Source organism: Puccinia triticina, chromosome 12A, assembly GCF_026914185.1.
Source record: "Puccinia triticina chromosome 12A, complete sequence".
Classification (NCBI taxonomy): domain Eukaryota; kingdom Fungi; phylum Basidiomycota; class Pucciniomycetes; order Pucciniales; family Pucciniaceae; genus Puccinia; species Puccinia triticina.
The window spans coordinates 338,677-410,765 of NC_070569.1; the positions used below are offsets into that span (position 1 = coordinate 338,677).

Sequence of the window (72,089 nt, forward strand, 5' to 3'; positions counted from 1 at the left end):
CGGCCGTCACCTGGCTCGCCATCCACGACGCCGGAGAACACCTGGTTTATTTTGACTCTAATGAAGGAGCCGAAGGGCAGATCAAATCGGGAAAAGCTTCACAAACCACCCTCATCGGCTTCTTCAAATTGAATCAGAAAAATTCGATCGGAGCCGATGGCCGCGAGGCACCATCCCCCCTCTACGAAGAGATTCCGTCGTTTTTTTGGTGGGACAAACGCAAGAAAGCCTGGTTGCCTAGGGTCTCAAGAACAGATGCGGTCGGGAGAATTTACTCGGTATCTTTTCTCGCCGGAGAGAAGTTCTACTTGCGGGTCCTCCTTCTTCATCGCAAATCCCCTAAATCCCACAAAGACATCCGTACTGTGAATGGCCGAAGGGCGAAGAGCTATCAAGTTGCATGCAATTGGCTTGGTCTCCTGGTCGATGATTACTTATACGACCAGACCCTCCACGAAGCGGCCTCGGTCACGACCGGATACAAGCTCGCAGAAATGTATGCTATGATGTGCGTTCACTTACCTCCGTCGGACCCAAAACTCCTCTTCGAGAATCACTTCGAATCCTTCACAGACGATACGCCTCGCGTTGATATGTCAAACCGGTGCAGTCGGCCCTTTGATGTCTCCGAGCGGCGCGTTCTTGCGTTGTTTCGACTTCAATCAATCCTCAAAGAAATGGGTAACACTCTCGAAATGTGCGGAATCCAGATTAACCGGGCTGACAAACAAGCTTTAGCCAGATTGGAGTTCGAACGCGAAGGAGGCGAAGATGTCGCGCAAATGCATTTACGACTCCGTACGAGCAAGCAAAAATTCAATGTTGGTCATCGCAAGTTCTTCTCCACTGTTAGGAACTGTCTTGCCCGCCACAAAGGAGGAGTTTTTTACCTCGACGGTCCTGGGGGCACTGGAAAAACCTTTCTCCTGAACGCCATCATCGATTTTGCAGACACGAAAGGTTACCAAAGGATAATCACAGCTTCGTCCGGAGTTGCTGCCCTGCTATTGAAAGGCGGACAAACCGCCCATTCTGCTTTCAAAATCCCCATTGACATTGCAGAAGGCGCCGATTGTCCAATAGACGCCGACACCGCCTTTGCATACCAAATCACATCTTCAAAACTCATCATCTGGGATGAAGTTGTCACAATTCATAAGAATTGTATTGATGCTGTCAATCGTACACTTCAGCGCTTGAATGACTCAACGCTACCTTTTGGCGGGAAAGTCGTAATCTTCTCCGGCGACTTTCGTCAAATCCTCCCGGTCGTCAAATATAACGAATTTCCTCCTTCATACGCCGCAACCATCAAGTCATCAAGCTTATGGGGGAGTGTAACCCAATTTCGACTCCACGAAAATATGCGCCTCGCCGCAGCGTTGAGAGGGCAATCAAACAATAGCAATCGAATTTTCGCGAGAGCCCTGCTCAACCTTGGTGAGGGGAAGGATCAACCAACCGATTTTGGCGTACTTCCCCTTGACGGGATAAATCTTGAGTCGTTTGCCTCCACCGCCGAAATGAATGTGCGGTTGACAGAGTTTGTGTACGCCGACCTTCACTCAATTGACCACAGTAATCCATCACAGATTGTCTCCTACTTAAACGGCCGATGCATTCTGGCACCATTGAACCGCGACGTCAAACTGCTCAACGCAACCATCATGGCGACATTGCCAGGCGAGTCAATCGATCTTAAATCTATTGACACACCGGATCCTGACGGTTGCGACAGTCTCCCAGAAGAATGTCTCAACAAGATATCAGTTTCTGGTTTGCCTGAACATATGATTACGCTTAAGGAAGGCATGCCCGTGGTTGTCACCCGCAACATGAACATCAATGGCGGAATTTGCAATGGGACACGTATGCTTGTCCTCGGTTTTAGCCATGTCTACATCAAAGGCGAGTTAATGACGGGTCCTTTCCAAGGCAGACAGATAATGTTACCACGAGTTAAACTGCACAACAAAGGTTCACCACGCTCTGGACTCAGCTTTTTTCGCTACCAGTTCCCTGTCACCCCTGCATACGCTATGTCTATAAACAAGTCGCAGGGTCAAACGTTTTCACGAGTCGGCATCTTTTTAAGTACCGACGTATTCTCACATGGACAACTTTACGTTGCACTCTCGCGCGTGTCTAACGTTGAAAATCTCTTGGTAGTCAAGCCTCAAGAACGCACTGGTGTTGTAAATGTTGTTCACCGCGATATTTTCACTGGTGATGTGAGTTATTCGTGCTTCACCTTAGGCTTGACCGGAACTGACTTTTCGCAATTAGGGAAACGAGAATAATGACTGAACTTTTGCCAAAGGATTCTCGAATAGAAGGTCTCGACAGACGCAATTAGTTTATGTCTTAATTTGTTTTTGATTGAGTTAAATTTTGATACTTCGGAAGTCAAGATGAGGAAAGCTTCCTCCTCAACTCGTTCTACTCGGCCTTTGGGACCAGGTCTTTGCAATTGTCAATAACTTTGTGTGGCTAAGTGCTGAGGGAAACCAAAAATATCCTGTGGCTCATTTTAGACCTGTCCCGTTGAAACCCCATGAGAAGCTGTGCAATAACTTTGAAGCAAGAAGATTGACCCCTGAAAGAGCGCATAAAACTGCAGTACACAATGAGATGTGGTCGCATGCAGTGTTGGAACCCTTGCGAGTCACAATTCGACACCAAGTGGAAACATCAGCGTGTTGGTAAGCCTTATGGAGTCTGATGTCAATTTGAAAGCCCACCCTTGGCCGCTCCTCCCATTTGTTTACTCTCATCTATTCTTACCCGTTTGATTTCCCGGCAAAATTATAACCGCTATGAGTAGCTGAAGTCTCAGGCTGTCCTTCACTCAAAGTTTAATATGTTCTCCCCTGATATTCTGTTACTAACAAGCCATTGTGGTTTGACCGTTCTCCTGCCTTGATAAAGTTGATATTAACCAGCCAGTCAATAATCATGTCGAACTGCCTATTTGAGACATGACATGCGTCATACGTTGCGCCGCAGTTCACATTGCAGTCACAGGCAAATATCAAGTAGAGTTACAGCTAGAGACTGCAGTTCTGTTCGCCAAATTTGACGCCCCAATTTCAACAGAATGGCGGGAACGAAATCGCCTCGGCGGCTGAGATTAATCACGATTAATACGCCAAAAGGTCAAGAAGTTCAGATCTTTGTTGAAGAGCTCAAGGCGAAGTATGACTTCAAATTAATACATCAGGTCTGCGATGTGCGTAAAGGCTTCCAGAAATCTGAAGAATTTCTCAAGCTTAACCCAAATGGTCAGCAACACACTCCAATCCAGCTGAACAATTGCTGAATTATTGTTTTCCTTCGACAGGAAAAATCCCGGTCCTAATCGATAACAATCACAATGCGTTAAACATAAGCGGACATCCATTTTGCATTATGGAGTCGCCGGCCATTGTAGATGTGAGTGGATCGCTGACTCCTAAATTATAAATTACTGAACCGTATGAGTCGTCCTTATGTCAAAAGTACCTCTCGGTCCGGATAGACAAGAAGAGATTATTCAGTTTCACTCACCCTCTAGAAAGATGCGAAATGGAGCAATGGATCACTTGGGGCATATCTGAGCTAGGTTACATGACTGATGAATGCATCCATTTCTTACGTGAGGGGTGAAACTTGACTGCATGATGAGATGTAAAAACTTACGAGATTTGCTGTACAAATATAGGGTACGCGCCACAGGGTCAGGGGAAAGTAATCGAGCATCACACAAGAAACCTACTCGTCGCTTATCACGCATTGGAACGCCACTTGAGTGGTCCCCCGCCTCTCGCGGCACAAGACTACATTGCAGGGTGTGGGAAAGGGACATATTCTATTGCTGATATGGTTACATGGCCGTAAGTTGGCGATCAAGGAATTATTAACATTGATGCTATCATGACGGGAATATTGTACTTAATTACTAGGTCGATTAATGTCAATCATTTATGCGGACTTGAGGCCTCAACTCTCGATGACTTACCACATGTTAAGGCTTGGTTTGTTAGAATTGGTTCAAGACGCCAAGTTATCAGTGGGTCCTCAAGCAAATACGAGTACGTAGGCCCACGGCTCGTTGCGAGAATACACCAACATTATATTGAAGGCTCCTTTGGCTTTCAGGACAGCACTTTGAAGGCGCAGAACCAAGCAGAAAGTTAAAACTACAACGGTCCCAGGCCGTGATTTATCTTCAATTAGCTGTGTGATATCTGATCAGGAATCATGTTGTCAACGTCTTGCAGTTGAGACCACAACATCAAGTGTGACACGTTTTGAAGTGATGATAACAATTAATGGCTTCCGGTACTCGGGTAGATTAGATTGGGTATCATTTCGTGTGGTCCTCTCCGCGCAAGTGGCGAGAACAAATTTATGTGGAATTGAAGTGACAAAATAAATATGTGTAGGGCTCCAGGATAAAAGAATTCCAGAAAAAATTGGCACTGTGATAATGCGGCGGCAAGTGACATGTGAATGCATCCAGTTTAGAGGGACAAGGCATAGTTGATATAAACCCTTGCTTTGCTGCAGGTTTGTTGATTGCGGTTTGTTTGCAGGTAATAGAATCTAATTGAGGTTCTGTTATGTTCGTTGTTCCCAAGATTCTACTGTCGCAGGGTTTGGTCGCGCCGCCATGACAACTGGTCTGGTCGACGAGTGGAGATTCGCAATTGCACGTAATACATAGGATACTAACTGTGTGATGCATGGTTCCAGGGAATTTGTGCAAGGGATAAATGGTGACGCGGCCGGGCCGGTTTGGTTAGTGGTGAAGTTGCCTGTGCTTAAGCGTGGTGATAGCTGGACACATTGAAAGCACGGCCAGAGGGCAAGGAAGCTGTATGGTAAGCAATTCTAGCACAGGATAATTGAGTTGCGCTACGACGGTAGGCGTGTGTCTGTAGACGTTTGACTGGGCCAGTCGAGTGGAGCATTCGGTTAGAAAGGCTTACCGCGTGACAAATGTTACAAAGTTGAGAATTAGATTATAAATAGAGCTCGATTTGTCAGTTATTTTAAGAATATAGGAGCAAATCTGCAAAACGGGCCAGTCAACGAATGACATGAACACTAATCTTCAATTCAAAACAAGCGCTTTTCGTATTGGTTCGGAATGCGAGGTGGATTGGCTTCATTTTGAAGTGGGGTGCAGGCTTGGAAAAAAAGTAGGTTACTTTAATGGATCTGAAACCTGTTGCTTACTTTTTGCTCAGTTTGAATGCATAGGCGACAACGGGAGCGACTTTAACCATTATATATTGAAGAAACAACAATATATAGGTTTCGCCGATGATCCGCGCGTAGATGGCGATGGACAGTCAAAGCCGATTGTCCTGGTGGCTCCAAGCCTAGCTGACCTCGGGCACGACCTTAATTCCGGCAATTGGTATGTCATTAAAGGTAATATTGAACGTAACTTTTTTGGCGAGACCCAATGGGTCTTCAATCCGCTCCTTGCAAAAAGGACCGGCCAATTGGAATTGGCGTTTTCTGCGAGGCCGTTGGTGGTGACAGGATGCGGCAAGTTGAAGTTAGTCAAAAACTTTTGGGACTGCGAGGACAAAAGGATTATTGAGCACGAGGTGGTGGTGTCTCACTATGTTGGGGTGAGCTTGAATTTTAACAGTTGTATGGAGTAATAACTGATGGGATTTACTTAGGATCTTGGGCTCTGCGTTGATGTGAGAGTGATTGTCAAGCCGGCAGACATGCCCCTTGAACTCATCGAATCATATCTCCCAGGCCAGCGCGTATTCTTTTTGGGTCAACATGTGAGCGGGAGCGGCGAGGGGGGTGTAATTAAAGTGAAGGTAAGCATGAGGGTTTTTGATTGTTTAGAGTTAGCTAAGTGGCTCATGTAATTTTCTCCAGGCCTTTTAGACACTTGCCTGTTCGCCATTCTGCGATTATTCCGCTAACTGTCAAGATCTCCGCGAGCGTGTCATACCAAATTGTTATTCTTGTGTTGGATGGAATTTTTGATTGTACAAAGGAATGATGAGGCCAAATATGGTTTGCCGTGGCTTCTTGGAGTGTGATAATCTTGAGGTTGAGTTCCCGGCCGGAATGTGAGGAGCACAAGAATTTTTTGGGAATGGTAAGTGGTTTGACAGTAAGTGGGTTCAGGTGAAGGAAGCGAAGATAGCTTCTGTGGCGGGTGGGGCTGCGGGCCTGGACCCGGCTCCCGTGCCCCTGCGGCGGCGTAGCTGCTTTCAACTCTAGTCACTTGATTAAAACTTGCCAAGTTTAGCTTGGTGGGTCTTGTTATCCAATAGTATAGAAGGGCAGAGTTTGCACCTCCATCATCCCCTTCTCCATTCAGCAAAAGGGTTTCACAACCACTTTTGAGTCTTACAACAGCATCGGTATGTTTACTGGTTTAATTTTCTTAGCGACAGTCTTATACTTTGTATTACAGCTATATTCTTGTTGATTACCCCAAAACTTGTCTAGTTTTGTCAGTAGAAGTCCTGGGTCTAATCTAAAAAATCCCGAGTCACTGGATTTTGCGGTAGAACAGTTTTGAATTTCTGATTCTTAGGTGTAAGTATTGGAATTAAATACATCTGGCCCTTTTTGTCCATTATTGCCAATGACCCGCCTCCGGTGTCGTAATATTTAATTGTTGCCATTACATCAACTAAGAAAGGTCTTCCAAGAATAAAATGTAAGGCGCCGCGCGCTACCCAGAAATGGACTGTTTGAGGAAGTTTCCCAATAGTCACTTCAACTCCCTCCACAACTCCTATAATCCCGGTGTGATGGCCGCCAATTCATTTCAGATTCATTTTTTTTTTCCGTGACTAATAGCCCAATTTGCTGCGCTAAACTTTCTGGAATCAGATTAACCATGGATCCGGTATCCAAAAGTGCTTCTTCATAAATTTGATTTATGTTAAGTCGAATATAACCCAAGGGACAGGAGTAATGGGCCGTGAGTAATTCATCAGACTCCTCCAGTTCAGCATGATTTGCTAAATTAGATCCCTCATTTGGTACACGCCGATTATAAATTTTCTTTTTAAATATATCTACAACTCCATTTGATATAGCAAAAAGTTTGCCATAACTCAGAGTCATGCATCCTTCAGTTAACATTTGTTTAGCGGTTTCTTCTTCTTCCCCCGGGAATTCTTTGGCTCAAGTCCGCTCTAAGTGAGTTTTCTTGACAGGCTTTTCTTTCTCAGATTCTACCGGTTCAGGCTCTTCAAATCTAACTTTAGTTGCACCAGATTTAGGTTTAATTGGCTCTTTAGATTTCTGAGTCGTTGCTTTTTGAAGCAAATCCTCGACATCTACATCCATAACCGCGTCTTTCGCGCTCTTTGACAGGTTCCCAGCCCCCGAATTTTCCGGTTCCTTCTCCGACCGAGTCCGTTTGCCAATATCCACATCGTACGTTGCCCTTTCCTCTGGTTTGCATTCCTCAAGCTGACCAAAAGAAGAATTCACCAATTTTTCTGTAGATTCCTTATATCTATCAACTACTTCCTTAATAGGCCGTCTAGTATTCCATGGAATACGCGTACCATCGGGTAAATAGTAATCTCTTTCCTCTTTCTTAACTTGTCCGTTAGATTCATCATTAACAAAAAACGCTACAGTTATTACTTGCGTGAGTTTCTTGAAAACAGTACTAACATCTGAAATCTGGTTATCTGTACGGCGCGTTTGCTGGAGCAGAGCCTGACGCCATATGAGGTGGAGTCATCTTCCCGGCAGTCAATGCAACGAGCTGTTTAGTTATCTCCTGAATATGTTTCTCTAGAGGATTTGGCACAGGTTTTTCTACGACGCGCTCGACCATCCGCTTGACTTTAGGTTTGGTTTCAGGAGTTTGAAAAGGTTTGGAAGAGTTTTCTTGCGCCTTATCCTCATTAGTGAGATCTTCCCACTCAAATGGCGTCAAGGCCACAATCAGGCCTTCGAATTCAGGTTGCTCGCGTGGTGAGTCTTCTTTTTGAAATCTTCTTTGATTCCCGAAGTCGCTGCCAGCTGACCAAGCAGTTGCAGTGATACCTTGCCACCCTTGCTTGCCTCCGGCGCCTTTGGGACCCGAAATCCCTCGGATTTTGGCATTAAAAGAATATCGTTCTGGTGAGTTCAATTTTTGCACCGATCTGCTTTCAAAGCTGAAAGAAACATCTTTTTTTGCACCCAGCCTTAACAGCTAAATTGACAATACCCCTCCGAAGTGTTGAAACCTCTGCTTCGTCAACGCTGCGGCCAAAAAGGGCGGAGTAAACACCCTCACGGAATTTAAAATATTTAAAACTAAGTTTGAAACTATTATGCACTATTTGGTCTGTATGGGTTACAACAAAAGTCTTGAAGAATTCCGCAAACTGCTCTTGGAGGCGCTTAGTCAACAGTTAGGGAAATCTGTTGTGCGGGAGCTAGTTTGATTTGGGCAAATGAAATTGACAAAAGATGGCGTAAAAGTCTTGCCCAAAACCAATGTTCTGTTAAGTTATATTCAGAAAGAGGTGGAATCAGTGTCTGTGTTGGAAAGACAAGATTTATTGAATGAGGATAAGGCGCAAGAAAACTCTTCCAAACCTTTTCAAACTCCTGAAACCAAACCTAAAGTCAAGCGGATGGTCAAGCGCGTCGTAGAAAAACCTGTGCCAAATCCTCTAGAGAAACATATTCAGGAGATAACTAAACAGCTCGTTGCATTGACTGCCGGGAAGATGACTCCACCTCATATGGCGTCAGGCTCTGCTCCAGCAAACGCGCCGTACAGATAACCAGATTTCAGATGTTAGTACTGTTTTCAAGAAACTCACGCAAGTAATAACTGTAGCGTTTTTTGTTAATGATGAATCTAACGGACAAGTTAAGAAAGAGGAAAGAGATTACTATTTATCCGATGGTACGCGTATTCCATGGAATACTAGACGGCCTATTAAGGAAGTAGTTGATAGATATAAGGAATCTACAGAAAAATTGGTGACTTCTTCTTTTGGTCAGCTTGAGGAATGCAAACCAGAGGAAAGGGCGACGTACGATGTGGATATTGGCAAACGGACTCGGTCCTAGCTTAACAAAGCCTCTCGAGTGGAGGGTCCGGGGGACCCCGCCCGGAGGGCTCTCCGCAGGAGAGGCTTATGAGTTATGTCTTGATTTAAGCAGGAGCAGAAAGGATCTGCTACACTAAAAATCCCAACCAATATAGAAAAACTGAATACACAGAGTTGTAGGTTCTGATCTTGCAAGGAATTCGAGCCACTCATCTATCTTGTAGCCAGAAAAACAACTCCTGGAGTCCCAAACAAGTGGAGCCTCATTTGGAAGACTTGTGAATTTTTGATCTTTTGAAAAGGTCAACAGATTGGGATAGAGAAAATCTGGTTAGACCAAATTGTAGAGAAAGAAAAGTAGCATAGGGTACAGATAGTGTCAGACACTGAGACACTAAGTCCATGTGTCTACAATGCAGAGTATATGTCTTATAGCCTAACACCACCTGCAAATGGGTGTGGTTTTCTCCGCAGCCACACCCAGTGGTTTTCCAACTGAACTCGCGCGGCCCCCGGGAACCATCATTCGGGGTAAACATAACTCGCCCGGGCCGGTCATCTGGCTGGTCACATGACGACCAGCCAAGTTGTACAGCTTGATGAACGGCGAGCCGCGGGTCATCAGGACGCACCGATGACCGGACACCTGGGCGGTCATCAAGGTATACATGCCTCGATGACTGGTCAGACGGCTGGTCGTCAAGGCAGACAGCTCGATGACTGGAGCCAGCCGGTCATCAAGACGGTAGACACTCAATGACCGGCCATCTAATTGGTCATTAAGGCACAGATACAACTCAATCACCGGCCAGCTGGCTGGTCATCGAGGTGTCCTTGATGTCAAGGTACATGTACCTTGATGACCAGCCATCTGAGCAGTCATCGAGGTATACACCTCAATGACCGGCCAACTGGCTGGCCATCAACATATGTACCTCGATGACCAGCCAGCCGGCTGGTCTTCAAGGTATGAATGTACCTTGATGAACCGACCCGAGCTGGCCGGTCATCAAGGTGTATGCCTTAATGGCCGGTTGGCTCCGGTCATCAATGATCAAGGCCTTGATGACCGGCCGGCTCCGGTCATCAATGATCCAGCCTTGATGACAGGGATGATCAAGGTGTATGCCTTGACGACCGGCCTGCTCCGGTCATCAAGGTGCCTGTATACCTCAACGACCAGCCAGCTGACCGGTCATCGAGGTACAATTTTGATGGCCAGCCAGTTGGCCGGTCATTGAGGTGTATACCTTGATGACTGGTCAGACGGCTGGCCATCAAGGTATACATGTACCTCGATGACCGGAGCCAGCCGGTCATCAAGGACACTTCAATGACCAGCCAGCTGGCCGGTCTGAGGTGATCGAGGTGTATCCTTGATGACCGGTCATTGATCAGTGTCTGCCTTCTTGATGACCGGCCGGCTCCGGTCATCGAGCTGTCTGCCTTGATGACCAGCCATCTGACCAGTCATTGAGGCATGCATAGCTCGATGACCGGCCAGCTGTCCGGTCATCGGTGTGTCCTGATGACCCGCGGCTGTCCGGTCATTGGTGTGTCCTGATGACCCGCGGATCGCCGGTCATCAAGTTGCACAACTTGGCTGGTCGTCATTTGACCAGCCAGATGAACGGCCCGGGTGAGTTATGTGTATCATCACCCCGAATGATGGTTTCTGGGGGCCGCACGAGTTTTCCGGGGGCCGCGCGAGTTCCGAGGGAAAACCACTGGCTGTGGCTGCGGAGAAAACCACACCCGTTTGCAGGTGGTGTAATGGTTAAAGACTTCTTTAATGATTGACTCATGTACATAAATTCAAGAGTTCAATTCCCTGTCATTACATGAATTATGTACCTTTTATTTCAATGTACTATTATTATGTATTTAGTACCTATTTCACACTCTTTTGAGTATGTCATTAATCTTATTTCACATTGATTACATATCTGTTTATACAGAGAGAGATAATCTTATCTCTCTGTGTATTTATCCTGATTAAGCTTAATATATTTACAAATAGGGTGATTACATACATATTTATGTAAATCCCCTTCTGAATTCCATGTTCACTCCTCCTTGGAGTTAAGGATCCCTCAGGACCTTGACTCGAAGGAGGGAGCTGATCCTGTAATATAAAAGGGGGGATCTTTCCCCTGGAGAGATTTCCCCCCAAGATTATTACAAATACAAACCCGCCAACCTTACTATAAAACAATAGTGAGTGGGGTTTTCAATAATCAACTAACCCTATCTTTTCCTTTACAGCTCCTTCGACCTCAACTTGTGTAATTTCTAGGTACAGGTGATTGTTATCACACCTGTAACCTAGAAAATAACCTCTCTTTTGTTTGAAGCTACGGCGCCTGGCTTGAGTCATTGCCGCGTCCCCTTAATTTTGTAAGGGAGCTAGCCCCTCCGCTATTCAGCGTCGAGGTGTGGTTTATTCCCACTGGCTGTAATAGCTATAGTGCGGCCCTGTTTTCGCTGGCCGCTGCCCAAGCCGCTACAGCACGTAATCCAAAACCCATCAGCCCCTCGTCACAGAAGAGACGGGAGCTGACAGATAGGGCATATTGGTGGAGAGGCTGGGGGAGGAGCTATAAATTTTTTAAAAACCTCTCAGCCAAATGAACTTTCTGATCCCGCGTAAAATTTGGGATAATGCGCAAGTCCCTCCCTGCGGGAGGGGCGGCTTCGCCGCCAGCCACAGCGCTCCCACCAGGGGGGACTTGTGTTAAGTTAGGACTCGGTCGGAGAAGGAACCGGAAAATTTGGGGGATGGGAACCTGTCAAAGAGCGCGAAAGACGCGGTTATGGATGTAGATGTCGAGGATTTGCTTCAAAAAGCAACGACTCAGAAATCTAAAGAGCCAATTAAACCTAAATCTGGTGCAACTAAAGTTAGATTTGAAGAGCCTGAACCGGTAGAATCTGAGAAAGAAAAGCCTGTCAAGAAAACTCACTTAGAGCGGACTTGAGCCAAAGAATTCCCGGGGGAAGAAGAAGAAACCGCTAAACAAATGTTAACTGAAGGATGCATGACTCTGAGTTATGGCAAACTTTTTGCTATATCAAATGGAGTCGTAGATATATTTAAAAAGAAAATTTATAATCGGCGTGTACCAAATGAGGGATCTAATTTAGCAAATCATGCTGAACTGGAGGAGTCTGATGAATTACTCACGGCCCATTACTCCTGTCCCTTGGGTTATATTCGACTTAACATAAATCAAATTTATGAAGAAGCACTTTTGGATACCGGATCCATGGTTAATCTGATTCCAGAAAGTTTAGCGCAGCAAATTGGGCTATTAGTCACGGAAAAAAAAAATGAATCTGAAATGAATTGGCGGCCATCACACCGGGATTATAGGAGTTGTGGAGGGAGTTGAAGTGACTATTGGGAAACTTCCTCAAACAGTCCATTTCTGGGTAGCGCGCGGCGCCTTACATTTTATTCTTGGAAGACCTTTCTTAGTTGATGTAATGGCAACAATTAAATATTACGACACCGGAGGCGGGTCATTGGCAATAATGGACAAAAAGGGCCAGATGTATTTAATTCCAATACTTACACCTAAGAATCAGAAATTCAAAACTGTTCTACCGCAAAATCCAGTGACTGGGGATTTTTTAGATTAGACCCAGGACTTCTACTGACAAAACTAGACAAGTTTTGGGGTAATCAACAAGAATATAGCTGTAATACAAAGTATAAGACTGTCGCTAAGAAAATTAAACCAGTAAACATACCAATGCCGTTGTAAGACTCAAAAGTGGTTGTGAAACCCTTTTGCTGAATGGAGAAGGGGATGATGGAGGTGCAAACTCTGCCCTTCTATACTATTGGATAACAAGACCCACCAAGCTAAACTTGGCAAGTTTTAATCAAGTGATAGGTCTGGTCTAGTTCCAGATGAAGTTGTTCGACGACAGGTATGTGAGAGTTGAGAGTGAGTTCAGTGGTTATTTGTAAATATGAGGGTTGTGGTGAGGTATAGATGTGATGGTAAGTGTGAAGGTGGTATGTAAATAACGGGGGAGTACTGAGCTGAGGGAAAAACAACTGGGGGGGAGAGAGCTCCTTATATAGACAAATGTGAGGAATTTTAGCTACAAGGGGGACCCTGGATGAGGGATTTTAGCTGGTGGGCTGCGTAAAAGTGGTGTCAGAAGATGCTAAATACAGGCAAAAAGTGGGGTGAGAAATGAAACATGCTGTCATACTAATGCAAGGAGTGCATAAACAAAGCGGGGAAATGTCAAATACAGGGGTACTTCATGCAAGGGGTGCATGAGTGGTGTCAGACTAATTCAAGGAGTGCAGAAATGGGGTCAGAAGACTGCATGCAGCTGCAAGGGGTGCATAAATGAGGCGGGGACATGTCAAATGCAGAAGAAATGGGGTTGGTCCCCTGCATAAGCAGTGGAGATAAGAGGGATGGAAAAGAGTATGTGTTTGGCTGGGTCTGAGTATGCATGTACTTGGGAAAGGTGACTTGAGGGGTGTGACAGGTTGATGACTGGGGCTGGCCATGTCCAAGAGGGTCCAAGAGGGTGTAACTTCCAATCCAGCGGGGTTCCAGTGACACTTCCAGTGGTGAATAGGGGTAAAATCGGCCCTAGAATCCCTTTCTGAGGTCCATTTGGTGGTATCTTGAGGCGTATTGTGAGTAATTATGTAGTATAGAAAAGGGGCAGGCTAAATCCACACCAAAAAATTACTTCATCCACTCCAAAAATGGAGTGAACATTTGTGAGCCTGAGTCTCTATAGTGACAGCAGGACACAAGAAATGGGGGACAACAGTTTGATTTCTTGGGATAAAGAAAATACAACTGTAAGAGAAAAAGAGAAAGAGAGAGAAAGAAACCAAGCAGGATAAGATAGAAGAGAAGTACTAGGTTATTCTAGTGGGAATGCACGTCCACTGGCAATGCTACTCTTCAGAAGAGTGCTGCTAATCTGTGCTAGAAGTGCTACAGCTTCCTCTCAGGAGGGTATCTGGATTAGATAAGTTTAATCCAGCCACAGTTTTTTAGACTTCTCTCTGGACAGTCAAGGTTCTTAATGGGAAACCTGAGGGACAGCCCTGCAACCTAGATTTTGAGGCAAAGGCCAAGTGATTATAAGGGACAGCCCTGTGATCAAGATAGAGGCAAAGGCCTGTAGAATTGAAGGGACAGCCCTGTGATCAAGGAGGAGGCAAAGCAAGAAGAAAAGGCAGATCAAACAAGACACAGAGTTGTACCTCTGAGATAATCAAGGTTCAGTGAAAGAGGTTACTTACTGTCAATATCCTAGGCGCCTGTGACGGTAGGTATACTGGGAGTAGAGTAGGCTCTTTGGTGGTGATCCTGGGGTTATCTGGGTGGTGGTTCTGGTGTGCTGAAGTCTGTGGATCCGCCTCAGGCAAGGGGGATTCTGACTACGAAAATTTTCACAGTTTGCTTATGTAATTTACATATGTACATGTGGTTTGGCGCGCCAGGTAGTGCTGACACGTCACAACTGCGCAAGCGCGCTACAACTCAGTAACTCAGGGAAGGAGTATAGTTACAATGAATTGATAAGTTGTAACTAGGGTCAAAATTGCATGAGGAAACAGAATCTGAAGTCAAAACAAGGTTATCTCTTAAGATGAAAAAGATATAAAGTAATTTATATGTAACAAAGGTAGAACAGGCAGCTTTTAGGTCAGCTGTGATGACTCTAAGGCTGACAACATTAGTCCACTCCAACTTTCATTGGAGTGAACCATAGTCTACTCCAAATTTTGTTGGAGTGAACAAAATTACACTCCAAAAAAGCCTGTTTTTTGGAGTGTCACCATGATGCACTCCAAAAATTTTGGAGTAAACCGAATTCCACTCCAAAAATATTTTTTCCAAGCAATTTCTTTTTTTTTTTTTTTTTTTTTTTTTTTTTTGGAGTGCACAGATGTTCATTCCAAATTTATTGGAGTGGATTAAGGTTTCTCAAATTTAAAAAAAGGCAATTTTAAATCTGTACAATTAAAACTTGCATGTAACTTTGAAAAATGTATATTCCAAGTTCTTGGGGTGGAGTACCAGGAAAACTTTAGGGCAGTAGTAGGCAGGTGACATGAACCAACCAAATTTAATCCCCTTTAATTTATTTCTGGTTCATGTTTTAGTCATTGTAGAAACTGAAAACATTTTACATACATAATTTTTGATGTATTTTAAGTACACATATGATGCTGACATAAGTTTTCATTCCTCTTTAAGAACCCTGACTTATTTTACTGAAATACTGTTGAAAACCACTCCAATAAATTTGGAGTGAAAATCTGTGCACTCCAAAAAAATGAATCATTTTACCTTGGAGAAATTATTTTTGGAGTGGAATTGGGTTTACTCCAAAATTTTTGGAGTGCATTATGGGTACACTCCAGAAAACAGGCTTTTTTGGAGTGTAATTTTGTTCACTCCAACAAAATTTGGAGTAGACTATGGTTCACTCCAATGAAAGTTGGAGTGGACTACTGTTCACTCCATTTTTGGAGTGGATGTAGTAATTTTTTGGTGTGGATTTAGCCTGCCCCTAGAAAAACACTTTTGATTTTTCACTTTTCCGTCTACCACACCGTTATCTATCAATCCTCCACTTTCCAGGCCGCCTCTTTTGCGGGATCCTTGTAAAACACCGTTAACCCCAAATCCGCCTCTTTTTGAACCTACAGATAAAATTGCTGAAGAAAGATTAAAACTTATTAACTTTGGGCCTCCGGATTGGTTATCAGACAAAGAATGCAATTTATTTTGTAATGTTATCAAAATCTGAAAGAAAGTGCTAGCCTTCACGGAGTCAGATTGTAGAATACTCAAGCATCCTTACAGTAAACCATATGTAATACCAGTTATTCCGCACAATCCGTGGCAATTAAAACCCATACCAATTCCGGGACCTATTAAAGAAACATTTATTGAATTAATTTGAGAGCGGCTTTGAACCGGTCTTTATGAGCAATCATTTTCTAGTTATTCTAGTCACGTCTTTTGTGTCAAGAAGCAGGACGAAAATTATTGAATTGTACACGACTTACAATGGTTAAATAAAGTTACTATTCAAGATACAGGACTTCGGCCGTCAACGGAGGATCTAATTCAATCATTTCCGGGCCGTGCGTGCTATGGTTTAGGCAACATAATGGGCGGATATGATGAAAGAGAATTAGCGCCTGAATCCCAGCCATTAACTACATTTGAGACACCATTAGGGCGGTTTCAACTTACAAGATTACCTCAGAGCGCCACAAATTCCATTGCGGTTTATCAAGCCAAAATGATGTGGATTCTCCAACCGGAAATTCCACAGTACGTTGGTATTTTTATTGATGAAGGCGGCATTAAAGGACCGGAGTCAGATTATAATGGCGAAACATTAGAAGAAAATCCGAAAATTAGGTGTTTTATTTATGAGTATGCGGTAACTTTAGAAAGAATATTATTCAGAATGGAAGAGGCGGGACTTACAATTTCAGCTAAAACAATTGCCGGCTGCGTACCAGCGTTGGATCTAGTTGGACACGTTGTATGTAAAGAAGGCCGGCGAATTTTGAAGAAGAAATTGAATAAAGGCAAAACCTGGCCAATTCCAAAGAATGTAACTGAAGTTAGAGGATTTTTAGGTGTATGTGTATATGTACAAATGTTCATAAAAGACTTTTCAAAAGTAGTGGCACCTCTTCGTAAACTTACTTGGAAGGACGCGGCTTGGGAATGGTCGACAGCTTGTCAGGAATTGTCAGCGCCAGTCTCTTATGTGACTTGGTGCTGATGGGATTTTGTTTGCGGTCCGCTGCGGTTATGTAGCGAAAGCAAGCTTAGTGGGTCACACTATAGCCTAAAGGCCAGTGGAAAGAAGTCCTACTCGACGCCGGAAGGCGGAGGGACTGGCACCCTTACATATGTAAGGGGACGCGGCAAAAATCAGCCAAGCGCCGTTGCGTATAAGGAGTAGCTCACTTATCTTCTGGGTTACAGGTGTGATAATAACACCTGTACCTAAGGGAAGGATACACAAAGAGAGGAGAGGAGCTGTAAGAGAAGAAGAAGGTTATTAGATTATGTAAAACACCACTCACTGTAATTTCAGTAAGGTACACGGGTTTGTATGGCAATAATCTTGGTGGGAGAATCTCTACAGGTAAGAGACCTCCTTTAATATTGCAGGGATCAGCTCCCTCCTTTGAGTCAAGGACCTGAGGGATCCTTAATTCCAAGGAGAGGAGTGATCACGGAATTCAGAAGGGGATTTACATAAAAATGTGTAATCAATGTGAAATAAGGTTAATTACATATTCAAAAGAGTGTGATATGTAGTAAATACATAATAATAGTACATTGGAATAAAAGGCACAGAATTAATGTAATGACAGGGAATTGAACTCTTGACTTCATGTACATGAGTCAATTATTAGAATGGTCTTTAACCATTAGGTTATAAGACATGTACTATGCATTTATGGTGTTCAAAGTTGGTTTGCATAATTTTATGCATGCATAAGTCATAAAATCATAAAATCTTTTTTGCAGGGGATATGACTGTCTGATTATGTAATACAAAATTTCCTCACCAAAATATTTTTATGATTTTATGATTTATGCATGCATAAAATTATGCAAACCAACTTTGAACACCATAATTGTAGACACATGGACTCACTGTCTCAGTGTCTGACAGGAATCCTTCAACGCGCTAAAGAGGATTGTTGGTAAAGATATCCAAGTTTGTTAAAGCCTCTGAATCACAAAACAAAACTTCAAGGGTTTCCCCTACAAATCTTCAAAAATCACAAAAAAAAATCAAGGGTTTCCCCTTTACAACCTCCAGGAAAAAAAGATGAGGGTTTTTCCCTTTACAAATGCCAAAATGAACAATATCACAACAACCAAAAACAGAGCAACAATCTGCACCCAGCCACCTAACATCAGCAAGCTGATGCACCGTGGCCCACCATCCATCCCTGTCTAGCAGGGTTAAAAAATGGTGAGAAGATGACCCCCAGCGCGCCGCATTGAAGGCATTATGCAAAGGGGGGTCAACGAGTGTAGCCCCTCAAACTGCACAAGTGCAACAGCGGAGGGGGTGAGGACAAACTGCACGCTGGAAGTAAAGCGGCAGAGGACGCCCTGGGGATTATCCAAACACAAAAGCACACCTTTTATATTCATCACCCAAGATCTACCATTGGCTAGCCCAATCTACATAGGCTTAATCTTCCGCCTTGACCAGCCTCAACCCGTGTCAGCAGCACTTGGCCTTGACAATGGCGCCACCGCCACGTCCCTATGACACCAGCACCACACCTGCCCCATGTCGCTATTGATACCAGGAAGACTCTTATTGGTGGGCCCGCAAACGATGGCAAACAGTCTTACAACCAGACCACATGTATTTTGTGTAGTGGGTTCTACTTGCAGGTTACTGTCTCGGATCAGGCTGAAAATTCAGCCACAACGTTGGCAAGGCAATCTGCCAATTCTGGTACGTTGCCTCTCCTCTGAGTCTCCTCCTCCGCGCGCGTGCCTGACACTGACAGCCTTGGCCCTTCTCTCTCTCTGTGTCTGGGTCCAGCTGACCGTACGCTCCCGAGCATCCCGTATCCTCCCCCTCACCGTACCACCGAGCATCTTCTGCCGCTGCCGCTGTTACCCTTGAAGCACAGCCGTTCTAAGGGCTCCAGCCAGCCCGACCTATCCCTCCATCAATGGAAGACAATCCTGATCTCATTAAGCCTAAAGAATGGTCATCCAGCACCAAAGCGCAGCCACTTCCACCCCTGACTCATCTCTTTCGGACACACAAACGCCCACTCAGCCTCCTCCCCTCTCTGGCCGAAAAAATCATACCCACGCCATTCTTCAAGTCCTCCAGAAGACCCCCTTAGTACATTTATTGGGAAGACCCAAACCATGATTTCCAAGCACACAAGCAGATACCATTCAAGCGCAAAAACAAAAAGTATGTCAAGGAGGAGGCCCACGCGGAGGTCAACAACACCGCCAGCAAGCAGGACAAGCCGACACTGCTCGAGCGGATGAAGTCCGAGAACCCAAGTCTGCACCCCATCTGGCCCAAGATCCTCCGCTCCCGCAACTCACTCACCCACAATATGGCCGCCAGGCAGCTTTCCCCTCATGGGAGAGGCTGCAACTTCGACCAGGCGGAGGGCCTTGGCAATTGACTCCAGAGATACAACACAGTGGTCGATCTGGCTTGGAAACCTGCAGCTCGCCTTTGGCGGCACGTTTGGCCAGCACGGCCACCATCGCCGGCAGGGCGCGACGATGACGGGCAGCAGCACGCTCAGCCGGCCCGCCAGCCTCGCCAAGCGCATCTCCATCTTCCTCCACCCGCACACTCACAGCCCTGCCGAGAAACCCAGTGAACCAGCGCCCTCTGAGCCTCCTCCTCCTACCCAGCCTTCCCCCAACTCCCCGCTAGTTGGAACTCTTGACCCCCAAATCAACTCTCAGGACAAAATCCAGGAAATCACATCCACCCATCACCACCCTTCTTCTCCTTTGCCGCCCTCTCCATGAGATATCTTGCCCCCTCTACTTTTCTTGACCAACCCTCCCACCATCCTTGACCTCCTCCTTCTGTCACTCTCTCCACTAACACCCTCACGAAGATCTTCTTTCTCACAACCCTTTTTCAATCGTTCTTTTGCTTCGTTTATGGGGTCGGTCGTTGTCCGTGCTGTGAATAATATATACGCTGCAACGGAAGCAACCCGGCCAGAAACGGACGACCAGCCATCAGGCCGGCGGCGGCACGCGCGGACCGAGACCAAAACGACAGGCCGGCACAGTATCAGCATTACGACCGCTATCAGCCCTCACAGTGCTCGACAACATCACAGGTTGGAAAACCCCGACTCGCTCGGTCTCTGTCTGGTGGCCTAGCTAATCCCTACATTCTGCACCCGATCACAGTCGCAGATGCATCTCAGCTCTGTGCAGCTAAACGGACCGATTGCGTCCTGGTAGTCGACGAGGACTAGCATCTACACAGGATCTTTACTGCCAAGGACCTGGCATTCAGGGTCAATCTTCCCATTCCGATCCGATTCAGCCCGTCAAAATGAGCTTTCTCCCCTATCTATTTGTCTCGCAGGTGATCGGAGATGGAATGGATCCCCACACGACCCCTGTCTCGGCGATCATGACCCGCGACCCGATGGTCACCATTGACACCACCTCGGCCACTGAAGCACTCACAAAAATGGTCACCAGAGGATTCAGGCACTTGGTATTCCACCCCATCTCTCACCAGGAAGAGAGAAAGACAAGAAAAATATAACGTGTTTCGGTCATCCAGCCGGTCTGTAACGATGAAGGAGACATGATCGGACTGTTGGATATCACCCAAGTATTCTACGAGTTGCTCAAGAAGCTCGAACGGGCCTGCTGCTCCTCGCAAAAGCTCTACGATCCAATTGAGGGGGTCCAGTCGGAGTTTAGCAACGGGATGCGCGGGGCGACGCCGGGGGCAGTGAACCCGCTGATGGTGTACGTTGAGGCGCTCCGGAACAAGATTTCCTCCCCCGATCTGGGCTTGATCCTCGATGCCCGGACGAGCGCGGCAACGGTGGGCGTGAAGACAAGCGTCAAGGACGCTGCCATCCTCATGCGCATACCACACCACCGCCGTCTGTGTGATGGAGAACGACGGCAGGTGGATCGCTGGGATCTTCACCAGCAAGGATATTGTCCTCCGCGTCATCGCCGCCGGGCTTGATGCCCGCACCTGCAGCGTTGTCCGGGTCATGACCCCTCACCCGAGACGGCCCTTCCAAGCCTGAGCATCCTCTGCGCAAAATGTGTCTCTCTCTCCGCCCTATAATCTGTCATTATTTTTGTTTGTGTTGTTGTTTCTGTGGTGTGGTGTGAGCGCTTCTGTGCTTTATGTACTATTTTGTGTCCTCTTTTGGCGCCGATCCCCCCCTCCAACCTTCCCACCTCCCAAAAAAGCACCCTTAATTCTCTCTTTGATCTTATTACATTTACTGCCGCTTTGTTATGCTCATTCCTCTTTTTTTTTGGTGATCAAGTGCCTGACACCGCACATTCCCCACATCTTTTTTCTCTCTCTATTTTATTTCTGGTAGTTTTCCTGTCATGATTCATTGCATGGACCGCGCGCATTAAAATTTATTGTGTCTTACTGTCACCATCACTTTTGGTAAAGGCTACCAAGGAATACACTTGAGGCGAGCCCCTTTGCGGGTGCATGAGGGGCCATGCTAGGACATATAGCTGGTTGATGGGGATGGCAAGGGGTCAGACAAATACCCTGAACTTGCAGCGGCGTAGCCGCCTTGGACTCTAGTTACTCTTAAAAAACTAGATTACGGAGAAAATGCAGGTAAAGTTAAATTATCAGTTGATTCAAGCGTCATTGCGGCGGTCACGGTTCTAACGCAGGAAGATGACAAAGATAAGGACAGACCTGTCTTATATGAATCCATAGTTTTCTCTAAGCGCGAGTCTAGTTATTCCCAATCAAAACTCGAGCTCTGTGGAGTATCTAAAATACTTAAGAAACTACAGACAGTATCATGGGGTCAACATTTCCAGTTACACGTTGACGCTAAGTGCTTAATTAGATTTCAAGAGAACTGGATTTACCGTTATGGAGTGCCAAAAACAGTCGTGGTAGATGGTGGATCTGAGTTTGGAGCTCAATTTCAAGAATCACTTAAAAAATTAGATATTGAAGTTAAAGTCACGACTCCATACTATCCTGAAGCTAACGGCATGGTGGAGCGCGGACATCAAGCGATAAAAGACACTTTAGTTAAAATTTGTGGTACAGAAGGCAAAAAGTGTTGCCTTCTTCTTCCGCTAGTACTCTTTGCGGATAGAATATTGACGAAGAGAACTTTGGGGTATACTCCTTTTGAGCTTGTTTTTGGACAACAAGCTATTTTACCGCTAGATTTAGAACTGGAAACATTTCTAGGGATCGATTGGGAACTGGTAAAGACGACTCAAGAGCTTCTAGAGGCTCAAGTACTTCAATTACGCCGGCGGGATAAGATTTTACAACAAGCTCATTCACATTTGTTAAGGTCTAGGAAGCAGGCTACTGAGTATTGGAATGATAAGAAAAAGCCTAGAAAATCATTACAAGATGTAGAGAGAGTAAAAGGAATAGTGCGGACAGGGGGAATCGAACCCGCATCTCCCCGATGCATGCTGGGTTGCTCTACCGTTGAGCTATATCCAGGTGTGAGGTGTACCAACATATACTACCTCTACACAAGAAAAAGATTTGGTTTTAGTTTATAATAAAAGTTTAGATTCTCAATATGGGAAACTCTTTGAGAATAATTGGAACGGTCCTTACCAAATTTGTTGGCAATTTCCAGGAGGATCCTACAAACTGGAGGAGCTAAATGGTGCGGTTTTATCTAGAAAACTAGAGGCCAAGGCGGCTTCGCCGCTGCAGGTTTATGCCAAAACTCCTGGCTCCCACTGATGCAGTGGGTCAATAGTTCACAAATCTGTCAAACTGGAATTTCATCTTTATGGGCTAAACACACTTTGATGGCTCAGATCCAAACCAAACATATCCCACATGAATGAAACTTGATTTATAATAATGAAACTTTTTCTCTTGAAATGAATGGATGCAGAGACATGAATATTTAAGCTTGTTGTTGCTATGTAGATTTTTTCAACCCCACAGCCTTAGAGGATCAAGAAAATGGCATTTTTAAACTTCCTGTAGCAGCATCATTTCCCATTGGGTGATTGGTATTTGGGGAAAAAAATACACACAGCATAAATCCTTCTATAATCTTTAGAGGCCAAGGTAGCTTTTCCACTGTAAACAAAAGTTCAAAAGCCCTTGCTTGTCTCCATTGGAGCATTGGCATGTAGTAAAACTCCCCTCCTATGACCAAAACTACTACACATTAGTTTAACCTCCCATGCAATTAATTTTTTTGGCTTGATTTTTTGGTGATTTCTCCAATATCCCAATATCGTTCACAGCTCAAATTAGTCTTCAAACTTTTCTCAGATTATTTCTACCAATCTTGCCATCAAAGTGTCTCTGGAAGGCCCTTGGCTTCATATCAATTTCAAAATTAGAATTAAACTTTTATCAAGAATGTTCAATCACAAATAAACCCATCCTTGAACCAACTCTGTAACTTAATTTTGACAAGTATTAATGTGACAAGTATCAACCATGAGCATCTTTGTTCAAGCTAACAAGAACCCAAGGTTAATTTCTTACAATGCAATCACTCAAAACAGATACATCACAATTTGACACAGATTTATAGGAAAGCTGGAGGTCAGGATGGAGGGCTGGTGTGGATGAACTTTCCATGAAAGCTTTGAATGTGCTTGAAGCTTCATTTGCCTTTGGGCTTGACCTTAGACTTGGCAAATTTTATAATTCCCACCAAAGGGAAAAAGATTTCTTTAGCAGGCACTTCACCTTACCACCAACCAACTTCTCATGGTCTTGCTGAATGTTAACTTGTTCAATAAAACTGTCTCTGGCGCTGCGGTGCTCCATTCCAAACCATAAGTAGTATTATATTGCTTTCTTTTACATATATTCATCATTACATTGAACATTTCCCCATAAACCTTCACAAATACCTCATTATTATTGCATATTCAGATTCTACATCAAATTTCACATATAGTCCCTCATACATAGTATACCCTTATCTTCAATGGTTCAGTAGTTATAGAGGATATAAGACTTACAGATAATCTACAGTCTTCATTAGTTACAATACTCAATTCATTAGTAACTTACTTGAATCATTACAGTACATTACTTTTACATAATTACTTTCACATCCTAAACCCTTTACATACATTCCTCATTATGTACTATGGCTATTATACACATTACATCATTAGATCTGTGCTTACCTCTTTCAGTAGTGCTCATCATTACAAGTTGTTACTATGTTCTCATCACTTTTCCCCATTAGTACATTCTTTTATTCCCATAACCAGCATTCCCTTTTCAGCATTGCTCATCATTACATACTGTTACTATGTTCACATCACTCTTCCTCATTTGTACAACCTTCATTCTCATAGCCAGAACTCTTCATTGTCTGTGCTCATCCCTCCTTACTATAAGAATTGTCTTCCCCCCCCCTCACTTGTACCTTATGCAGAGAAATATATACAGAATTTATAGATAATTTTGGATACAGAAATTATAAGTCCCCCACTCTCATCAATCCTCCATCTCTCTTACCCTCAGTAGTCAGTAGTTAAAGCTCATAGTACTAGCTCCTAAGATCAAGCAGAAATCAGCCACACCTTTTCTTCTTTTTTCTTAGTGTCACTCTCATCCCCTCAGCATTAGTCAGGAAGGCAGCCTCATCAGCACCCTTGCATAGCTTACATTAGTACTAGTGTTGCTATCCATTTACCTTCCAAGCTCTATTCTCCCCTTTGAGTAGTTCCACAGCGCACGCTATGACGATACTCTCCATGGGCGCTCGCTGGACTTCCACCTCAAAGGCTCAAGTGTATGATGACACCCCACAAGCGCGGCATGGACAGGGGCATCCATGGGGCGCCCAAGCTGGTACATACTCCAATCTGGGGGTGGGGTCTGGCTTGACAGCTCAGACAAAAAGACGAGGGCGGGGCGAACTCCCGTTGCAGTTGAGCATTGCAAGCTGTGTCCCTGCTGACTATGCCAAGGAAGATCTCCGTGCCAACAGGACAATGGGCTATGTGGTATAAACCTCATAACTTCGCAACTTGACGGTCCTAGGAATCAGTTTTACGTCAAAGTCCTTAGTTTTCTTGTGAGCACATGTGGGTAGAGTGCAATGGAGGAGAACGCGCGCCGCATGAACACATCACATCGCCTCCAACTACCTTCTTGGTTTGTTTGACAGAGTCAGGATGGATCCCAAGCCTCTGTTCACACATCCCTCTGGAGGAGATGAAGATTGAGGAACATTGAAAACCCAAGAATTCAACTGAAACTGCAGTAGTGCGGTCAGTACAGAGTGCAGCTGAGAAAGCCTGGCAAAGCCGTGTGTTCGACCCTGCACGCAGTCAGTTAATTCTTTTGCCGGGGGCGGCAATCCTTTCCCCCCCGGTTGTTGGACATAAGGCGACGCATGTGGGGCGTCACCCCACTCGCCACATGGGCGTATAGCGAGCGCCCGTGGAGGGTATGGTCACAGCGCGCCACTGAGGCATACATACACCGCGGGGCGGTCGAGTCGCCCCAGAAACCATCAGTGGGGCGCCCCCGTGACCCAGCCATCAGGCGGCGACGCTGGTTCAACCCTAGGAGCACCGCCCCACAGGCGCCCCCAACGACGACCTTGGGACCGTCAGGGAGGTCCCAGGGGCCTCCCAAGTGGGTCACCCCGAGGCCGCCGCACTCCAAAAGGGCGGACTTGGGTCGCCACGCCGGTTCGGCCATGGGATGCCCCTGTCCCATGGTCGACGCGTTGGGGGTCGCATAAAAAGGCGATTTGAGGGGCGGCGCAATCGCGCGACAGGGTGGCACCCATGTCGACAAGACTTGGCGACTGCGAGGCCCCAAAGGGGCGGGTTGTGAGCGTCTAGTGAGACGTATACGGGGCTTCCACCTGAGGGCCCAACCGGTCGGCCATAATCCGCATAACTGACAGGCGAGCTGGACGACAGGGCAGGCGTGCCGGAGGCGTACGACGGTCGGTTCACCTATTGGCCCAATGTGACAGCAGGCGCGGCGCTCAGACAAACAGGGGACGCTCACTTGGGGGCACGAGGCAGGGTAGAATAGATCCCGGTGGGCTTGTGGTCCCAGTTGGGGCAGGCATCATGGGTCAGCCGCATACAAGATTCATGGGTATTTGGTCTTATTCATTGCATGTTGTTAATAACACCAGGAAAATAAAATAGTTAGTTGATGACAAGTGACATCACACCAGCTCCAGCCAGCTACCCAACATCTATCCAATATCTATCCACTATCTGCCCCAATCTCCCAACTGTCTCCTCAACTTCCAAAATTTACCAAGGAGGTCCTGTTCAGTTTTTGATGAGCCCAACTGATCCTCAGTTCTGTCCAGCTGATAATCAGCTTTGGTACCCAGCTCATACTCAGCTTTTTTGCTCAGCTCATACTCAGCTTTTTCACGCAGCTCACTCTCAGAATTGGAATAAAACATTTTTACCAGTCCTTGCCCAGCTGATGCTCAGCTTTGTACTAGTCCTGGCACAACTGATGCTCAGCTTTTTACCAGTCTTTGCTCAGCCTTTTCCTAGTTCTGTTCCAGCTGAGCTTTTATCCAGTCCTGGGCCAGCTGGCCAGCTGATGCTCAGCTTGCTGAGTGTCAGCTGAGCCAGGCCAGGGAAAAACATGGGAATTAGCTTGGACAGGACCAGAGCTGAAAATCAGCTAGGCTAGGGCCAAAGCTGAGCATCAGCTGAGCCACGTCCAAGGCTGAGCATCAGCTGTTCCAGGGTCAAAGATGATCATCAGCTGGCCGGTGCCAAAGCTGAGCATCAGCTGGGCCAGGGCAAAAATTGAGCATCAGCTGAGCCAGGGTAAAAGCTGAGCATCAGCTGAGCCAGGGTAAAAGCTGAGCATCAGCTGGGCCAGGGCCAAAGCTGAGCATCAGCTGGGCCAGGGCCAAAGCTGAGCATCAGCTGGGCCAGGGCCAAAGCTGAGCATCATCTGGTTTTGTCACATTGAGTGCTTTGATCCTGACACCTGTCATGCAAGCCCTAGATGTGCTGTTGGAGAGGAGCAGCATTGGAGCAGTGTTGGAGCTGAAAACAAAGCTGTGTCATGTCACTTGCCATCAAGTGACTACTTTTTTTTCCTGGTGTAATAACAGAAATGGGGAACAACAGGCCCCTGGCCGATGCCAGGGGGGGAATGCCCTTTAGAGGTGGGAAAATGAGGGGGGGGCTCTGCAGAGCATCCTGTTTCATCCTGGGGGTGTAGCAGGATGAAACATGATGGACGTGTTGTCCCAAGAACCTGAGGGCATGTCCTTCCGACATGGCCCGAGGCCGAGCTGGGGCTCGGCCATGAGATGCAGGCCTGAGCAACGTAAGGGCAGCATGGAGGCCCCCGAGGGACAAACCGGCCCTCCTGCCCTTGGGGCGTAGTGGTCTTGAGACTCATGGCTGGCGATCCAACAAATGGCGCGAGGGGGAGGAACCCGGGCCAGTCATTAGGATGCCCAGGCACGCGAGGGTCCCGCGGGCCTCCTGTTGGCGACTCCGAGACTTGTACCAACCCAGTGTCGGTCATGGGGCGGTGGGAGGGCGGTGGCTCTTGTATGCGCCACGCCGTGGCAATTATGGGTCACAAGGGGCGCCGATTTGGCATGGCTGTTTTTTCAAAGTTGGTGGCGCCATGCCCCCTCTCGATTGGGTGTAGTTTTTAGACGAGTGAAGTATGAGTGATCCGACTTAGAGGAGCACACGAGCGAGACACAAGAAAAGCCAACCTTTTAGACGAGTGAAGTATGAGTGATCCGACTTAGAGAAGCACACGAGCGAGACACAAGAAAAGCCAACCTGAGACACGGGGAGCGTGGATCAGTGTTTGAGGGAAAAACCGAGTTGAATGAATGTATTTCCTGCACACCTTTTAGACGAGTGAAGTATGAGTGATCCGACTTAGAGGAGCACACGAGCGAGACACAAGAAAAGCCAACCTAGAGAAAGACATGAGTGAGACAAGAGCAAAAGAACAGAAGATAGTGAAAGACAACAGTACCTGAGACACGGGGAGCGTGGATCAGTGTTTGAGGGAAAAACCGAGTTGAATGAATGAAGAAAAGAGATTGGGTACAATGTGCCCAAAGGCTCTTAACTAACTACAACTAGGTTTAGACTACTGCGGCGAAGCTAAGTTGATACTATAACAAGGTGACTAAATGAAACCGCAGAATAGTTCAATACCCCCCCTCTTTCACTAGCTTGCTAGGTTCAGAACGCTGATTAATTTTTCATGTTTCGGTCGGGCGAGTGATTTCGTCAGGCCGTCTGCTTGCATTTCAGATGTGGAGATGTAGGTTACTGAGATTGCGCCGGATTCGAGTATTTCACGGGTCCAGTGATACTTGAGATCGATGTGCTTGGTGCGTTGTTGATACATTGGATTCTTGGCGAGTGCGATGGCTGCTTGGTTGTCGACGTGAACATTGAGTGATGGCTGATTGGAGACCTTCAAGGATGCTAGCAAGTAGGAGAACCAGACCCCTTCTTGGGCGCCCTCGTAGAGCGCTCGGTATTCCGCTTCGGTTGTCGATGTTGATACTGATGGCTGCTTCCTTGATTTCCAGGACAAGACACTGTTACCCCAACGGAGAAGATAGCCAGTGTATGAGCGTCGGGTATCTGCGCAGTTAGCGAAGTCGGCATCGGTGAACATTTGAGGGTGGCCGGTACCGCCTCCTAGGGTTAGCTTGTATGATTTGGTCGATGACAGGTAACGGATGAGGTGAATGAACGCCCGCCAGTGGGTGATACCGGGGCGCTCGAGATGCTGAGAGAGCTGGGAAACGGCAAACGCGATGTCGGGGCGAGTCGCTACCGATAGATAGTTGACCGCACCGACTGCTCGTCTGTAGTTGACGCCAAGCTCCAAGAAGGCTTCGCGTTCTTCTTCTGAGGCTGCTTGGAGTCGCGAATTCGGGATCATCGGGGTCTGAGTCCGACGTGCGTTGGTGAGATTGTACTCACTGACAAGCTTTTCAGTGTATGATTGTTGGGATAGAGTGACTCGACCTGGTGAGTGAGTAAGCTTCATGCCGAGGAGAGAGGACGCTCTGCCCAGGTCTTCCATTAAGTACCGCTTTGAGATTAAATCCTTGAAGCGATTGACGTCGTGGCTGACAATCACCATGTCATCCACGTACACGTGAACGAAGCAACGCCATCCTTCGACATTCGAGACGAAGAGACACGGGTCCGCCGGTGATGACTCGAAGTTGATGGAGTCGAAAAACGATTTGAGATCGCGATACCAAACCCGGGGCGCTTGACGAAGCCCATAAATCGACTTCTTAAGCTTCAAACAGTGACCTTGCGGAACAGTCAGACCGGCTGGAGGGCGGAGGTAGACGACTTCTTTGAGGATGCCGTTCAGGAAAGCATTCTTGACGTCCATTTGGTGAATCTCCATTCCCTCATTAGCACCGATTGTGACGACTGTCCGGAGAGCTGACTGCCGACCAGTAGGCGCATAGGTTTCGCCAACGTTGACACCTTCCTCCTGAGCGTTACCCTGCGCGCAAAGTCGGGCCTTGAGCTTGATAGGAATGCCGTTGGCGTCGTATTTGCGTCGAAAAACCCAAACGGTACCGATGAGACGGAATCCCGGTTCGACCGGGACAATCTCCCATACCTCCAAACGATGCATGGCGTCGAGTTCATCTGAAATAGCCAGTAGCCAGCGCTCCGAATCTGCTGACTGCATGGCCTCTCGATAAGTGCGCGGGACATCGTCGAGAGGATGAGCTGGCGCCAGAGCTGCCATAGCCGTTGGTTTGTACCATGGTTCGTTTGAGAAGATTGACATAGCCATTTGAGCGCGGCGTTTGGTGGTGATGATGCTTGATGCGTCGATGTTAGCGGATATGGCTTTTGGTGGAGGCTGATCACTTGGCACCCATTCCCATCCGGGTCGGCCAGGGGCTGTTGCCGGGGGAACCGGTTCATCCGGGGACCTAGGGCTTGCTGCGGGAGCAGTGATAAATGTCTCCGCAGTTGTATCGGACACGTCTGCCTGCCCGGACATGGGATCCGCGGCCGGATTGGGGTTGGGTTGCAGTGGCAATTCCGGATTGACTGACGCAATGTCTTCTTCCGATGATGGTAGGAAGTCAACAGAGTCCTCAAAGAAATGGGGAGGGGATGTACCGGCTGGATAACAAGTGGAGATTCCTGGAAAAACAGTCTCGTCGAAGCAAATGTTATGACTGAACTCCACCTTGTTTCCTGGCATGAGTATTCTCCAGTTCGGAATACCCAGCCGGTACCCTACAAGGATTCCTTATTTCGCCGTGTCGCCGAATTTGCCTTGCCTGCGCTCCTTTGGGATGTTGACGTAGGCCCTCGAGCCAAAGACCCGTAGCCTTGAGTAATCGAACTTCCTGCCAAACCAAAGTTCATGTGGAGTTTTCCACTTGATCTTTCGAGTCGGTGTGATATTCTCGTACAGTACTGCTGTTGTCACTGCCTCTCCCCAGAGCTCAGCTGGAAGATTGCCTTCTTTCAGGAGAGCCCGAGCCTTCTCGCTGGTGGTCCTGTTGCCTCTCTCCGCTACCGAGTTTTGTTGAGGAGTGTATGGAGCAGTTACGTGATGAGTAACACCGTTTGCATCAAAGAAGGCTTTGAACTCATTTGAGTTGAACTCTCCGCCTCCGTCTGTGACGACATTGACGATTTTGGATTGGTGTAAATTGGTTACTGCACGATAGTATGACTTAAATTGCTCAAACGCTTCGTCTTTAGATCGGAGAATGTAGACTACTTTGAAGTATGAAAATGCGTCGGTGATTTTAAAGTAGTAGAGGCCTCCGCCAACTGTGGGAGGAGTGATTTTCCCACTGAGATCCATGTAAACAAACTCTAGGATACGAGTCGGTGGAGGGAGAGTTTTAGAGAAGGGGAGCAAAGTGGACTTTGAGAGACGACAAGATCTACACTCTAGCGTTGAGTGGTCAACTCCGAACATGATCTTCAAGGCTTCTCGACTAGGATGACCAGCGCGGTTGTGAAGGAGCGAGCTATCAGCGATTGCGCTTCTAGCGATGAGTGGATGAGAATGCTCACCAGCTCCGGGATTGGTCGGCTTGCCGTCTAGAACGAACACATTTCCCTGTACCTTTCCTTTGAGGACCGGCGAGTCAAGGTGTAGGTCCAGGACTATGAAGTCGGGTGAGTTGGGATTGGTGGTTCCGGCTGGTTTTTGGACAACGCATCCCTTGCAGAAGAGACGCCCCGAACTGATCAGTGGTTGAACGACTCGCGGGACGTGAAGAGCTTTCAAACGGATTGATGATCCTAAGCCGTTGTCGATATGCACATATCCGGTACCTTCAACCTTCATAGATTGACCGTCGGCGATCTCCAGGGACGATGAGAGCTTCTTGTAAGAAGAGAAGTGTTCCTTTTTCGGGAACAGATGATCGGAGCATCCGGAGTCAAGAAACATTGTCATGTTCGAGTGAGCTGACAGGGCCTTTTTCGGATTGATACACCTGTATGCTCCGTTGCTCGAGATGCTGACGGAGTCCGACTCGTCGTTAACTGCTGCTTTGGCTTGCTTCTTCCCTTTTTTGTTTTTCTTTCAACCGGGGTGAAGTTGCCAGCATTTGCTTGCTGGGTGACTAGTCGCGGGATTGTGAACTCCGCCTTCGCAAAAGGGGACCGTCGCCATGAGGGCTGATTCGGATTTGATTGTTTGGGTGTCGGTGCTTGGGATTGAAACGTCTGATGAGCTATTGATTTTACCCTGGATGAGTTCCTTGACTTCTTCAACAGTCAGCGGACGTTTGTCGGCCAGACGATCCTTGAAGGAAATGAGGGAATCAGGAAGTTTAGCGATGATTTGTTCGCAGAACAGGTGCTCGTGAAGATGGACGTCTTTCGGGATTCCGATTACCAGTCCGACAGAAGAGATAGTGGCCAAGTGGGCACTGAGGTCTTCGAAGAAAGTTGACAGATCTTTGCCGAACTTGAGGTTGCAAAACGACTGATATACCTTAGCTTGGTTTTCAGCTGAGTTGGATTCATAGCTTGTAGACAGGAGTTTCCACAGCTTTCGTGGGTCTCGTCGTTTGGTATCGTTGACAAACTTGTTGTTGTTAAGTTGTCCCATGGTGCGTACCAATATACCAGCGGCTTTTCCTCTCCTTGCTTCATAGATCTCAAACTTCGTTTCGTCAGTCTCCGGGGGAGCTTCGATATCGCGAAGGAGATACTTGTCAAGGTTGAGTTCTTGACAGTAAGCAAGGACCTGGGTTTTCCATTCTGCCCAGGTGGTTTTGCCGAGGCTTGGTACGGTGTCTTTTGCCGTTTTATCGGACGACATAGTGTTCGAGCTCAGAGATGTCGGGATCTAACAAACGTCGGTTAACCAGCGCTAGACTGGGCTCATAACCTTTTAGACGAGTGAAGTATGAGTGATCCGACTTAGAGGAGCACACGAGCGAGACACAAGAAAAGCCAACCTTTTAGACGAGTGAAGTATGAGTGATCCGACTTAGAGGAGCACACGAGCGAGACACAAGAAAAGCCAACCTGAGACACGGGGAGCGTGGATCAGTGTTTGAGGGAAAAACCGAGTTGAATGAATGTATTTCCTGCACACCTTTTAGACGAGTGAAGTATGAGTGATCCGACTTAGAGGAGCACACGAGCGAGACACAAGAAAAGCCAACCTAGAGAAAGACATGAGTGAGACAAGAGCAAAAGAACAGAAGATAGTGAAAGACAACAGTACCTGAGACACGGGGAGCGTGGATCAGTGTTTGAGGGAAAAACCAAGTTGAATGAATGAAGAAAAGAGATTGGGTACAATGTGCCCGAAGGCTCTTAACTAACTACAACTAGGTTTAGACTACTGCGGCGAAGCTAAGTTGATACTATAACAAGGTGACTAAATGAAACCGCAGAATAGTTCAATAGTAGTTTCCCATGCGGGGTCAATGGGGCGCCACGGTCGCCGCCAATTTGACGCCCCACTCGTCCCGTCGTCATACCTCTATTGAATGTTTGGGAGGTGGCTTTGAGCATTGTATTGGGGACGGTCTGGCGGGATGGGTTGCAGTTATGGCGTGGTCTTTGGGTTGCATCAAGCTTGGCGGGGTGGAACGCCTATAAGAAGGGCGGTGAGTTTGAGGTGTGAGTTCCTCAGGCGACTCACGGGCTGTAATTCCAGCTCGGGGGTTGCCTCACCCCCGTCCGCTGTTGCATTTGCGCAGTCTGGCAGGGGATATTTGTGGGCCCCCCTTGTGCTTTAGGGCTGGGGGCCTTCCTCCCAACACTTTTTAACCCTGCTAGACAGGGATGGGCGTTGGGCCACGGTGCGTCAGCTTGCTGCGCTGGGTGGCAGGGAGCGGGTTTTTTTTTTCTCTTGTTTTTGGTTATTTGAATTTTATTTTTAGCTTTTTTTTGTGTGTTGCGTGTGAATTGTGAGGTCAATTAGAGCCTGTATTTGCTTGTTTTGTAAAATGGGAAACCATGGCATTTTCTTTTTGTAATTGCTTCATGTATAGGGGAAACCCTTGATTTTTTTTCTTCTTTTTTTTGTAATTTGCTCATGTGTAGGGGAAACCCTTGATTCTTTTTCTGCAAACCTGAAGCTTTAATATACTTGGATATGTGGCGGTTCATGTTAAATGTTATAATCCTTGGGATAAAGAAGAAAACAAAGTACTTACTGCCTTGGTGACCGAAATAAACTGGGCTCATGAATCTGAAGCCCGAGGAGCTGGAGCTCAGATCCAAATTTGAACCGCTAGCCATCAGATCTTCTTGCTTAATTATAGGTTCGGGCCTATGAATCCAAGTATATTAAAGTCTCAGGTTTGTAGAAAAAAAATTCAAGGGTTCCCCCTACAACTTGGCAAAATACAAAAAAAAAAATCAAAGGTTTTGCCTCCTACAAAACATGGGACACCAGGGCATGAGGGGACAACACAAATAATAAATACAAAAAAAAATGGACACAAACAAATCCCGCTCCCTGCCACCCAGCGCAGCAAGCTGGCGCATTGTGGCCCAACGCCCATCCCTGTCTAGCAGGGTTAAAAAGCGTTGGGAAGAGGATCCCCAGCCCAAAAGCACAGGGGGGTTCCCAAATATCCCCAGCCGGACTGCGCAATTGCAACAGCGGACGGGGGTGAGGTGACCACCTGACTGGAAATACAGCCCGGCAGGTCGCCTGAAGCTAAATCCCTCCCACCCCCCCCCCCCTTTTATACCTGACATTCACCAAACCCCCACTCTCATTATCTCATCATACACAACACCGCCCGCCGCCCCACCAACCGCACCACGCCACAGCTCTTCGCCCGAGTATCAGACCCATAAAACTCCCCGCCACTCCCTCTCGCCTTCACAATTGCCTACGAGACGCCCGCAGCCAGAACTACCGTTGAGACGCCCCCAACACCAACTACGTCACACCCGGGCGAATCGGGACAAGCCCCTGCGCCCACCTGACGCAGGAGTCATACATGCACCAGGTGGGCGTTACAAGACGCCAGCGTGACCATGAGTCACGCTGGCGTCACCGTCATATACGGCGGGCCGCCCGAGCCTAGAGGGCGTCAGGTCAACTGTGATATTGACAGGTGCCGCTGAGGGCGTGGGCCAGGCGCCTCCCCGGGTGGCCAGCCATGCGTCGCGGTTGAGCTGGCGTCAGGCTGTGCCGCAAACTGGGGTCGGCAGCCGATCGCACAGCTCATCCTGACGCCGGCTGGGACCCGCAGCGAACGGGCGTCCGCATGTTGCCCGCCGGCCTGGTTTGCCGCTTGGACGCCTCGAGGGGGCGTCAGGCTGGGTGGCTCGTTGGGTTGCGACCTCTGGCCGGTCAAGGGGCGATATGATGGGGGATCGGCATGATCTCCTCATATGCCCCTATCCGCCTGCCAACGACCACCCGTCATCGTTTCAGACGACGGCGACCTCAAACGTGCAACATGCACATACATACAAAACAGGGTCGTGTCACACCCCAACCCCGCCCCCAAGAGTGCACTTGGGTCGTTTACCTCGGTTCCCCGCCTGGGGAGGAAGAGGGTTGGAGAAGAAATAGACCGGTAGAGAAAAGGCCTTCGGCGGCGCGGAGGAGGACGATAGGGCCAAGCAGGGACAGCAAGGCGGCCGGAGGGAGCCATCGCTCAGCGATCATGGTTGTCAACCTTTGCGGCCCCCCGTCCGCGCCCGGCTCGTTGTCCCCCATCGCCCCCACATCAGCCGCCGCCTGCTGTTGCTGCTGCTGCTGGTACGCGACCGGCTGTTCGATGTTGTGGACGGGGACCGTCGAAAGCCGCAGCGCAAGGAGATACGTCACCATCTCTTTGCTTCTGTCTATCTTCCGTTGCGTTGGCCTCTTGCCAATCTCTCAATGACTCCTCTTGGCGAGCAAGCCCCTCTCCCGGTTGGGCCCTCAAAGCCAGCCCCCGCGTCTCTCTCCCTTCCCTCCGTGATCACCCCCCACCTTGCAGCAATGCCAAAGAATTGCAGCACAAGCCCATCATCCATAGCTATCAAATATCAATATTTAAGAAAATGAAATAGAATAAACATAAATCAATAGCCTGTGAATCATAAAGAAAAATTACAAGTCTTTTGGTAGTTTAAGAACTACTGTTATTTAATTTAGCACAACTTACTTAAGAGGATAGCAGTCAGGATAAAGCATGAATTTTCTGCAAACCAGCAAAACTTTATGTGAAGTTGGAATATACATATCTCAGCAGCTGAGAAAAAATAAGCTACCAACACATAATTTAATCCTGATAAGCCCTCATGTCATGCATAGCTGGATGAAAACTACTTGTAGATTAAGAGTTGATGACAGTAGGAAGTTCCCAGAGACTAATCTAAAAGGATTAAAAGACATCAAGAACCTAAATGGAGACATTTATTTTTATTGAACTTGGTTTAAGTAGGTGGGTGGAGAGGAGGGCTTTCCCCAGGGAGGAAAACCAAAGGAGTTGTCTAAAGAAATAATGGGAAGTCTTTGTGAGAGATTTCAGGTAGGCATGGGCCAGAATGTGAGCTGTGAAATCTGGCTAGAAGGGGGGATTCAAAACAGGACTGAAGGAACTAAACATAAGGTCTGCAGTGGCAAAGCCGCCTTGGCCTCTAGTATTAACCTAAAAGAACAGTGATTAGGTAATATTATAATTGATAATAAGGACAACTGATTGGTAAAAAAAATATTAGAAAGACTTACTTTTGCAAACGAGGTACAAAATTTGACATATAAACAAGCATGGTTTAAAACTTCCGTATGGTTTTGTGGAAAGTTCTTGTGGCAGAAGATGATATAATCACAAAGGATATTCTTCTCTAAGCTATTAAATTCCATCTGGGTAAAAGAATCTTCAAAGACAGGACTGATTCCATTCCACTGAAAACATTTATTATTTCACCCAAAAAAAAAAAAAAAGTCAACATGAAAGAAATAAAACCAAAATTTCACTCAGAGGAACAAACTGAGCATGCTGAGCCAAAAAAATAAAATGTCCCAAACTGAGCAAAAATAATTGGAAAATGTTTTGAGATGGTTTTTTTTCACGGGCCTGGAGCGGGCTTGAGCAGGCCTTGAGCGGGCCTGAGATGGGCCTGCCCCAAAAGCACATTGGGTCAGTATTAAAGGTGTTTTGCCTTGCTGTGAGCCTGTGTCTCTTGAGTGACAACAGAACACAAGGAAAAAGGGGGGGAATCTGGTTTGATTTCTTGGGATAAAGAAATACAAACAGAGAGAGAAGAAAGAAAGAGAGAAAGAGAGAAGATCAGGCCTAGACTTTAAGTCTTTATAAATTGATCTGGGCTATTCTCAACCTGGAAAAGTTGGATGCCAGCTGTGCCAGGCCAAAAAGAGAGCAACGACCTCCACTCACAACAAGGAAACATTGGTGGGATTCAGAAGTAGAGTTACTACTCTGCTCTGGTTTTATAGGTCTTAACCAGAGATAACCTTTTGATCTTTTAAGATTGAAAGAGTATAAGAAATGAAGAAACAGTCAAGAGAAACAGAGTTTCACTCTGGATAAGCAAGGTTCAGTGAAAGAGTTTACTTACTGTCAATATCCTAGGCACCTGTGATGGTAGGTATACTGGGAGCGTGGTAATCCCTTTGGTGGTGATCCTGGGTTATCTGGGGTGTGGTTCTGGTGTGCTGAAGTCTGTAGATTGTTGAGTTAACTATACCGTAGTCATGTTCACTCTTTTGTTTCCCGCTTCAATCTTCATTTCTCTCACATATCACATGTTGTGACATCTTTCGCTCATCATTCCTCACTCTATATAACCTGAGCCAGCAGCACTCGGAAAGGCTTTTCTTCATCCTTTCCAAACACTCCTCACATATCGTGTCTGCTGTCTCAGGTATGTCTTTTTCTTTGTGTTTTCTTTTTCCTCATTGAAATAAACTTTATCCTTTCCGAACACTCCTCACATATTGTGTCTGCTGTCTCAGTTTATATCAACATAGATCCTCCTCAGGCAAGGGGGATCCTGACTTCAAAAATTTTCACAGTTTGCTTATGTAATTACATATGTACATGTGGTTTGGCGCACCTGGTAGCGCTGACACATCACAACTGCGCATGCGCGCCACAACTCAAGAACTCAGGGAAGGAGTATAGTTACAAAGAATAGGTAAGTTGTAACTAGGGTTAAAATTGCATGAGGAAACAGAATATGAAGTCAAAGAAATGATATCTCTTAAGATGAAAAAGATATGATGTAATTTCATATGTAATAAGTAGAAAAGAGGCAGACATTAGGTCAGCTGTGTTGACTCTAAGGCTGACATTCCCTACCACCAAAAGGGTTGGATTTCTGTAAGAAATTAAACCACAGGGGTAGACCTCTTCTCACTTCTGAATTTCCTAAGAAGAATAGCAGAGTCTGGAATGTCCTTCTCAAGGAGCCATTCATCATGATCAGCACTCAAGCCTTTGTATCTAGCTAAGTACATCATGACATCTCTGTTTTCCACTCTCAATCTTTTGTCTCTGAGAATCTTCTGTATGAATTTACTCTGAGGGGTCTTATCCATGGGGGGAATGACAACTTTAACCTTCTGTCTCAAGGGGAACTTATCTGGATTGGGGTCTCTGTATGGTTTCACTAAACTGACAGGGAATGTAGGATGTTTCCTGCTGAATTCTTCAGTCAGAATCACTTCTACAGCATTCTTTACATGTAAAGCTTTCACAAGGAAGGTGTCAGCCTTAGAGTCAACACAGCTGACCTAAAGTCTGCCTTTTTCTACTCTTTACGTATGAATTACTTCATATCCTTTTCATCTTAAGAGATATCCTTGTTTTGACTTCATATTCTGTTTTCTCATGCAATTTTAACCCTAGTTACAACTTAGCAATTCTCTGTAACTCTACTCCTTTCCTGAGTTCTTGAGTTGTGGCGCGCATGCGCAGTTGTGACGTGTCAGCACTACCAGGCGCGCCAAACCACATGTAAATATGTAATTACATAAGCAAACTGTGGAAATTTTCGAAGTCAGGATCCCCCTTGCCTGAGGAGGATCTACAGACTTCAGCAGACCAGAACCACACCTCCAGACAACCCAGGATCACCAGAACAAGGCCACTACACTGCCAGTATCACCAACAGGAATATTGACAGTTAGTGACCTTTTCATTGAACCTTGATTATCTCAGAGGAGTTCCTCTCTGTCTCTTTGACTGCTTTCTCTCCTCTCTTGTTTGTTTCTCTCCTCTTTGATCACAGGTACATATACCTCTAGACATCTACTCTCAAGGATCAAATCACTTCATATCCTTCTTTTTGTCAGTAAAAAACCACATAGGTTTCCCTTAAAAGAACCTTGACTATCCACAGAGAAGTCTAAAAAATGGTGGCTGATTAGACTTGTCTAATTGAGATACCTTCCATGTTTCCATTGTGAGAAGAGGCTGTTGCAATCTCTGGCACAGCTTGGCAGCACTCCCTTAAGGAGTGGCATTGCTAGTGGATGTTAGTTCCCACCTACAGGTCAACAGAACCTTGAATATCATCTCTCAGATCATCTCTTTCTCTCTCTCTCTTTTTCTCTTACTGTTTGTTATTTCTTTATCCCAAGAAATCCAAGCAGTGCCCACCCATTTTTCTTGTGTCCTGCTGTCACATAAGAGACACAGGCTCACAGAAGGGTCCAGTAAAGGAGTCTCTCATCTTCTTAGGGCCAGACAGGTTGTTGAAGTTTGCTGTGGATATCAGGACTTTGTCACAAACTTTGAAGGATGGTTCTTTATGAGTCTTGTCCCATCTCTCTTTGTTATAAGAGGTAGCATCTGTTATGCATTGTTCAGCATGTTTTCTTGCTTTCTCAAAGATTTTTCCATAGGCAAGAGCAGTAGGATGAATGTCTACAGAGTCTTGTTTCAAGAAATTTCTGGGAAGGTTTGGGATCCAGCCTTTCTCCAGGATGGCAGGAGGTTTTCCAGTGGTTAAATGTGTGCTGGTGCAATATGCTAGCTCAAGGATTGGTAGAAGTGAAACCCAGTCATGAGTGTATCCATCATTGTCTTTGAATTCTAGTCCATAGGCACAAAATCTCCTGATCATATCCTCAAGTGTTTGGATCATCCTTTCAGCTAGACCATCAGTCTGGGGGTGGTAAGCAGTCTGGGGGTGGTAAGCAGTCTGGGGGTGGTAAGCAGTAGAAAAGGAGAGTTTTGTTCCTAGCATACTATGCAAGCCAGTCCAGAATTCAGATGTGAATTTAGGATCTCTGTCAGAGATGATGATTCTGGGGATGCCAGTTCTGGGCATCACTCTGTTCCAAAACAGTATGGCAGTGTCCATTGCAGAGTCATCCTTGAAGCAGGGCACAAATATTGGAGTCTTGGAGTATCTGTCCACTATTACCAGACAAGCATTGAAACTAGCAGCTCCTCCAGGGGATAAGGAATTTACCCAATCCATGTTAATCACATTGCATGGCTTTGGGGGTTCTTCAATTTTCATGAGCAGTCCAAATCTCTTGCCTGTGGCTTTATTTGCTTTCTGGCATCTATCACATGAAGAGCAGTATTCACTAGTGTCTTGTCTCCAATTAGCCCACCAGGCAGTATCAGCTACTTTATCCAAAGTCCTGTCTTCAGAGAAATGACCAGAGTAGACACTGTCATGGCATTCATGCAAGATGGTGTTAATGCTGCCTTTGTCAGCTAGGACCAGCACAGAATTGTGTTTTTCTTTGAAGTAGATGAGGCCATCAAACAATGAGAATCTTCCTTCATCATATAACTTTCTCCAAGGTTCTTGTAGAGAGTTTCTCAGTTGGGAATCTCTGGCATCCTTCAGCAAAAGCTCAGACAAGATAGTAGTGTTCTTATCTTGTTGGTAATCTTCTCTTACTGAGTCAAAGAATTCATTCTTGAAGGTGGAGACATATATGCCCATGATGGGGAATCTATCATCATCTTTGTCTTCTGGGTCATAAGCAGGGTTACTTGGATCATTTGGAAAAGCCCATCTGCTAAGTCTATCAGCATTCTTGTGAATATTCCCATCTCTGTGGATTATGGTCATGTTGCCTCTGTATTCCTGAATAGCAATCTGCCACCTAAGCATATGTCTGTTGGGAGTCTTCATGTTCAGCAGTGATCTCAAAGCTGTGCAATCTGTTACAACATGGAAGACACTGCCATCTAAGTAGTAATGGAGTTTTTCCAAGGCCCAAACCAGACATAAGCATTCAAGTTGGCTAGCACCATATCTTGTTTCACTGTCCTTCAGTTTTCTGGATATGAAAACAATAGGCCCTTCTTTTCTCACTCCATCAATGACTTGGACTTGATGTAAAGCAGCACCTAGACCAGTCATGCTGGCATCAACATATAGTGTGAAAGGATGGGCCCAGTCTGGAAACAGTAGCAAGGGAGCTGTGGTCAGTTTTTCCTTCAACAAGTTGTATGCCACTATCCTATGGTGAGTCATCTCATATATGAAATCTATCCTGGTGAGCTCAGTAAGAGTTTTTGCTATCTCACCAAACTTCTCAATATGCTGTCTGTAGTAACCAGCAAAAACAAGAAAAGATTGCATTTCTTTCCTACTACCAGGCACAGGCTTTTGGAGGACAGCAGCTACTTTGTTCTCATCTATTCCTATAGCAATTCCAGAAACAAGATGGCCTAGAGCTTTGATCTGGTCAAATCCAAAGTTACACCTATTCAGGGAGATCTTCATGCTCATGTTGATGACAACTTTAAGTATCCTGTTTATCCAAGTGAGGTGTTCTTCCCAAGTGTTAGACATAATGATGATATCATCAATGTAGATAATGACCCACTTCTCATCACTCTCATTTCTGAACTCAATGTCCATCATCCTCTGGAAATGAGAGGGGGCATTCTTGATTCCAAAGGGCATCCTCAGATATTCATAGATTCCTTTGTGCATAATGATTCTGAGCAGGTGTCTTGAGTCCTCTGCAATGAAATTCTGATGAAAGCCTTTAAGTACATCCATGCTAGTCAGGAATTCAGCTTTTGCCAGATTGTTCAGAGTCTCACTGATTTTGGGAATGGGATATCTGTCTGAAGCAGTGTAGGAGTTTAGAGCTCTGAAATCTCCTACCATTCTGGACTTCCCATTATGCCAGGCAATGATAACAGAAGTTGTCAGGGCGGGTCTCTATTGTGGCCGCGCCCTGAATATAAACCTTAGTTATGATCTAAGGTTTCAGCTGATCTCAGCTGTCACGACGTCAGTCGGAGCTCGACTTGGCCGCAGCGCAAGGAGGAAAAGCCGCGCCTCCGTCTGGAGGGGCTGGTTGAGCGTATACAACCAAAGTCCAAGGGACTCGAAGTTTTGGTCCTTTCTAGGACAGGAAAGAGATAAAAGGGAAAAGGCCCAACTTACCTAGTGGAACTGGGAGTCGGGTCGAGTGCGGAAAGGATGGAAAGAGAAAGAGATGGATCGAGTAAAAACCCCAATTGTTGTGTTCAGCGTGAGTAGTCGAATGCAACAATGGAAGCGGGTGTGGTAACTGATCTGGGGGAACTTCTTGGTAGGAAGGTTCCCCAGTACTTATACCCCAGCGGTGCTGGGCTGACTTGTGGTCCAATGACCACTGGTCTTGTTCTACGATCTGTCCACCTGGGAATTCGTTTAGAAGATCCCAGGTAATATTCACTTGCTCACTCGAGGCCAATGCCCGAGCCCCTTGGAACCAAGGTGCTTATGTAGCAGGTTTAGTGTTCTTACCTGTCTGCAGACCGTCAGCGCTTGCGACGGTCCATGGTTTGTCGACGTCTGATTTGTCTTCTGGACTAGTAGGCGGCTGACAGGAGTGGTGATCTCAACTACTTCATTATGGCCAACTTTCCTTGGAACATTCAGGTTCACCAGCTCTTCAATATGTTGTTCAAGAGCTTCTCTGCTTTTGGGGCTGGCAGGATAAGGAGGTCTTCTAAGAAGAGGAGGATAAGGTCTTTCAGTAGTCAACTTGAGATGAACTTCATGACCTTTAATGGCACCAGGGGGCTGGTTGGTGTTGGAGAAGGCAAGTTTGTTATTATAAAGGACTTCAAACAGCTTCTCTTTCTGCTCAATGGTTAACTTATCACTGAACTTGGCTTCACAGAGTTCTTCTGCTATAAATTGCTGCAGTTGAGGATGGGACTTCTTTACAGCAGAAATTTCATTGGAAGGACTCATTTTCTCCAGATGATGAGATTTAAAGCTGAATTTCTTCCTCTTGTTCTCATTTCCAATGGTAAAGAATCTTTCTTTGCTGTTTGTAATATCAAAACCATCAAGAGACATGTAATCATTCCCAAGGATAAGGTAGTTTATTCTTGCATTTTTCATAACTACAAATTCTGCTAGAATTCTAATGGAACCTCTAGTGTTGAAAAGACGACCGGAGAGCAGATGAGGACTCGAGGAAAAAAGCTCGAGTGAGGTTTGAGGCCTAGAGGAGAAAAGCTCGAGTGAGGTTTGAGGCCTAGAGGAGAAAAGCTCTGAGGCAACCAAAAAGGAGAAGGAACCCCAGAGAGGGGTCAAGCTGCTAGCTGTGAGGAGGAAAAAGGCTCCTCACTACAAGAGACTCACTGGTCTCAGGGAAAAGCGCGCAGGAGCTGATGGAGTTTTGATTATCCAGATGAGCAGACTTTGTAGCTATTACAACTGAGTGACAAGTTGTGGGCAGAAGGTGAACAAGCATATTCATCTGGAGGGAGGAAAAAGGAGTGACAGATGTGTGACAGGGAGAGAAATGGACCCTGGGCTGTTGCAGTTTCAACATTTAGCACCAGGGAAAATGTGATGACAGCTGGTGGCAGGTGACATTGAGTAAAACATGTTCAGACACCTGAGCTACTGTGGCAAGACTCCACTATCAAAACAATGGCCCCTTTGTGGTCATTGGGGAGTCCCACTCAATGGGTTTTGGAGTATGATTGGAGACTGAACAAGAGTCTTCTTCACATCACATGCCCTCAGGTGACCTCAATTTTTCCCTGGTGTAGTGTGAGGGAAAATTGAAGCCATTTCTATTATGCCCATTGGCTGTAATTGATCACTACAGCTGTGGAATTTAGCATGATTGATTGGCATGAGTTTGTTTTCCCATTCTGGTATTATAGAATCTAGCAATTTGTTGCTGATGATTGAACAAGAAGCTACACTATCAAGAAGACATGAGTGTTCTCTGGATTCAATGAGGACAGTAGTGAGATTAGCTTTTCCAGTAAGATGAGCTTTTCCTCTATCAGGTTTACATTTCATGAGTCTGGCATCCTCTATATGAGAAAACTGACAGGATTTGTCCCAGGTCTGTGGTTGATGGGTTTCAGCTTGGATTTCAGCAATGGAGAAGTCTTGACTTATCTCACATTCTACAGCATGAGGTCCAAAATCAAAATCAACCAATGGATCAAAGTTGCCACCATTTCCATTGTCCATGGCAAGGATCATGTGGTTGGTTCTATGGTTCTCTTTTTCTTCATCTAGTTCAGATTCAGACTTTTGCTGCTCACCTTGATCTTCTCCATTATCACTCTTGGCATCATCATCATCATCCATTCCTACATTGTTTATCCTGTTCTTCTTCTTAGGGCATTCCCTGGAGAAGTGGCCAGTTTGTTTGCAGAAATGACATATAAGTTTGTCCTTGTCAGGGGCAGAGACAGGATTTCTTTTTGAGGAGGACTCAGTTGGCTTATCAGCCTTCTCAGGAGTAGGATTATTTCTCCATTGGGATCTGTTTGGGGCATTATAACTGTTTTTCATAGGCTTGCTCCTTTTCATGACTCTGTCTATGACTTCCTCAGAAATTATAACCATGTCCTCAAAGCTCATTTCAGTAGCTTCTCTCTTGTATCTGCTTTTAACAGCATGTTCAAGATTTGGAAGGCATTGCTTCAGGATCTTTTCACAAATGAAATACTCACTCAGATCAGGTTGATAAGCTTTCAGTCTTTCTCTCTGAGTACCAAACCATTTATGAATTCTTTTTCCATCATAAGCAAAGTGATCACTTTCAAACTCCTGTTGCATTTTCCATTTCCAGTTCTCAGCACCACACTTATTTCTGATGGCATTCTTCCACCAAGCCCAAGATTTGTTCCCACACTTGTCTCTGATTCCAAGGTACCAGTTTCTAGCAGTGTCAGTCAAGATGATTTTCAGTCTACTGATTATCATATGGTCCAACATTAAATAGTCCCTGACAAGTATATCAGTGTTCTTGATCCATAGCTCATGATTGTAAGGCAATTCTCCTGAGAACTTCTCCCAGTCACTGTTTTTTGGTATCCCTTTCCACAGCTCTTTCCTCATATCAAATTCAATTGGTCCATGATCAATGTAAGGGAATTCATCATTGGAAAATGAACTGTTATGATTATTGGCTGGGTTAGAGAAGTTGGGTTTCTCTGATTGGTGAGAGTCTGGTTGAGGGGTATTGTCCATGGCAGGAGGTGGTCTGTGAGAAGCAAAATGAGCAGGATCTCTCAAATTTTCCTGGTGATGTTGGCCTTGACTCTGGGCATTGAGTACTGGATTATTATAGTTGAGATGAGGAGGGAAGTCTCTGTCAGCAGGTCCAATCAATTTCTCTAACTTGGTGTTGGTGCTCTTTACTACAGAAGAAATGTCACAGAGTATTCTTTTGGTCTGCTCAAATCTATTGTGACCATTAGTTTGAAGGTCACACATTTGATTTTCTAAAGAGGAAAGTTTGTGATACATTTTATCTTCCATCTCATCCAGATTCTTACCAAGTGAGTATATGTTGGAATGGCATTGGGTTTCATTGACTAGAATGAGGTCTTGCACTCCTTCTAGTTTCTCCTGAACACCTTCTAGCTTTTCTTCAAGGAGTTTTTTCAATTGTTCAAAATCACTGGAATTCACATTAGGTCTCTCTTTGGCACAGTCTCTTATTTGATTCAGGAATTGGTCAAGCTAGTGGGGCATGAATTCCTCTCTAAAGATATCAATTATGGAAACATTGAGGACTTCTTTGAAGTTTTGGACACAAGACTCTAAGAGAGTTGCAGGGATTGTCTCCACAGTGCCAGAGAGTTCAGAAAGAAATTTAGAGAACAATGAATGTAATTTTGCTTCTAACAAAATAGGGCCATTGTTAGACAAATCATTATTAAGATTACTAAGAAAATTTTCTCTGCTGGATTGACTAGAAAGATTATCAAGGTCTAAGCTTAAACCCATGGGAGAGGCTGAACTTATTGGTGAAAACCTCTGCCTCTCCCTCTCCCTCTGCCGCGGCCTCTCCCGTTGGACCTGGTCAACCTCATCAAAAACTCCCCGACGTTGATAATCCTGTGGGTATTCGCCAGGGGCGGGTTCCAGTTCCTCCCGGATCCTCTTGAGCCGTGAAAATGGGACTGATGTTGGTAATCCCCGCGCTGACCTCCCCACTGATGATAATGGAATTGAGGTTGATGGTAAGGCGCGTTGGGGCGTTGGTAGGGATGATGGCGCGGCGCTTGGGTCCCATCTAGCTGTGTAGAAGCTGGTGGGAGTCTCGCCATTTGCTGCTGTTGCGGCGGGGGTGGCGGCGGCATTAGATGAGCCTGATGGTCGTATGGGGGCGGCATTGGCGCTTGGGGCGCGTAAGGGGGGGTAGGACCCTGGTAGCCGGTCTCTTGCGCTTGGTGTTGCGAACCTGGAGGCTCTGGTGTTGGCGTAGCTATTAAAGGTTGGTGGCCTTGGTGTGGGGCTAGAACTAGGCTCGTGTTGGTCTGCGCGGTTGTTATTGGCGGTGCTCTGGGCTCGGCGTCGAGAATCTGCTGGTATAACATCCTCTTTAGGACGTTGAGGTCCTCTCTGGGGATCCAGTCCTGGCTGAGACGGATAGATTCTTCTCTCCCCACAATATCTTCCATCATCTCTTGGGTCGTAGCGGCCTGAGAGAGGAGGCGCCTCTGAGCTCGAGTGTTCTGCGCCTCCTGAGCGTGGACAAATAGTTTGTATTGCTCGTTGAGGAGATTGACTAAGTACAAGATCTCTTGGTCTTCTAGAGTAAGCTCCATCGGTCCAGAGGAGTCTTGCGGTACCTGGTTCTGAGCTTGGGGAACCAGGGATAGATCTGGCGGCGCTCCCGGTCGTAAAACCTCTGGGTTGGTAGGCTGGGGGGAGGGATGAGTTCTGGCTGGAATCATCTGCTCCCTCTCCATGGGTCGCGGTGTGGTAGACGGAAAAGTGAAAAATCAAAAGTTTTTTCTCATACATATATTTACTCACAATACGCCTCAAGATACCATCAAACAGACCTCAGAAATGGATTCTACGGCCAATTTTACCCCCAGTCACCACTGGAAGCATCACCTGAACCCCGCTGGATTGGAACGTACAATTCTTTGGACACTGGACACCCATCACACGTTCAACATACCCAGTCACCAGCCCGTCACAAGCCTCAAGTCAAAGATCACACCATTATGCTTATACACATCACAGGATACAAAAATACATCTCCCCATCAGACTAAAGTCATTACATATTATCAAGTACTCTTCTATTTCCATATTATGATGTCATCACACACTGACTCTGCAGCCTCAGACTTCATTTATGCACCCCCTGCATTCACCTGTCAACTCATGCAGTCTACTGTCACTTTACGCAGCCTTCATGCGGCCCTACTGCATTCTTATGACATCATTTATGTACCCCTGACACATCATGACATCATTTATGTACCCCTGACACATTATGACATCATTTGTATCTACTCTCACCAGCTAAAATCCCTCACCCCATTGTCTAGATTATTTGAAACCCTAACCCACAAGCCCTCTGGGGCTCCACTTTTGTCTATATAAGGAGCTCTCTCCTTCCCAGTTGTCAGCTCCTCAGTTCATCACTCACCAATTACAGTCACCCCAACATTTACATTTACCACCTTACATATACTTAACAACCTACATACATAACAACCCTTACATTAAAAATAAACAGCAATTTATTCAGTGTCATCAACAAGCTCATCTTGAACCAACCAACCCTATCACTTCATTAAAAATTTGCCAAGCTTACCTTGGTGGGTCTTGTTACCTGATAGTATAGAAGGGCAGAGTTTGCACCTCCATCATCCCCTTCTCCATTCAGCAAAAGGTTCTCAGGAACACTTTTGAGTCTCAAAAGGGAGTCCCCAACGTGATAGGATAATCTTGTTTGATCGACAACGTATAACCAATTTCAATCAAAAATACCAAAACCTTGTCAACGGATCTCGACTTTGTGCGGTGAAAGGAATCAAAAACTCATCATCAATTCTAGAATTCTCACCGGCATATTTAGTTCCTCTGTTGGACAACTAGTTGAATTTTTAAGAACCATCCAAAGGACGGATTACAAAACTCTGAAAAAGAGCAAAAACCTTACTACCACTCTGAGCCGAGGATCTTGAAGTAACAAGCATAACTTATTTTTGAGAAAACAGGAACAAGACCTTAAGCATCTGGATAGGTTATGAGACTTGTGGGAAAGAACTTTGGAACTTACTTAAGGAACAGCCTGATTTATTTTCGAGAAGACGGGAAAGAGACCCTAAGTAGCTGGATAAATCAGTGGACTTTTCTACAGTAATTCCCAGATTGATAAGTAATTTTTTTTAGAAAGAACCCCCCCAATTTGCCCTGGTAAAGAAACCAGAGACCAGATATTATTGTTTCTTTTTCAGAGCATAGTAACAGTTACCCAGGATAAACATATTACAAAAATAGGAATCAACAAAAATGAACAAGAATTTACCGTTTAGCACACCAGATTTGGAAGATGGATTTGCTCCCTCCACCCCGTTTAGGAACAGACCATTGGCAGGACCCTCAGGATCATTTTGGACTTTGGAATCGCAGAACCCTCTGCCGCCTCCACGAAAAGAAAAAGGGAAAGAACCAGAAAATAAATTCAGAGATCAAGCTGAAGAAGGGCTGTGCGACTCCGATGAAACTCCACAACACCAGAATATCCCTCCCAGACAAACAACACCACAACAACAGACGTCAGGGTATGGAATTCATAACACTGAAAATGTCAGAGAACCAATGTATCAGCCTCAATTTCAACAAAGACAACAGCAGCCTCAATCTCAACAAGAACCTATGAGGCCACAACCACGTGTCCCGACTCCACCATTCCAGCCGGCACACCCTTCCAAACCAATCATCATAAAAGATCCAGGGCTCTATTACGAAGGAAGTCAGTTTATGAAATTTCTGACCCGGTTCGAAAGAACAGCATACGCACACAGAGCCTCAGATCACGACAAAGTGGTCCAGATCTTACGATTCATACGGACAGAGTAGTTATAATGCCAACTCAAAGAAATGGATGGATACGACAATTACGACTGGGCAAAACTTCGAGCAGAAATGGTCACAGCTTGGGGAGATCTAGATAACACTGTCATGTATACCGTGGACGACCTAATCAAAGTGGCAAAAATTCAAGCAGAGGAAGGAATTTCAAGCCACCGGGAATAAAAATCATACCTAGCAAAGTTCACCCCAATCCTCAAATATCTAGTAAAAACAAACACATTGGTAAAGAAAGCGATGCCGGAATTCTATTCTTAAGCGCATTCTCAGCCAAAGGCCAACAAAGCATCAAACGCACCCTAGTCAACAGAAATCAACTTCCAAGAGCTAAGGATGGAAGCAACAAGGCTCCTAAATGGGAAGACTTAACGGCAGCTGCACAAACTGAAGTTTGGGTTGGTGAAGGCTACAACAGTTTCTCACATTTCTCTGAATCAAACCGACTGATGCAGAAAGATTTGGACGCCAAGAAAGGAGACAACAAACGACAGGAACAAATGCTGAAAGACACCCCAAATGATGCAGCTGTGGAACAAAAATTCAATGAAATGCATCAAGAAATTGCAGCTCTAAAACAACAGCTGTGGAATGGTCCACCTACGAATTATAATTTGCGAGGTCCTTCCAATAAACAGGAATTTTCTCGTGGGACTCCTCGACCTTCAACCCCGCTGTACAAAAGCACTACAAACATGGATAAATTTGGGAAAGCATATATTGATCAATATGGCATATATTGATCAAATTATATTGATCATTTTTTTTTTGTTTTGAAATTTCTCTTTGATTTGTTTCCTTCCTGCAACATCAAAACCCTTCTATCATCTCTCTTTCTCTTGATTTCCTCCTTTCTTAGTTTTCAACCATATAAGTAAAAGCTTCATTTGGTTGCCAGATCAAAGAGTCATTTTTACATACTCATATGAATTATTCCTGAGAAAAAATAGTCTGTTAAGTCAGGCAGGGAGGGGAAGGGGGGAGGAAGAATGGGGAGGCATGAATTATTGTCACTTGAACCTTGCAGAAGTGATGAAATCTACTTTCCAAAAAAAAAAAAAAAAAAAAAACAATCAGTCTCAATGTATCATGCTACATCAATTTTGTTCAAATTTAATGGTTTGTATATGTGACTCATCATATCCAATATCCTAAATTTCTACTAGGCCTGAGATTGATTTAACTTTTGTACCAGATTTGAGTAAGGTGTCTTATATCATGGAAGAACTCCCATGCTGTGCTGAGATATAGTGGGAGAAACACCAGGTAACTACCAAATCAGTGATATTTGGCAACTGATCACATTGTGGTTGCTACAATTGGGGGTTTTGAGGTCATTCAAGGTACACCATGATCCGTTGAGGCCATTCGATCATCTTTGTACCAATATCATTGAAGAACTCCCATGCTGCGCTGAGATATAGTGGCAGAAACACCAAGAAACTGCCAAATAAGTGATATTTGGCAACCAATCACATTGTAGCTGCTACATTTGGGGGTTTTGTGGTCATTAAAGGTACAAAGTGAATCTTTAAGGGCATGTGAACAGTTTGGTACCAATATCATGGAAGAACTCCCAGGCTGCGCTGAGATATAGTGGGAGAAACACCAGGAAACTACCAAATTAGTGATATTTGGCAATGGATCACATTGTAGCTGCTACATTTGGGGGTTTTGTGGTCATTCAAGATACAAATTGAGACTTTGAGGGCATGTGAACATTTTGGTACCAATATCATGGAAGAACTCCCATGCTGCGCTGAGATATAGTGGCAGAAACACCAAGAAACTACCAAATTAGTGATATTTGGCAACTGATCACATTGTGGCTGCTACATTTGGGGTTTTTGTGGTCATTCAAGGTACACCATGAATCTTTGAGGGCATGTGAACATTTTGGTACCAATATCATGGAAGAACTCCCACGCGGCGCTGAGATATAGTGGCAGAAACACCAAGAAACTACCAAATTAGTGACATTTGGCAACTGATCACATTGTGGCTGCTACATTTGGGGTTTTTGTGGTCATTCAAGGTACACAATGAAATTTTGAGGGCATGTGAAAATTTTGGTACCAATATCATGGAAGAACTCCCACACTGCAATGAGATTTAGTGGGAGAAACACCAAGAAACTACCCAATTAGTGATGTTTGGCAACTGATCACATTGTGGCTGCTAAATTTGGGGGTTTTGTGGTCATTCAAGGTACACAATGAATTGTTGAGGGCATTCATATATTTTGGTACCAATATCATGGAAGAACTCCCATGCTGCGCTGAGATATAGTGGCAGAAACACCAAGAAACTACCAAATTAGTGATATTTGGCAACTGATCACATTGTGGCTGCTACATTTGGAGGTTTTGAGGTCATTCAAGGTACACCATGATCCCTTGAGGCCATTTGATCATTTTTTTACCAATATCATGGAAGAACTCCCATGCTGCGCTGAGATATAGTGGCAGAAACACCAAGGAACCACCAAATTTTTGATATTTGGCAACTGATCACATTGTGGCTGCTACATTTGGAGGTTTTGAGGTCATTCAAGGTACACCATGATCCTTTGAGGCCATTCGATCATTTTTGTACCAAGATCATGGAAGAACTCCCACGCTGCACTGAGATGTAGTGGGAGAAACACCAAGAAACTACCAAATTAGTGACATTTGGCAACTGATCACATTGTGGCTGCTACATTTGGGGTTTTTGTGGTCATTCAAGGTACACAATGAAATTTTGAGGGCATGTGAAAATTTTGGTACCAATATCATGGAAGAACTCCCACACTGCAATGAGATTTAGTGGGAGAAACACCAAGAAACTACCCAATTAGTGATGTTTGGCAACTGATCACATTGTGGCTGCTAAATTTGGGGGTTTTGTGGTCATTCAAGGTACACAATGAATTGTTGAGGGCATTCATATATTTTGGTACCAATATCATGGAAGAACTCCCATGCTGCGCTGAGATATAGTGGCAGAAACACCAAGAAACTACCAAATTAGTGATATTTGGCAACTGATCACATTGTGGCTGCTACATTTGGGGTTTTTGTGGTCATTCAAGGTACACAATGAATTTTTGAGGGCATGTGAACTTTTTTGGTACCAATATCATGGAAGAACTCCAACGCTGCGCTAAGATATAGTGGGAGAAACACCAGGAAACTACCAAATTAGTGATATTTGGCAACTGATCAAATTGTGGCTGCTACATTTGGGGGTTTTGTGGTCATTCAAGGGACACCATGAATCTTTGAGGGCATGTGAACATTTTGGTACCAATATCATGGAAGAACTCCCACGCTGCGCTGAGATATAGTGGCAGAAACACCAAGAAACCACCAAATTAATGACATTTGGCAACTGATCACATTGTGGCTGCTACATTTGGGGGTTTTGTGGTCATTCAAGGTACAAAATGAATCTTTGAGGGCATTAGAACATTTTGGTACCAATATCATGGAAGAACTCCCACGACGCGCTGAGATATAGTGGCAGAAACACCAAGAAACTACCAAATTAGTGATATTTGGCAACTGATCACATTGTGGCTGCTACATTTGGGGGTTTTGTGGTCACTCAAGGTACACAATGAATCTTTGAGGGCATGTGAAAATTTTGGTACCAATGTCATGGAAGAACTCCCACGCCGCAATGAGATTTAGTGGGAGAAACACCAAGAAACTACCCAATTAGTGATGTTTGGCAACTGATCACATTGTGGCTGCTACATTTGGAGGTTTTGAGGTCATTCAAGGTACACCATGATCCCTTGAGGCCATTTGATCATTTTTTTTACCAATATCATGGAAGAACTCCCATGCAGCGCTGAGATATAGTGGCAGAAACACCAAGGAACTACCAAATTTGTGATATTTGGCAACTGATCACATTGTGGCTGCTACATTTGGAGGTTTTGAGGTCATTCAAGGTACACCATGATCCCTTGAGGCCATTCAATCATTTTTGTACCAAGATCATGGAAGAACTCCCACGCTGCGCTGAGATATAGTGGCAGGAACACCAAAAAACTACCCAATTAGTGACATTTGGCAACTGATCACATTGTGGCTGCTACATTTGGGGGTTTTGTGATCATTCAAGGTTCACAATGAATTGTTGAGGGAATTTGAACATTTTGGTAACAATATCATGGAAGAACTCCCACGCTGCGCTGAGATGTAGTGGGAGAAACACCAAGAAACTACCAAATTAGTCATATTTGGCAACTGATCACATTGTGGCTGCTACATTTGGGGGTTTTGTGGTCATTCAAGGTACACCATGAATTTTTGAGGGCATGTGAACATTTTGGTACCAATATCATGGAAGAACCCCCACGCTGCGCTGAGATATAGTGGCAGAAACACCCAGAAACTACCAAATTAGTGACATTTGGCAACTGATCACATTGTGGCTGCTAAATTTGGGGGTTTTGTGGTCATTCAAGGTACACAATGAATTGTTGAGGGCATTCATATATTTTGGTACCAATATCATGGAAGAACTCCCACGTTGCGCTGAGATATAGCGGGAGAAACACCAGGAAACTACCAAATTAGTGATACTAGAGGCTAAGGCGGCTGCGCCGCTGCAGGGTCCAGGTCTTGCAAAAATTAAGGCCCTGTTTGGCAGCATCATATTAGGCAGCATAATAATACAAAACATGCTACATTACATATGGTAAAACATGTTGTTCTAGGATAATTTTTTGAAAGTAAACCTTCACAAGGCTTGGCAGTTTACTTCCAAAAGATCAGGTGGAAAAGTAGTGTCTTACACAATGTAGGGGGACATGGCAAGAATATTTATTGTGTAATAATCATGCTGCCAAACAGGGCCTAAACCCCAACTTGCTAGCAATTTCCGACATCTCAACAAAAGACTCTGAGAATAGACTACTTTAATCAGCCAACTGCTCAACTTGTTGTAAGCCTCACAGCTATTCACAACATATGCTCTGTTTGCCTCCTCTCATGTTCGCGTCAGTTACTTAGGCAAGACTGGACCGACAAAACCTTAGGCCTGACACATCCAAACCTCAATGGCCTGCAGATAACAGGTGACTCAATATCCTCCGGACATTTCTGCTTTCTCAGTCCATGCTGCTGGTGGCATCACTCAGCTTTGCGTTTAACTCTATTCAATGACCACCCGGTCGCGCGGCACCCGTTTACAAACCACCTAACTCTTTCAATTTATTGGGAATTAGGTCACTCTTCCCAAATAACAAGCTCTGTGAGTTACACTTATTAAACAAATAGCAAAAATATGTACAGTATGTTGATCATGATGCCTATTGCGGATGAACATATCGTGGATAACTTCAGGATCCTCTTCCCCGCGCTTCTTGGCCTCAATTGTCAATAATAATCTCTTGTCTTGCCTGGTTGACTTTAAACCGCAAGCTGTGAGCAAAGAGCCCATGCCTTTCATCAGGCTCTCAAGTCGAAAGAGGGCGAGTACTCAACGCTCGTGGGTATCTAGAAATCTGCTGTATGGTTTGCTCATGTCGACTCGCAAACAGTCGTCTGTGAAGTTCATGAAATGTTAGTTAAACAGGTCCTTTGGGGCCGACGGTGGCGAATGGACACACATCATGGCGAAGTACATCGTGAGTTGGTATCCGCTTTGGAGCACTGACGCCTCTTCAAGTGCCTCGTTGTACAAATAATTGTTGACCAGTAGCCCGTGATCGTTGCAAGAACACAAGCACACACCTTCTGACGGGCTGATATAACGCCTGCCGACGTAAGATTTGACTTCATTGTTGCCATCTAAGCTTATTGCCAACCTGACATGGCCCTTGGTTATGTACTTATAAAGGTACTTGATGGCTGCCGTGTTGACGGGGATTTCCACGTTGATGTGGGAGCAGAACGCTCTTATAAGATACAGGCAATACAGAACAACAGACCGGTTGTCAAAAGTAGTCTTATTCTTTTTTTACGGTCCTTCCAACATCTCGTTGAAGGTAAAGGGGATAAGCACCATCAATGTTGACGGTACACTCGGAAAACGGTTTTGGATTACCATATTTACAGGACTTCCCGTTCCAGCAGGGCCAACCTTGGCAAGGTCCGTGGACCATAAAATCACCGACCAATCCGTGCAGGATTGGTGAGGTCACCGGATTGGGTATTTCGGCTGAGATAAGTTCGTCAATCGCCTTCAATGTCGTTGGCCGGTCCTTATCGTTGAGTGTCAGCAGGAGATTTAAATGAGGCCACCCTTGTTTTCGGAATTCAACGGTAAAAACAAAAGCCACAACAGGGCCTAGTCCGTCCATTTTGATTAGCACAAAAAGCAAATAACAAATTTTCAGATAAAAAACTCTGGTTACAAGGGTGGGATGGTTGACTGGGGAATCATTAGGTGGGATTTCGGCAATGATTTAAGGCCATTGAGAATGACGAGGGGAAGGGGCTGTGCTGCGGGATTGGCGGGATGAATTTGATGTATAGAGTGATTGAGAGGTGACTGGAGGGCTGAGACAAAGCCTGGACTGATGCATAGGAGGGATTGGAGTTGCAAGTGGATTGCAAAGCCCTGGAAACGTGGATATAGATATGTACGCCTTGCGCAACGCAATGGAGACCTGAAGCCGCGGAGACAAATATCTACACCGGCGCCTGGGTGTGGATATCTGGAGTGCATATCAAGGTAGGGATTAGATAAGGCCAGGCGATTTCAGAAATGAGAGTGGCAGGAGTGAATACATACAGGCTTAGTTGCGGTGATGTTGTGAGGGTTTGCAGCAAGGCTTGAAAATTTGCAACGGTTGGGGCTGTTGATTATTCCAGGTTGGATGCAAATGTTGGTGTGGATGAAGGGCGGCGGGAACATATATAGATAACAGACCTTGCCTGAGGTTGGAACGCCACACTGCCAGCATATTTGGCTGGGTTGAAGTCATCTCAGTTTAACTGGGATGCACTCAACCAATTTAAACTTGGTTGATCTCAACCAATTTAATATAAACCCAAGGGGGGTACCTTGGATTTGTGTTTCATCAGCTGAGATCACCCAAGTTCAAATTGGTTGAGTGCATCCCAGTTTAACTGGGATAACCTCAACCCAGACAATTATGCTGGCAGTGCCAGCCAAGTGCTTCACTCGGCTCCCTCCCCTCCGCTGTTGCACTTGCACAGTTCAAGGGGTTTATATATTTGGTGGGCCCCCTTTGCATAATGCCTTGACTGCGCGCGCTGGGGCTCATCTGTGTTTTGTCTTTTAAACCTGCTAGGAAGGAAGGGACATTTCACAAATTTTTTTATTTAATTGTATGTTAATTTGTATTTAGCTTATTGGTGATAGTCAATCTTGTAAAAAGGTTAGTATTACATTTTTTTTGGTATGCCAAGAAATAGGGGGAACCCTTGATCCTGAATTCTATGTTTTGCTGTCTTTAATAAACTTGGATTTGGCAACTGATAACATTGTGGCTGCTACATTTGGGGGTTTTGTGGTCATTCAAGGTACACAATGAATTGTTGAGGGCATTCAAACATTTTGGTAACAATATCATGGAAGAACTCCCACGCTGCGCTGAGATGTAGTGGGAGAAACACCAAGAAACTACCAAATTAGTCATATTTGGCAACTGATCACATTGTGGCTGCTACATTTGATGGTTTTGAGGTCATTCAAGGTACATCATGATCCGTTGAGGCCATTTGATCATTTTTATACCAATATTATGGAAGAACTCCCATGCTGCGCTGAGATATAGTGGCAGAAACAACAAGAAACTACCAAATTTGTGATATTTGGCAACTGATCACATTGTGGCTGCTACATTTGGGGGTTTTGTGGTCATTCAAGGTACACCATGATCCCTTGAGGCCATTTGACCATTTTTATACCAATATCATAGAAGAACTCCCATGCTGCGCTGAGATATAGTGGGAGAAACGCCAGGAAACTACCAAATTAGTGATATTTGGCAACGGATCACATTGTAGCTGCTACATTTGGGGGTTTTGTGGTCATTGAAGGTACAAATTGGGACTTTGAGGGCATGTGAACGTTTTGGTACCAATATCATGGAAGAACTTCCCCGCTGGGCTGAGATATAATGGCAGAAACACCAAGAAACTACCAAGAAACTACCAAATTAGTGATGTTTGGCAACTGATCACATTGTGGCTGCTACATTTGGATGTTTTGAGGTCATTCAAGGTACACCATGATCCCTTGAGGCCATTTGATCATTTTTGTACCAAGATAATGGAAGAACTCCCATGCTGCGCTGAGATATAGTGGCAGGAACACCAAGAAACTACCAAATTAGTGAAATTTGGCAACTGATCACATTGTGGCTGCTACATTTGGGGGTTTCGTGGTAATTCAAGGTACGCAATGAATTGTTGAGGGCATTTGAACATTTTGGTACCAATATCATGGAAGAACTCCCACGCTGCGCTGAGATATCTAGTGGGAGAAACACCAGGAAACTACCAACAACGGTGGGCCGCTACGCTACACTACGCTACAGGGCCACTTAGCGTTAGCGTAGCGGCAAGAAGCTCCCGCCCATTTTGAGTAGCGTTAGCGCCGCTACGCTGCGCTACGTTTCAGCGGCGCTAACAGCGCGCCAATTGTTTGTTAGTGTTAGCGCGCCGCTACAGTCACTACGCTACGCTACGCTAAGCTACGCTACGCTACAGCGCTTTTAGCGGAAAAAAGGCCTTTTTTTCAGCTAAAAGCACTGTGGCGCACCGTAGCGCGCGCTCTTTTGCGCCCTGAGTGTGTAGCGTTAGCGCAATTGCGCGCATCTGCGCTAACGCTACGCTAACAGCTAAATTAGCTGCGCACCCTTTGCGCGTAGCGTTAGCGCAGAAAAGGCGCAATTCCGCTAACGCTAGGTTAAAATTTAGCGGAATTCCGATACGCTACGCCACGCTAACGCTACGGTTAGCGTAGCTGGCCCACAGTTGCTACCAAATTAGTCATATTTGGCAACTGATCACATTGTGGCTGCTACATTTGGGGGTTTTGTGGTCATTCAAGGTACACAATGAATTGTTGAGGGCATGCAAACATTATGGTACCAATATCATGGGAGAACTCCCACGCTGCGCTGAGATATAGTGGGAGAACCACCAGGAAACTACCAAATTAGTGATATTTGGCAACTGATTCCATTGTGGCTGCTACATTTGGGGTTTTGTGGTCATTCAAGGTACACCATGTATCCTTGAGTGCATGTGAATATTTTGGTCCCAATATAATGGAAGAACTCCCAGGGTGCGCTGAGATATAGTGGGAGAAACACCAGGAAACTACCAAATTAGTGATATTTGGCAACAGATCACATTGTATCTGCTACATTTGGGGGTTTTGTGGTCATTCAAGGTACACCATGAATCTTTGAGGGCATGTGAACATTTTGGTACCACTATCATGGAAGAACTCCCACGCTGCGCTGAGATATAATGGCAGAAACACCAAGAAACTACCAAATTAGTGACATTTGGCAACTGATCACATTGTGGCTGCTACATTTGGGGTTTTTGTGGTCATTCAAGGTACACAATGAATTTTTGAGGGCATTCAAACATTTTGGTACCAATATCATGGAAGAACTCCCACGCTGCGCTGAGATATAGTGGGAGAAACACCAGGAAACTACCAAATTAGTTATATTTGGCAACTGATCACATTATGGCTCAGACCGGCCATCGAGAGGTATGAATCTCCTCGATGCCGGGCTGTTCCGGTCATCAAGAGGTGGTACCTCCCTCAATGACCGCACAGACCGGTCATCGAGAGCTATGACTCCCTTCGATGACCGGCACAGACCAGTCATCGGAGAGTAGGAGTGAATCTGCTTGATGCCGGTCTGTACCGGTTGTTGAGAGGTGTGATGTGAGCCTGTGTCTCTTATGTGACAGCAGGACACAAGAAAAGAAGGGGGAATAGTTTGTATTTCTTGGGATAAAGAAATACAAACTGAGAGAGAGGAAGAGAAAGAGAGAGAAAAGAGAAGATCAGGCCTAGACTTTAAGTTTTTCTAAATTGATCTGGGCTATTCTCAACCTGAAAAAGTTGGATGCCAGCTGTGCCAGGCCAAAGAAGAGTGCAACAGCCTCCACTCACAACAAGAAAACGTTGGTGGGATTCAGAAGTAGGGTTACTACTCTGCTCTGGTTTTATAGGTCTTAACCAGAGATAACCTTTTGATCTCTTATGATTGGAAGAGTTGAAGAAAAGAAGAAACAATCAAGAGCAACAGAGTTTCACTCTGAATAAGCAAGGTTCAGTGAAAGAGTTTACTTACTGTCAATATCCTAGGCGCCTGTGACGGTAGGTATACTGGGAGCGTGGTAATCTCTTTGGTGGTTATCCTGGGTTATCTGGGGTGTGGTTCTGGTGTGCTGAAGTCTGTGGATCCTCCAGCTGCATGGGGGATCCTGACTTCGAAAATTTTCAAAGTTGGATGAAATAATCACACATGTACATGTGTTTTGGAGCGCTCAGGCGCGACTACAAGGCGCTGCTGCGCATGCATGTCACAAACCACAAACTCTATGAAGGAGTAGAGATATTGGAAAGTGATCGGTGAACACTAGGGTCAAAATTGCATGAGAAATCAGAATCTGAAGTCAAAAAAACCTTATGTTTTAAGGATAAAAAGATATAAACACATTTAGGTATAAAATGGAGATAAAAGGCAGACTTTAGGCCAGCTGCGCTGGCTCTAAGGCTGACATGTGAGCCCAATACCACTACAGACCGGCATCGAGACAAGATGGAGACCTCGCGGAGGATGCCTTCCCGGCAAGTGGGGACACAACTACTCACAGCCACCTGACTGGTCATCTTGAGGATTAAAGCTCTCAAGCTGACCTGTAAACACTTGGATGAGTGTGTACAGGCCTGTACAGGCTGCAGGGCCCTGACAACCAAGTTGTCAAGTTTTGGTACCAAGGATTTCAGGGCCCAGGGTGTGTGAGCTTGGTTGGATACTTAAAGGGCTGAGGGGAAGCTGTTTGTCCCCCCAGGGGATCTGGTTTCGTCCACCCCCTCCCTGAAGGCCCCCTATTTCATTTGAGTAGGCCCCTTCTTGATTTCAAAAACAAAAATTCCAACAAACCCAAACAAAACTTTAACAATTTAAACTTTAAACTCACACAAAACAAGAAAATTTAAACTTTGAACTCACACGCACAACACAAAAACATTTAAACTTTGAGCTGACACAAAACAAAAACATTTGAACACAATCAAAACAGACAAAAACAATAATTTAAACTCAAACAAACCAGAAACTCTGTACTGAAAAAATAACTTAAACTTTTTAAACTTAAGGAACACAAATTTCAAACTTTTAATTTCTTCTGCCTGCAATTTCAATGAAATGCAGCATGAACCCCGGCCATGAAGTCAGTTTCTGTGAAACTGTGGTTTTAATAAACTTGGATTTGGCAACTGATCACATTGTGGCTGCTACATTTGGAGGTTTTGAGGTCATTCAAGGTACACCATGATCCCTTGAGGCCATTTGATCATTTTAGTACCAATATCATGGAAGAACTCCCATGCTGCGCTGAGTTATAGTGGCAGGAACACCAATAAGCTACCAAATTAGTCATATTTGGCAACTGATCACATTGTGGCTGCTACATTTGGAGGTTTTGCGGTCATCCAAGGTACACCATGATCCGTTGAGGCCATTTGATCATTTTTGTACCAATATCATGGAAGAAATCCCATGCTGCGCTGAGATATAGTGGCAGAAACACCAAGAAACTACCAAATTAGTCATATTGGGCAACTGATCACATTGTGGCTGCTACATTTGGAGGTTTTGAGGTCATTCAAGGTACACCATGATCCCCTGAGGCCATTTGATCATTTTTATACCAACTAGAGTACAAGGCGGCTTCGCCGCTGCCCCCTCAAGCCTCAACCACTCCAAAGCCCCAAGCCACCACCATCACCACGCACCCGGTTGTAGTCCTTGCCCCAATGCAACCCCAGTCACAGATGCAGGATCCATATATTTATGATAATTTTAGGAAGTCCTCTCCCAGGATATTTGTGCCCAGATATTTTGAATATATCTCAGGTTCTAGAATATCATATATGACAATTCCATGTTATATTGTAAAAGGGGCTTGATTGATTGACTCCCAAAAATCAAATTCTGATCCCCAAAAAGTAATTTTTAGGAGTCAGAATTTAATTCTTCTGTGTAGAATGGGAGTCGGAAATGTAATTTTACCAAAAATTACAATAATAAAGAAAAATTTATAACTTCTCACTGGGGCACCCAAAGCCCACCAAAACTGGGCCTCTCAAGAGCACATGTTGAACTGCACGGCATTAGCACACCCCATTCCTGGGGTGTGCAATGTGGGTCTTATTTGGTGGATTTACTACAAAAGAAATACACCAAAACCTTAGCCATTGTGCTCCAAAGTGCCCCAAACCTTTGCAGCATCAAGTAAATTACTTGTGTGAATACTATTTCAACATCGGATGTACTTCGCGCACTGCAAAAAACTTGTCGCGCACTGCAGGGGGCGTCCACTCCACGTCCCGGCCGCAGTGCGCGGTAGCTCAAAACTCTTCGCGCAATGCAAACGCAAAACTATGAAATTCTCACTTTTTTTTCTGCCAGCCGGCAGAGGGGATTTTTCCTGCTCCTCCATCAAATTCTTGGAGGATTTGGAGCCCCCAGCTGGACACAAAAAAAGGATGAAAAATAAACACAAAAAATAACCTGAGCGCAGGCTCCCGCTCCCCTGGGAGCGCTTCTCCGGGGCTTTCAACCTGCCAAATACTCACGGATTGGGTACACAGCCCCTCGAAAACAAAGTTCGAGGGCAGAAGCTCCGGCTGCCGTACCAATGGCCGGCACAGCCCGGTCATTGAGCAGCGTCTACACACTGGATACCCCGATGACCGGCCAGGTGCAGTGCAGATTACCGGTCATCAAGGAGAATATGTACTCCTCTTGATGACTGGGTCGCTCCGGTCATTGGAAGGAGCACATACTTTACTCGATGACCAAGTCCACCCCGGTCATGGAGAGGAGTAAACCCTTGCCTTGATGACCGGGTCCGTTCTGGTCATTGAGAGTAGTGTTTTGACCGGAACGGACCCGGTCTTTTAGAGGAGTGCAAACTCTCCTTGATGACCGGGTCTGCTCCGGTTATTGAGAGTATAACATACTCCCCTCGCCGGTCATTGAGGAGTAACCACTGCCCTCGATGACCGGGTCCAGCTCCTCTTGTTGACCAGAGCGGACCTGTTCATTGAGGGGCTATTCTGAACATCATCAAGAGGGAGTGCATCCTCCCCTTAATGACAAGTTTGTTCTGGTAATCAAGAGAAGTGTTTCTTTCCTCTCAATGACCAGAACAGACCCGGCCATCGAGAGGAAGGTTTCTCTCCTCTCAATGACCGGAACGGACCCGGTCATCGAGGCGAGTGTTTACTCCTCTCCATGACCGGGGTGGACTCGGTCATCGAGTAAAGTATGTGCTCCTTCCAATGACCGGAGCGACCCGGTCATCAAGAGGAGTACATATTCTCCTTGATGACCGGTAATCTGCACTGCACCTGGCCGGTCATCGGGGGATCCAGTGTGTAGACGCTGCTCAATGACCGGGCTGTGCCGGCCATTGGTACGGCAGCCGGAGCTTCTGCCCTCGAACTTTGTTTTCGAGGGGCTGTGTACCCAATCCGTGAGTATTTGGCAGGTTGAAAGCCCCGGAGGAGCGCTCCCGGGGGCCCGGGAGCCTGCACTCAGGTTATTTTTTGTGTTTATTTTTCATCCTTTTTTTGTGTCCAGCTGAGGGCTCCAAATCCTCCAAGAATTTGATGGAGGGGCAAGGAAAATCCCCTCTGCCGGTGGGCAGAAAAAAAAGTGAGAATTTCATAGTTTTGTGTTTGCAGTGCGCGAAGCGTTTTGAGCTACCGCGCACTGTGGCCGCGACATTGATTTGCCGACCCCCACAGTGCGCGACGAGTTTTTTGCAGTGCGCGAAGTACATCGGTTCAACATATTATCTAAGTATATTAAATCCACACTTTTGTGGAAATTTGGATCATGGGCTCACCCTCCTCCTTTCCCTGTTGTTGTTTTTGGCTTTTATAGGGCCGCAATGCAGTCTCCGCGGGAGCAAGTGCACTCTGCCGCCTCAATTATTTGCGGCACAGGACTTGATTTTTGTGTGCAGCAGACAGGACATGCTTTTACCAGGTCTTTTTGCCTCCTGATTGGGGACATATGTTACAATAGTACACATTTTCCTTGCAGGTGCAATCTAGCTCAAACATCAAAAGAAAATTCAGCTGGGTTTTCAAGTAGCCAGTAAAGAAGGGGGGATCACTGACCTGGAGGCTGGAGTGCCTAAAGGATGCATGGCAGGGATCGACGGCGGAATAAGATGGGCCGGGCAGCAAAGGGGCTGGTGGATTATTGGTTGGATTGGCTGCTGTGCGGGCGAGGTGCCAGAGCTGGGTTGGATGAGGCAAAACTTGGAAGAAACAAGCCCTTCAACTCACATTGAGTGAGTCAAAGCGGGCGTGCCCTATGTATTAGCCCTGTGTTGACCGCAAGACATGTTGCAGCGGCCTCAAGGGTTCCCCCTATGACGCAGCTAGGCCGGCTCGATGGTGGTATGGCACTGCCCAGGCCCATACCTCATCTGGGCGCTGTTGAGGCATGTGAGGAATTGATTCGACGACGTGACGCACCCCAGGGCACCCACATGTGATGGCGCCTTGGGGACGCTTGCGACCCCAGGGCGCCACAAGTGTGACAGTCCGGATGGGCATCGCGGCTGCCGGAGCCTCGCCGTGGCAGTCCACCCCGGCGTCCCCATTGCGCCGCGGCCGGTGTCGGCTCTATGACGTACAGGTGTCGGCTCTATGACGTACATGGGGGGACCAGGAATTTTGGTGGCCACCTAGTGTACAACACAAAGGGCGTCACTGCAACTCACTACCAAGATGGATGAATTTGCGATGTCGTATATTGATCAATGTAGCGTTTATTGATCAATTTATATTGATCATTTTTTTTTATTCCTCTTGATACCTTTTTCTGTGTTGCATGTCTCCTTAATAGTCTTCTATAATCTCTCTCCTTCCCCCTGTGTTAGCTTCAAGCCACAGGTATTTTCTTTTTTTTTTGCCTGATAACATTCATAAATTTCTACATACACCATTTGATTCTTCATGAAAAAAAGACATTGCAAGTTTTAGGATTAATCCAGGGTGGCTGGGGGTCTCAAAGTTTTTTTCTTTTTCTTTTTTACTTCAACAATTGATGTTATCAGAAGTCTCCAAATCTACTTTTTTTCAAAAAAGGAAAAACATTGACCCCTGACCTCTCTGATGATACCATCCGGCAAAGATTGGTAATTTGGTTGGTTGAAATTCCTGAAGATATTGCACATCATATTTGAGGTGCTACATGCATAGAAGGCCTTTTTGAAATTAGTTTACCATGGTTTAGCATATTTTTGTTGGGTTCTTTGTTTTATCTACTTTTGTTATCACCCACAGATTAATGAGGAATATTTTGACATAAAAATTTCATCCAAAAATTGTTCTGCATATAAAACCCAGAAATATTGTGTTTTGGGACACATGCATTATGCAGCAGCTACAATCTGATCAGTTGCCAAATATCACTACTTTTGTAGTTTCTTGGTGTTTCTGCCACTATATCTCATCACAGTGTGGGAATTATTCTGCCATATGATTATCAAAATTTTTAAATGCCCCCAAACATTCTTCGTGTACCTTTACTCACCACAAAACCGCCAAATGTAGCAGCTACAGTCTGATCAGTTCACAAATATCACTACTTTGGTAGTTTCTTGGTGTTTCTGCCACTATATCTCATCCCAGTGTGGGAATCCTTCTGCCATATGGTTACCAAAATGTTGACGGGCCCCCAAGGATTTATTATGGACCTTAAGTCACGACAAGAACGCCAAACGTAGCAGCTACAGTCTGATCAGTTCCCAAATATCACTACTTTGGTAGTTTCTTGGTGTTTCTGCCACTATATCTCATCCCAGTGTGGGAATCCTTCTGCCACATGGTTAGCAAAATGTTAAGAGGCCCCAAAAGTTTCATTATGTACCTTTAATTACCACCAAACCCCCAAATGTAGCAGCTACAGTCTGATCAGTTCACAAATATCCCTACTTTGGTAGTTCCTTGGTGTTTCTGCCAGTATATCTCATCCCAGCGTGGGAATCCTTCTGCAATATGGTTACCAAAATGTTTGAAGGCCCCCAAAGATTCATTATGGACCCTAAGTCACCACAAGACCCCCAAATGTAGCAGCTACAGCCTGATCAGTTCCCAAATATCACTACTTTGATAGTTTCTTGGTGTTTCTGCCACTATATCTCATCCCAGTGTGGGAATCCTTCTGCCACATGATTAGAAAAATGTTATATCTCATCACAGTGTGGGAATTATTCTGCCATATGATTATCAAAATTTTTAAATGCCCCCAAACATTCTTCGTGTACCTTTACTCACCACAAAACCGCCAAATGTAGCAGCTACAGTCTGATCAGTTCACAAATATCACTACTTTGGTAGTTTCTTGGTGTTTCTGCCACTATATCTCATCCCAGTGTGGGAATCCTTCTGCCATATGGTTACCAAAAGGTTCACAGGCCCACAGGGATTTATTATGGACCTTAAGTCACCACAAGAATGCCAAATGTAGCAGCTACAGTCTGATCAGTTCCCAAATATCACTACTTTGGTAGTTTCTTGGTGTTTCTGCCACTATATCTCATCCCAGTGTGGGAATCTTTCTGCCATATGGTTATCAAAATGTTTACAGGCCCCTAAGGATTGATTACGTACCTTTACTGACCACAAAACCCCCAAATCTAGCAGCTACAGTCTGATCTGTTCCCAAATATCACTACTTTGGTAGTTTCTGGATGTTTCTGCCACTATATCTCATCCCAGCGTGGAAATCCTTCTGCCAGATGGTTACCAAAATGTTGACGGGCCTCCAAAGATTCATTATGGACCCTAAGTCACCACAAGACCCCCAAATGTAGCAGCTACAGCCTGATCAGTTCCCAAATATCACTACTTTGATAGTTTCTTGGTGTTTCTGCCACTATATCTCATCCCAGTGTGGGAATCCTTCTGCCACATGATTAGAAAAATGTTAAGAGGCCCCCAAAGTTTCATTATGTACCTTTACTGACCACAAAACCCCAAAGGTAGCAGCTACAGTCTGATCAGTTCGGAAATATCCCTACTGTGGTAGTTTCTTGGTGTTTCTGCCACTATATCTCATCCCAGTGTGGGAATCCTTCTGCCATATGGTTACCAAAATTTCTACAGGCCCCCAAAGATTCATTATGTACCTTTACTGACCACAAAACCCCCAAATGTAGCTGCTACAGTCTGATCTGTTCCCAAATATCACTACTTTGGTAGTTTCTGGATGTTTCTGCCACTATATCTCATCCCAGCGTGGAAATCCTTCTGCCATATGGTTACCAAAATGTTGATGGGCCCCCAAGGATTTATTATGGACCTTAAGTCACCACAAGACCTCCAAATGTAGCAGCTACAGTCTGATCAGTTCCCAAATATCACTACTTTGGTAGTTTCTTGGTGTTTCTGCCACTATATTTCATCCCAGCGTGGGAATCCGTCTGACATATGGTTACCAAAATGTTGGCAGACCCTCGAAGATTCATTATGTACTTTAGTCACCACAAAACCCTGAAACATAGCAGCTACAGTCTGATCAGTTCCCAAATATCACTACTTTGGTAGTTTCCTGGTGTTTGTGCCACTATATCTCATCCCAGTGTGGGAATCCCTCTGACATATGGTTACCAAAATGTTGGCAGACCCCCAAAGATTCATTATGTACCTTTAGTCACCACAAAACCCCCAAATGTAGCAGCTACAGTCTGATCAGTTCCCAAATATCACTCCTTTGGTAGTTTCTTGGTGTTTCTGCCACTATTTCTCATCCCAGTGTGGGAATCCTTCTGGCATATGGTTACCAAAATGTTTAACTGCCCCCAAGGATTCAGTATGGACCTTAAGTCACCACAAGACCCCCAAATGTAGCAGGTACAGTCTGATCAGTTCCCAAATATCCTCACTTTGGTAGTTTCTCGGTGTTTCTGCCACTATATCTCATCCCAGCGCGGGAATCCTTCTGACATATGGTTACCAAAATGTTGAAAGGCCCCCAAGGATTCATTATGGACCTTAAGTCACCACAAGACCCCCAAATGTAGCAGCTACAGTCTGATCAGTTCCCAAATATCACTACTTTGGTAGTTTCTTGGTGTTTCTGCCACTATATCTCATCCCAGTGTGGGAATCCTTCTGCCATATGGTTACCAAAATGTTTTCAGGCCCCCAAAGATTCATTATGTCCCTTTAGTCACCACAAAACCCCCAAATGTAGCATGTTGACAGGCCCCCAAGGATTCATTATGGAGCTTAAGTCACCACAAGGCCCCCAAATTTCGCAGCTACAGTCTGATCAGTTCCCAAATGTGAGCCCGAGTCTCTATAGTGACAGCAGGACACAAGAAATGGGGGGCAATAGTTGGATTTCTTGGGATAAAGAAAATAAAACTATAAGAGAGAGAGAGAAAGAGAAAAGAGAAAACAGAGCAGGATCAAAATGAAGAGAAGTACTAGGTTATTCTAGTGGGAATGCACGTCCACTGGCAATGCTACTCTTCAGAAGATTGCTGCTAATCTGAGCTAAGAAGTGCTACAGCTTCCTCTCCGGAGGGTATCTGGATTAGATAAGTTTAATCCAGCCACAATTTTTTAGCTTCCTTCTGGATAGTCAAGGTTCTTAAAGGGAAACCTGAGGGACAGCCCTGAACCTAGATTTTGAGGCAAAGGCCAAATGGTAAGAAGGGACAGCCCTGTGATCAAGATAGAGGCAAAGGCCAGTAGATTTGGAGGGACAGCCCTGTGATCAAGAAGAAGACAAAACCAGCAGAAAAGAGAAGATCAAGCAAGACACAGAGTTGTACCTCTGAGATAAACAAGGTTCAGTGAAAGAGGTTACTTACTATCAATATCCTAGGCGCCTGTGACGGTAGGTATACTGGGAGTGTAGTAATCTCTTTGGTGGTGATCCTGGGGTTCTCTGGGGTGTGTTTCTGGTGTGCTGAAGTCTGTGGATCCGCCTCAGGCAAGGGGGATCCTGACTACAAAAACTTTCACAGTTTGCTTATGTAATTTACATATGTAAGTGTGGTTTGGCGCGCCTGGTAGCGCTGACACGTCACAACTGCGCATGCGCGCCACAACTCAATAACTCAGCGAAGGAGTATAGTTACAAAGAGTTGGTAAGTTGTAACTAGGGTTAAAATTACGTGAGGAAACAGAATATGAAGTCAAAACAAGGTTATCTCTTAAGATGAAAAGGATATAAAGTAATTTATATGTAACAAAGGTAGAACAGGCAGCTTTAAGGTCAGCTGTGATGACTCTAAGGCTGACACCAAATTTGTCAGCCTTAGAGATACAACAAGTATCCTAAAGTCTGCAAAAACTGGTCAACCATTTACAAATCCTGAAATATTATTGAATATTCAGAATCCTTGTGTTAAATTAAGGGGGGTCACCCACTCAAAGTAACCCCTCATTCCTACTCCTTCATACATTTTTTCATACATGTACATATAAGCCATAAAGCGCTCCAAAGAGAAGGAAAACTACATAAAAAAATCTTTATATAAATTAAAATACATAAAATTATATTAATTAGTAAAATACCTTTCCCCCGTGAAACAGGAACCACGGGTGAGAGTAACACTTAGTACAAATTGATATTACACTTCATATTGAGCTATTTTACATGACAATTGGTTATACAAATGTCACGTGTGGGAGCAAGGGAAGTTGTGTAATATTGTACAAATAAAATACCCATAACCAAGGCAGAATACACGTCTACTCTTGGCATTTACCCATAGCCAAAACCAATGGGAATATTTCAGCGCCCTCAAAGACCTCTCCAGTATTTAAGGAGGTAATTGGGCCACTGTAATTGTCCCCCCAGACATTTCACCACCCATTAACCTGTAAGTTAACCCGTGAAAATTCTCCTCTGGCTTATTAAAGCCACCACTTCCTTTATTTCTGCCTTTTTGGCACGAAACCCACTAGATCTTAACTCTAAAATTGCCAATATCCTTTATAAGCATTTATTACAGTTAAATCTTTATAAATAGTTGCTGTAAGACTCCCTCCTCTGACGCGCAGCCAATCAGTTTAAGCGCTTACCAACTATTACTACGTCAAAACCTTATTTATCCCTGTTCTTAATAAGTAAACCTTATTAATTACAAATAACCTCCTCTTATAAAAGAGTGTTTAAAGCCCTTGTAGTGGCTAAATACCACGTAACAAGTTTGGCATATTATTGCCAGTGTTTATTTTAGTACAGTTATAGTACTAGGGCAAAAACCCTTATTTCTGACGGGTTTTTACCCTAAGTTTCATAAACATAGCTGACAAAATATCACTACTTTGGTAGTTTCTTGGTGTTTTTGCCACTATATCTCATCCCAGCTTGGGAATCCTTCTGCCATATGCTTACCAAAATGTTTACACTGCAAAAAAAACTCTAGAAACTGCTTGCAGTTGAGATGCAAGATCTCAAGGCAAGTTGTGCCTCATGCAAGAATCAAGTACTGGTTGATTCCATGCACATTGTCTAATTTATGCAGGAGTGAGTCTAAGGTACAAAAAACTAAGTACAGGAGTTGATATGCAAATCCCCCTTTCAAGTTCAAATTCCCCTTTCATGTGCACATACCCCTTTCATGTGCACATACCCCTTTCATGTGCACATACCCCTTTCATGTGCATAAATCCCTTTTGTATGCATTCACCCCTTTCATAATGTGTACATAGCCTTTTATGTACACATACCCCTTTCATGTGTGTATATCCCTTTGATGTGCATGTATCCCTTTCAAAATGTATACATACCCCTTTCATCATGTGTTCATGACCCTTTCATGTTTACATGTCCCCTTTGAGTTTTTTAGATCCCTTTCAATTCCCTTTTATCATTCAGTTGTACATACCCCTTTCATGTGTGCAAAAACCCCTTACTGCACATACCCCTTTCATGCATAAATACCCCTTTCATGCATACATACCCCTTTCATCATGTGTACATATCCTTTTTATGTGTTAATACACCTCCTCACATTCCCCTTTCATGTGTACATATTTCTTTCATCTGTACATATCCCTTTCATGTGTACATACCCTGTTTATGTTATTCTGGCTGGATTCAATGGTGCATGGATTGTTTAACAAAATTAAATAAAAGGGGGCTCAGGGGTGCTTATTTGCCTCAGCCTACTGCATGAGCACTACAGCATGTTGAACATTGAGATACTGAACAAGGTACACACTCAAGGTGCACCAGCACAGAATTTGTGTGCTTGACTCCAGCTTGAGCTGAAGCTTGGTTGAAGCTTGCTGCATCTCAACTGCAAGCAGTTTCTAGAGTTTGTCTTGCAGTGTTACAGGCCCCCAAAGATTCATTATGTACCTTTACTGACCACAAAACCCCCAAATGTAGCAGCTACAGTCTGATCTGTTCCCAAATATCACTACTTTGGTAGTTTCTTGGTGTTTCTGCCATTATATCTCATCCCAGCGCGGGAATCCTTCTGCCATATGGTTACCGAAATGTTGAAAGGCCCCCAAGGATTCATTTTGGAGCTTAAGTCACCACAGGCCCCCAAATGTAGCAGCTACAGTCTGATCAGTTCCCAAATATCACTACTTTGGTAGTTTCCTCGTGTTTCTGCCACTATATCTCATCCCAGCGTGGGAAACCTTCTGCCATATGTTTACCAAAAAGTTGACAGGCCCCCAAGGATTCATTATGGACCTTAAGTCACCACAAGACCCCCAAATGTAGCAGCGACAGTCTGATCAGTTCCCAAATATCATTACTTTGGTGGTTTCTTGGTTTTCCTGCCACTATATCTCATCCCAGCGTGGGAAACCTTCTGCCATATGTTTACCAAAACGTTGACAGGCCCCCAAGGATTCATTATGGACCTTAAGTCACCACAAGACCCCCAAATGTAGCAGCTACAGTCTGATCAGTTCCCAAATATCACTACTTTGGTAGTTTCTTGGTGTTTCTGCCACTATATCTCATCCCAGCTTGAGGATCCTTCTGCCATATGGTTACCAAAATGTTAGCAGACCCCCAAAGATTCATTATGTACCTTTACTGACCACAAAATCTCCAAATGTGGCAGCTAAAGTCTGATCAGTTCCCAAATATAACAACTTTGGTAGTTTCTTGGTGTTTCTGCCACTGTATCTCATTCCAGCATGGGAATCCTTCTGACATATGGTTACCAAAATGTTGACAGGCCCCCAAGGATTGATTATGGAGCTTAAGTCACCACAAGGTTCCCAAATTTAGCAGCTACAGTCTGATCAGTCCCCAAATATCACTACTTTGGTAGTTTCTTGCTGTTTCTGCCACTATATCTCATCCCAGCGTGTGAATCCTTCTGCCATATGGTTACCAAAATGCTTACAGGCCCTCAAGGATTCATTATGGACCTTAAGTCACCACAAGGCCCCCAAATGTAGCAGCTACAGTCTGATCAGTTCCCAAATATCACTACTTTGGTAGTTTCCTCGTGTTTCTGCCACCATATCTCATCCCAGCGTGGGAATCCTTCTGCCATACGGTTACCAAAATGCTGACAGTCCCCCAAGGATTCATTGTGGACCTTAAGTCACCAGAAGACCCCCAAATGTAGCAGCTACAGTCTGATCAGTTCCCAAATATCACAACTTTGGTAGTTTCTTGGTGTTTCTGCCACTATATCTCATCCCAGCTTGAGGATACTTCTGCCATATGGTTACCAACCTTTTAGCAGATCCCAGAAGATTCATTATGTATCTTTAGTCACCACAAAACCCCCAAATGTAGCAGCTACAGTCTGATCAGTTCCCAAATATCACTACTTTGGTAGTTTCCTTGTGTTTCTGCCACTATATCTCATCCCAGCATGGGAATCCTTCTGCAATTTGGTTACCAAAATCTTTACAGGCCCCCAAGGATCCATTATGTACCTTTACTGACCACAAAACCTCCAAGTGTAGTAGCTACAGTCTGATCAGTGCCCAAATATAACAACTTTGGTAGTTTCTTGGTGTTTCTGCCACTATATCTCATCCCAGGTTGAGGATCCTTCTGCCATATGGTTACCAAAATTTTAGCAGACCCCTGAAGATTCATTATGTATCTTTAGTCACCACAAAACCCCCAAATGTAGCCGCTACAGTCTGATCAGTTCCCAAATATCACTACTTTGGTAGTTTCCTCGTGTTTCTGCCACTATATCTCATCCCAGCTTGGGAATCCTCCTGAAATATGGTTACCAAAATGTTGAAAGGCCACCAAGGATTCATTATGGAGCTTATGTCACCAC

General features: G+C 45.2%; 4 protein-coding genes across 4 annotated transcripts; 3 read left to right on the top strand and 1 right to left on the bottom strand.

Moving 5' to 3' along the window:
• Nucleotides 1-3,097: 3,097 nt before the first annotated feature.
• Nucleotides 3,098-4,176, top strand: PtA15_12A35 (uncharacterized protein; the record flags this gene model as incomplete). The annotated part of the gene is made up of 5 exons (XM_053161960.1): nt 3,098-3,281; nt 3,341-3,432; nt 3,499-3,634; nt 3,701-3,872; nt 3,942-4,176. The coding sequence occupies 5 exons, from the start codon at nt 3,098-3,100 to the stop codon at nt 4,174-4,176; spliced, it is 819 nt and encodes a 272-aa protein (XP_053025605.1).
• A 15,031-nt stretch (nt 4,177-19,207) lies between these two features.
• PtA15_12A36 (uncharacterized protein) lies at nt 19,208-19,612 on the top strand (the record flags this gene model as incomplete). Its single annotated transcript, XM_053161971.1, has 1 exon — nt 19,208-19,612. One exon carries the CDS (start codon nt 19,208-19,210, stop codon nt 19,610-19,612), a length of 405 nt encoding a protein of 134 aa, XP_053025606.1.
• A 544-nt stretch (nt 19,613-20,156) lies between these two features.
• On the top strand, nt 20,157-20,877 carry PtA15_12A37 (uncharacterized protein; the record flags this gene model as incomplete). Its single annotated transcript, XM_053161982.1, has 3 exons — nt 20,157-20,300; nt 20,394-20,669; nt 20,740-20,877. 3 exons carry the CDS (start codon nt 20,157-20,159, stop codon nt 20,875-20,877), a joined length of 558 nt encoding a protein of 185 aa, XP_053025607.1.
• Nucleotides 20,878-34,634: 13,757 nt separating this feature from the next.
• Nucleotides 34,635-35,006, bottom strand: PtA15_12A38 (uncharacterized protein; the record flags this gene model as incomplete). The annotated part of the gene is made up of 2 exons (XM_053161993.1): nt 34,635-34,689; nt 34,816-35,006. 2 exons carry the CDS (start codon nt 35,004-35,006, stop codon nt 34,635-34,637), a joined length of 246 nt encoding a protein of 81 aa, XP_053025608.1.
• Nucleotides 35,007-72,089: the final 37,083 nt, after the last annotated feature.